This window comes from Protomyctophum bolini (genome assembly GCF_963924005.1).
Source record: "Protomyctophum bolini genome assembly, chromosome: 12".
Lineage (NCBI taxonomy): Eukaryota > Metazoa > Chordata > Actinopteri > Myctophiformes > Myctophidae > Protomyctophum > Protomyctophum bolini.
In genome coordinates this window covers 29001602-29073690 of record NC_137873.1, presented here as the reverse complement: position 1 = coordinate 29073690, position 72089 = coordinate 29001602, and the positions used below count along the sequence as shown (strand labels likewise).

At 42.6% G+C, this 72089-nt stretch overlaps 3 protein-coding genes across 5 annotated transcripts; all 3 read right to left on the bottom strand.

Annotated features, from left to right (window-relative positions):
• Positions 1-14900: 14900 nt before the first annotated feature.
• Positions 14901-18035, bottom strand: LOC308325960 (G-protein coupled receptor 55). The gene is made up of 3 exons (XM_080778749.1): positions 18021-18035; positions 16693-17422; positions 14901-15140 (listed from the first exon to the last, which is right to left on the bottom strand). Exons 2-3 carry the CDS (start codon positions 17416-17418, stop codon positions 14925-14927), a joined length of 942 nt encoding a protein of 313 aa, XP_080634875.1. The 5' UTR covers positions 17419-17422; positions 18021-18035; the 3' UTR covers positions 14901-14924.
• Positions 18036-18798: 763 nt separating this feature from the next.
• On the bottom strand, positions 18799-29960 carry snorc (secondary ossification center associated regulator of chondrocyte maturation). The gene is made up of 5 exons (XM_080778753.1): positions 29934-29960; positions 29676-29775; positions 27948-28111; positions 21571-21741; positions 18799-20106 (listed from the first exon to the last, which is right to left on the bottom strand). The coding sequence occupies exons 2-5, from the start codon at positions 29693-29695 to the stop codon at positions 19997-19999; spliced, it is 465 nt and encodes a 154-aa protein (XP_080634879.1). The 5' UTR covers positions 29696-29775; positions 29934-29960; the 3' UTR covers positions 18799-19996.
• A 1230-nt stretch (positions 29961-31190) lies between these two features.
• Positions 31191-54628, bottom strand: gigyf2 (GRB10 interacting GYF protein 2). Of its 3 annotated transcripts, XM_080778768.1 has the most exons (29): positions 54523-54628; positions 52502-52553; positions 52112-52274; positions 51840-51935; positions 51631-51748; positions 50109-50217; positions 49960-50000; positions 49817-49849; positions 49455-49640; positions 48795-49069; positions 47053-47203; positions 46056-46298; positions 45435-45607; positions 43599-43755; positions 43298-43464; positions 42723-42817; positions 42307-42435; positions 41888-42018; positions 41587-41714; positions 41093-41233; positions 40469-40627; positions 39727-39966; positions 39157-39285; positions 34716-34964; positions 33240-33439; positions 32987-33126; positions 32681-32874; positions 32275-32416; positions 31191-32154 (listed from the first exon to the last, which is right to left on the bottom strand). In XM_080778768.1, exons 2-29 carry the CDS (start codon positions 52537-52539, stop codon positions 32087-32089), a joined length of 4095 nt encoding a protein of 1364 aa, XP_080634894.1. In that variant the 5' UTR covers positions 52540-52553; positions 54523-54628; the 3' UTR covers positions 31191-32086. The 3 variants fall into 3 exon arrangements, with proteins under 3 accessions (XP_080634894.1, XP_080634893.1, XP_080634895.1); XM_080778767.1 differs by lacking the exon at positions 54523-54628 and having other exon boundaries at positions 41608-41714; XM_080778769.1 differs by lacking the exons at positions 47053-47203; positions 48795-49069; positions 54523-54628 and having other exon boundaries at positions 49536-49640.
• Positions 54629-72089: the final 17461 nt, after the last annotated feature.

Below are 72089 nucleotides of genomic sequence, written 5' to 3'. Positions count from 1 at the left end.
GTTTTTTGAAATTTTGAAAAAAAAAGTTAGCCTCGTTTCTCATAATTTTGGAACGTGGGCTATAGCCCATATCGTACGGCATACTATAGCGCGCAGTTTTTCATCATTTTTGAGGATTTGAAAAAAATGACGAAATGACAAACGATGGGTTATAGCCCATGTTTTTTTAAATTTTGAAAAAAAAAGTTAGCCTCGTTTCTCATCATTTTGGACCGTGGGCTATAGCCCATATCGTACGGCATACTATAGCGCGCAGTTTTTCATAATTTTTGAAGATTTGAAAAAAATGAAAAAATGACAAAAACGATGGGTTATAGCCCATGTTTTTTGAAATTTTGAAAAAAAAAGTTAGCCTCGTTTCTCATCATTTTGGAACGTGGGCTATAGCCCATATCGTACGGCATACTATAGCGCGCCGTTTTTCATCATTTTTGAGGATTTGAAAAAAATGACGAAATGACAAAAACGATGGGTTATAGCCCATGTTTTTTGAAATTTTGAAAAAAAAAGTTAGCCTCGTTTCTCATCATTTTGGACCGTGGGCTATAGCCCATATCGTACGGCATACTATAGCGCGCAGTTTTTCATCATTTTTGAGGATTTGAAAAAAATGACGAAATGACAAAAACGATGGGTTATAGCCCATGTTTTTTGAAATTTTGAAAAAAAAAGTTTGCCTCGTTTCTCATCATTTTGGACCGTGGGCTATAGCCCATATCGTACGGCATACTATAGCGCGCAGTTTTTCATCATTTTTGAGGATTTGAAAAAAATGACGAAATGACAAAAACGATGGGTTATAGCCCATGTTTTTTTAAATTTTGGAAAAAAAAGTTTGCCTCGTTTCTCATCATTTTGGACTGTGGGCTATAGCCCATATCGTACGGCATACTATAGCGCGCAGTTTTTCATCAATTTTGAAGATTTGAAAAAAATGACGAAATGACAAAAACGATGGGTTATAGCCCATGTTTTTTGAAATTTTGAAAAAAAAAGTTAGCCTCGTTTCTCATCATTTTGGAACGTGGGCTATAGCCCATATCGTACGGCATACTATAGCGCGCAGTTTTTCATCATTTTTGAGGATTTGAAAAAAATGACGAAATGACAAAAACGATGGGTTATAGCCCATGTTTTTTGAAATTTTGAAAAAAAAAGTTTGCCTCGTTTCTCATCATTTTGGACCGTGGGCTATAGCCCATATCGTACGGCATACTATAGCGCGCAGTTTTTCATCAATTTTGAAGATTTGAAAAAAATGACGAAATGACAAAAACTATGGGTTATAGCCCATGTTTTTTGAAATTTTGAAAAAAAAAGTTAGCCTCGTTTCTCATAATTTTGGAACGTGGGCTATAGCCCATATCGTACGGCATACTATAGCGCGCAGTTTTTCATCATTTTTGAGGATTTGAAAAAAATGACGAAATGACAAACGATGGGTTATAGCCCATGTTTTTTTAAATTTTGAAAAAAAAAGTTAGCCTCGTTTCTCATCATTTTGGACCGTGGGCTATAGCCCATATCGTACGGCATACTATAGCGCGCAGTTTTTCATAATTTTTGAAGATTTGAAAAAAATGAAAAAATGACAAAAACGATGGGTTATAGCCCATGTTTTTTGAAAATTTGAAAAAAAAAGTTAGCCTCGTTTCTCATCATTTTGGAACGTGGGCTATAGCCCATATCGTACGGCATACTATAGCGCGCCGTTTTTCATCATTTTTGAGGATTTGAAAAAAATGACGAAATGACAAAAACGATGGGTTATAGCCCATGTTTTTTGAAATTTTGAAAAAAAAAGTTAGCCTCGTTTCTCATCATTTTGGACCGTGGGCTATAGCCCATATCGTACGGCATACTATAGCGCGCAGTTTTTCATCATTTTTGAGGATTTGAAAAAAATGACGAAATGACAAAAACGATGGGTTATAGCCCATGTTTTTTGAAATTTTGAAAAAAAAAGTTAGCCTCGTTTCTCATCATTTTGGACCGTGGGCTATAGCCCATATCGTACGGCATACTATAGCGCGCAGTTTTTCATCATTTTTGAGGATTTGAAAAAAATGACGAAATGACAAAAACGATGGGTTATAGCCCATGTTTTTTTTAATTTTGGAAAAAAAAGTTTGCTTCGTTTCTCATCATTTTGGACTGTGGGCTATAGCCCATATCGTACGGCATACTATAGCGCGCAGTTTTTCATCAATTTTGAAGATTTGAAAAAATGACGAAGTGACAAAAACGATGGGTTATAGCCCATGTTTTTTGAAATTTTGAAAAAAAAAGTTAGCCTCGTTTCTCATCATTTTGGAACGTGGGCTATAGCCCATATCGTACGGCATACTATAGCGCGCAGTTTTTCATCATTTTTGAGGATTTGAAAAAAATGACGAAATGACAAAAACGATGGGTTATAGCCCATGTTTTTTTAAATTTTGAAAAAAAAAGTTAGCCTCGTTTCTCATCATTTTGGAACGTGGGCTATAGCCCATATCGTACGGCATACTATAGCGCGCAGTTTTTCATCATTTTTGAGGATTTGAAAAAAATGACGAAATGACAAAAACGATGGGTTATAGCCCATGTTTTTTGAAATTTTGAAAAAAAAAGTTTGCCTCGTTTCTCATCATTTTGGACCGTGGGCTATAGCCCATATCGTACGGCATACTATAGCGCGCAGTTTTTCATCAATTTTGAAGATTTGAAAAAAATGACGAAATGACAAAAACGATGGGTTATAGCCCATGTTTTTTGAAATTTTGAAAAAAAAAGTTAGCCTCGTTTCTCATCATTTTGGAACGTGGGCTATAGCCCATATCGTACGGCATACTATAGCGCGCAGTTTTTCATCATTTTTGAGGATTTGAAAAAAATGACGAAATGACAAAAACGATGGGTTATAGCCCATGTTTTTTGAAATTTTGAAAAAAAAAGTTAGCCTCGTTTCTCATCATTTTGGACCGTGGGCTATAGCCCATATCGTACGGCATACTATAGCGCGCAGTTTTTCATCATTTTTGAAGATTTTAAAAAAATGAAAAAATGACAAAAACGATGGGTTATAGCCCATGTTTTTTGAAATTTTGAAAAAAAAAGTTAGCCTCGTTTCTCATCATTTTGGACCGTGGGCTATAGCCCATATCGTACGGCATACTATAGCGCGCAGTTTTTCATCAATTTTGAAGATTTGAAAAAAATGACGAAATGACAAAAACGATGGGTTATAGCCCATGTTTTTTGAAATTTTGAAAAAAAAAGTTAGCCTCGTTTCTCATCATTTTGGAATGTGGGCTATAGCCCATATCGTACGGCATACTATAGCGCGCAGTTTTTCATCATTTCTGAGGATTTGAAAAAAATGACGAAATGACAAAAACGATGGGTTATAGCCCATGTTTTTTTAAATTTTGAAAAAAAAAGTTAGCCTCGTTTCTCATCATTTTGGAACGTGGGCTATAGCCCATATCGTACGGCATACTATAGCGCGCAGTTTTTCATCATTTTTGAGGATTTGAAAAAAATGACGAAATGACAAAAACGATGGGTTATAGCCCATGTTTTTTGAAATTTTGAAAAAAAAAGTTTGCCTCGTTTCTCATCATTTTGGACCGTGGGCTATAGCCCATATCGTACGGCATACTATAGCGCGCAGTTTTTCATCAATTTTGAAGATTTGAAAAAAATGACGAAATGACAAAAACGATGGGTTATAGCCCATGTTTTTTGAAATTTTGAAAAAAAAAGTTAGCCTCGTTTCTCATCATTTTGGAATGTGGGCTATAGCCCATATCGTACGGCATACTATAGCGCGCAGTTTTTCATCATTTTTGAGGATTTGAAAAAAATGACGAAATGACAAAAACGATGGGTTATAGCCCATGTTTTTTGAAATTTTGAAAAAAAAAGTTAGCCTCGTTTCTCATCATTTTGGACTGTGGGCTATAGCCCATATCGTACGGCATACTATAGCGCGCAGTTTTTCATCAATTTTGAAGATTTGAAAAAATGACGAAGTGACAAAAACGATGGGTTATAGCCCATGTTTTTTGAAATTTTGAAAAAAAAAGTTAGCCTCGTTTCTCATCATTTTGGAACGTGGGCTATAGCCCATATCGTACGGCATACTATAGCGCGCAGTTTTTCATCATTTTTGAGGATTTGAAAAAAATGACGAAATGACAAAAACGATGGGTTATAGCCCATGTTTTTTTAAATTTTGAAAAAAAAAGTTAGCCTCGTTTCTCATCATTTTGGAACGTGGGCTATAGCCCATATCGTACGGCATACTATAGCGCGCAGTTTTTCATCATTTTTGAGGATTTGAAAAAAATGACGAAATGACAAAAACGATGGGTTATAGCCCATGTTTTTTGAAATTTTGAAAAAAAAAGTTTGCCTCGTTTCTCATCATTTTGGACCGTGGGCTATAGCCCATATCGTACGGCATACTATAGCGCGCAGTTTTTCATCAATTTTGAAGATTTGAAAAAAATGACGAAATGACAAAAACGATGGGTTATAGCCCATGTTTTTTGAAATTTTGAAAAAAAAAGTTAGCCTCGTTTCTCATCATTTTGGAACGTGGGCTATAGCCCATATCGTACGGCATACTATAGCGCGCAGTTTTTCATCATTTTTGAGGATTTGAAAAAAATGACGAAATGACAAAAACGATGGGTTATAGCCCATGTTTTTTGAAATTTTGAAAAAAAAAGTTAGCCTCGTTTCTCATCATTTTGGAACGTGGGCTATAGCCCATATCGTACGGCATACTATAGCGCGCAGTTTTTCATCATTTTTGAGGATTTGAAAAAAATGACGAAATGACAAAAACGATGGGTTATAGCCCATGTTTTTTGAAATTTTGAAAAAAAAAGTTATCCTCGTTTCTCATCATTTTGGACCATTGGCTATAGCCCATATCGTACGGCATACTATAGCGCGCCGTTTTTCATCATTTTTGAGGATTTGAAAAAAATGACGAAATGACAAAAACGATGGGTTATAGCCCATGTTTTTTGAAATTTTGAAAAAAAAAGTTAGCCTCGTTTCTCATCATTTTGGAACGTGGGCTATAGCCCATATCGTACGGCATACTATAGCGCGCAGTTTTTCATCATTTTTGAGGATTTGAAAAAAATGACGAAATGACAAAAACGATGGGTTATAGCCCATGTTTTTTTAAATTTTGAAAAAAAAAGTTAGCCTCGTTTCTCATCATTTTGGACCGTGGGCTATAGCCCATATCGTACGGCATACTATAGCGCGCAGTTTTTCATCATTTTTGAAGATTTTAAAAAAATGAAAAAATGACAAAAACGATGGGTTATAGCCCATGTTTTTTTAAATTTTGAAAAAAAAAGTTAGCCTCGTTTCTCATCATTTTGGACCGTGGGCTATAGCCCATATCGTACGGCATACTATAGCGCGCAGTTTTTCATCATTTTTGAAGATTTGAAAAAAATGAAAAAATGACAAAAACGATGGGTTATAGCCCATGTTTTTTTAAATTTTGAAAAAAAAAGTTAGCCTCGTTTCTCATCATTTTGGACCGTGGGCTATAGCCCATATCGTACGGCATACTATAGCGCGCAGTTTTTCATCATTTCTGAGGATTTGAAAAAAATTACGAAATGACAAAAACGATGGGTTATAGCCCATGTTTTTTTAAATTTTGAAAAAAAAAGTTAGCCTCGTTTCTCATCATTTTGGAACGTGGGCTATAGCCCATATCGTACGGCATACTATAGCGCGCAGTTTTTCATCATTTTTGAGGATTTGAAAAAAATGACGAAATGACAAAAACGATGGGTTATAGCCCATGTTTTTTGAAATTTTGAAAAAAAAAGTTTGCCTCGTTTCTCATCATTTTGGACCGTGGGCTATAGCCCATATCGTACGGCATACTATAGCGCGCAGTTTTTCATCAATTTTGAAGATTTGAAAAAAATGACGAAATGACAAAAACGATGGGTTATAGCCCATGTTTTTTGAAATTTTGAAAAAAAAAGTTAGCCTCGTTTCTCATCATTTTGGAACGTGGGCTATAGCCCATATCGTACGGCATACTATAGCGCGCAGTTTTTCATCATTTTTGAGGATTTGAAAAAAATGACGAAATGACAAAAACGATGGGTTATAGCCCATGTTTTTTGAAATTTTGAAAAAAAAAGTTAGCCTCGTTTCTCATCATTTTGGAACGTGGGCTATAGCCCATATCGTACGGCATACTATAGCGCGCAGTTTTTCATCATTTTTGAGGATTTGAAAAAAATGACGAAATGACAAAAACGATGGGTTATAGCCCATGTTTTTTGAAATTTTGAAAAAAAAAGTTATCCTCGTTTCTCATCATTTTGGACCATTGGCTATAGCCCATATCGTACGGCATACTATAGCGCGCCGTTTTTCATCATTTTTGAGGATTTGAAAAAAATGACGAAATGACAAAAACGATGGGTTATAGCCCATGTTTTTTGAAATTTTGAAAAAAAAAGTTAGCCTCGTTTCTCATCATTTTGGACCGTGGGCTATAGCCCATATCGTACGGCATACTATAGCGCGCAGTTTTTCATCATTTTTGAAGATTTTAAAAAAATGAAAAAATGACAAAAACGATGGGTTATAGCCCATGTTTTTTTAAATTTTGAAAAAAAAAGTTAGCCTCGTTTCTCATCATTTTGGACCGTGGGCTATAGCCCATATCGTACGGCATACTATAGCGCGCAGTTTTTCATCATTTTTGAAGATTTGAAAAAAATGAAAAAATGACAAAAACGATGGGTTATAGCCCATGTTTTTTTAAATTTTGAAAAAAAAAGTTAGCCTCGTTTCTCATCATTTTGGACCGTGGGCTATAGCCCATATCGTACGGCATACTATAGCGCGCAGTTTTTCATCATTTTTGAGGATTTGAAAAAAATGACGAAATGACAAAAACGATGGGTTATAGCCCATGTTTTTTTAAATTTTGAAAAAAAAAGTTAGCCTCGTTTCTCATCATTTTGGACCGTGGGCTATAGCCCATATCGTACGGCATACTATAGCGCGCAGTTTTTCATCATTTTTGAAGATTTTAAAAAAATGAAAAAATGACAAAAACGATGGGTTATAGCCCATGTTTTTTTAAATTTTGAAAAAAAAAGTTAGCCTCGTTTCTCATCATTTTGGACCGTGGGCTATAGCCCATATCGTACGGCATACTATAGCGCGCAGTTTTTCATCATTTTTGAAGATTTGAAAAAAATGAAAAAATGACAAAAACGATGGGTTATAGCCCATGTTTTTTTAAATTTTGAAAAAAAAAGTTAGCCTCGTTTCTCATCATTTTGGACCGTGGGCTATAGCCCATATCGTACGGCATACTATAGCGCGCAGTTTTTCATCATTTCTGAGGATTTGAAAAAAATGACGAAATGACAAAAACGATGGGTTATAGCCCATGTTTTTTTAAATTTTGAAAAAAAAAGTTAGCCTCGTTTCTCATCATTTTGGACCGTGGGCTATAGCCCATATCGTACGGCATACTATAGCGCGCAGTTTTTCATCATTTTTGAAGATTTGAAAAAAATGAAAAAATGACAAAAACGATGGGTTATAGCCCATGTTTTTTGAAATTTTGAAAAAAAAAAGTTAGCCTCGTTTCTCATCATTTTGGAACGTGGGCTATAGCCCATATCGTACGGCATACTATAGCGCGCAGTTTTTCATCATTTCTGAGGATTTGAAAAAAATGACGAAATGACAAAAACGATGGGTTATAGCCCATGTTTTTTGAAATTTTGAAAAAAAAAGTTAGCCTCGTTTCTCATCATTTTGGAACGTGGGCTATAGCCCATATCGTACGGCATACTATAGCGCGCAGTTTTTCATCATTTTTGAGGATTTGAAAAAAATGACGAAATGACAAAAACGATGGGTTATAGCCCATGTTTTTTTAAATTTTGAAAAAAAAAGTTAGCCTCGTTTCTCATCATTTTGGACCGTGGGCTATAGCCCATATCGTACGGCATACTATAGCGCGCAGTTTTTCATCATTTTTGAAGATTTGAAAAAAATGAAAAAATGACAAAAACGATGGGTTATAGCCCATGTTTTTTGAAATTTTGAAAAAAAAAAGTTAGCCTCGTTTCTCATCATTTTGGAACGTGGGCTATAGCCCATATCGTACGGCATACTATAGCGCGCAGTTTTTCATCATTTCTGAGGATTTGAAAAAAATGACGAAATGACAAAAACGATGGGTTATAGCCCATGTTTTTTGAAATTTTGAAAAAAAAAGTTAGCCTCGTTTCTCATCATTTTGGAACGTGGGCTATAGCCCATATCGTACGGCATACTATAGCGCGCAGTTTTTCATCATTTTTGAGGATTTGAAAAAAATGACGAAATGACAAAAACGATGGGTTATAGCCCATGTTTTTTTTAATTTTGAAAAAAAAAGTTAGCCTCGTTTCTCATCATTTTGGACCGTGGGCTATAGCCCATATCGTACGGCATACTATAGCGCGCAGTTTTTCATCATTTTTGAAGATTTGAAAAAAATAAAAAAATGACAAAAACAATGGGTTATAGCCCATGTTTTTTTTAATTTTGAAAAAAAAAGTTAGCCTCGTTTCTCATCATTTTGGACCGTGGGCTATAGCCCATATCGTACGGCATACTATAGCGGGCAGTTTTTCATCATTTTTGAGGATTTGAAAAAAATGACAAAATGACAAAAACGATGGGTTATAGCCCATGTTTTTTGAAATTTTGAAAAAAAAAGTTAGCCTCGTTTCTCATCATTTTGGACCGTGGGCTATAGCCCATATCGTACGGCATACTATAGCGCGCAGTTTTTCATCATTTTTGAGGATTTGAAAAAAATGACGAAATGACAAAAACGATGGGTTATAGCCCATGTTTTTTTAAATTTTGAAAAAAAAAGTTAGCCTCGTTTCTCATCATTTTGGACCGTGGGCTATAGCCCATATCGTACGGCATACTATAGCGCGCAGTTTTTCATCATTTTTGAAGATTTGAAAAAAATGAAAAAATGACAAAAACGATGGGTTATAGCCCATGTTTTTTGAAATTTTGGAAAAAAAAGTTAGCCTCGTTTCTCATCATTTTGGACCGTGGGCTATAGCCCATATCGTACGGCATACTACAGCGCGCAGTTTTTCATCATTTTTGAAGATTTGAAAAAAATGAAAAAATGACAAAAACGATGGGTTATAGCCCATGTTTTTTGAAATTTTGAAAAAAAAAGTTAGCCTCGTTTCTCATCATTTTGGAACGTGGGCTATAGCCCATATCGTACGGCATACTATAGCGCGCAGTTTTTCATCATTTTTGAGGATTTGAAAAAAATGACGAAATGACAAAAACGATGGGTTATAGCCCATGTTTTTTGAAATTTTGAAAAAAAAAGTTTGCCTCGTTTCTCATCATTTTGGACCGTGGGCTATAGCCCATATCGTACGGCATACTATAGCGCGCAGTTTTTCATCAATTTTGAAGATTTGAAAAAAATGACGAAATGACAAAAACGATGGGTTATAGCCCATGTTTTTTGAAATTTTGAAAAAAAAAGTTAGCCTCGTTTCTCATCATTTTGGAACGTGGGCTATAGCCCATATCGTACGGCATACTATAGCGCGCAGTTTTTCATCATTTTTGAGGATTTGAAAAAAATGACGAAATGACAAAAACGATGGGTTATAGCCCATGTTTTTTGAAATTTTGAAAAAAAAAGTTAGCCTCGTTTCTCATCATTTTGGAACGTGGGCTATAGCCCATATCGTACGGCATACTATAGCGCGCAGTTTTTCATCATTTTTGAGGATTTGAAAAAAATGACGAAATGACAAAAACGATGGGTTATAGCCCATGTTTTTTGAAATTTTGAAAAAAAAAGTTATCCTCGTTTCTCATCATTTTGGACCATTGGCTATAGCCCATATCGTACGGCATACTATAGCGCGCCGTTTTTCATCATTTTTGAGGATTTGAAAAAAATGACGAAATGACAAAAACGATGGGTTATAGCCCATGTTTTTTGAAATTTTGAAAAAAAAAGTTAGCCTCGTTTCTCATCATTTTGGACCGTGGGCTATAGCCCATATCGTACGGCATACTATAGCGCGCAGTTTTTCATCATTTTTGAAGATTTTAAAAAAATGAAAAAATGACAAAAACGATGGGTTATAGCCCATGTTTTTTTAAATTTTGAAAAAAAAAGTTAGCCTCGTTTCTCATCATTTTGGACCGTGGGCTATAGCCCATATCGTACGGCATACTATAGCGCGCAGTTTTTCATCATTTTTGAAGATTTGAAAAAAATGAAAAAATGACAAAAACGATGGGTTATAGCCCATGTTTTTTTAAATTTTGAAAAAAAAAGTTAGCCTCGTTTCTCATCATTTTGGACCGTGGGCTATAGCCCATATCGTACGGCATACTATAGCGCGCAGTTTTTCATCATTTTTGAGGATTTGAAAAAAATGACGAAATGACAAAAACGATGGGTTATAGCCCATGTTTTTTTAAATTTTGAAAAAAAAAGTTAGCCTCGTTTCTCATCATTTTGGACCGTGGGCTATAGCCCATATCGTACGGCATACTATAGCGCGCAGTTTTTCATCATTTTTGAAGATTTTAAAAAAATGAAAAAATGACAAAAACGATGGGTTATAGCCCATGTTTTTTTAAATTTTGAAAAAAAAAGTTAGCCTCGTTTCTCATCATTTTGGACCGTGGGCTATAGCCCATATCGTACGGCATACTATAGCGCGCAGTTTTTCATCATTTTTGAAGATTTGAAAAAAATGAAAAAATGACAAAAACGATGGGTTATAGCCCATGTTTTTTTAAATTTTGAAAAAAAAAGTTAGCCTCGTTTCTCATCATTTTGGACCGTGGGCTATAGCCCATATCGTACGGCATACTATAGCGCGCAGTTTTTCATCATTTCTGAGGATTTGAAAAAAATGACGAAATGACAAAAACGATGGGTTATAGCCCATGTTTTTTTAAATTTTGAAAAAAAAAGTTAGCCTCGTTTCTCATCATTTTGGACCGTGGGCTATAGCCCATATCGTACGGCATACTATAGCGCGCAGTTTTTCATCATTTTTGAAGATTTGAAAAAAATGAAAAAATGACAAAAACGATGGGTTATAGCCCATGTTTTTTGAAATTTTGAAAAAAAAAAGTTAGCCTCGTTTCTCATCATTTTGGAACGTGGGCTATAGCCCATATCGTACGGCATACTATAGCGCGCAGTTTTTCATCATTTCTGAGGATTTGAAAAAAATGACGAAATGACAAAAACGATGGGTTATAGCCCATGTTTTTTGAAATTTTGAAAAAAAAAGTTAGCCTCGTTTCTCATCATTTTGGAACGTGGGCTATAGCCCATATCGTACGGCATACTATAGCGCGCAGTTTTTCATCATTTTTGAGGATTTGAAAAAAATGACGAAATGACAAAAACGATGGGTTATAGCCCATGTTTTTTTAAATTTTGAAAAAAAAAGTTAGCCTCGTTTCTCATCATTTTGGACCGTGGGCTATAGCCCATATCGTACGGCATACTATAGCGCGCAGTTTTTCATCATTTTTGAAGATTTGAAAAAAATGAAAAAATGACAAAAACGATGGGTTATAGCCCATGTTTTTTGAAATTTTGAAAAAAAAAAGTTAGCCTCGTTTCTCATCATTTTGGAACGTGGGCTATAGCCCATATCGTACGGCATACTATAGCGCGCAGTTTTTCATCATTTCTGAGGATTTGAAAAAAATGACGAAATGACAAAAACGATGGGTTATAGCCCATGTTTTTTGAAATTTTGAAAAAAAAAGTTAGCCTCGTTTCTCATCATTTTGGAACGTGGGCTATAGCCCATATCGTACGGCATACTATAGCGCGCAGTTTTTCATCATTTTTGAGGATTTGAAAAAAATGACGAAATGACAAAAACGATGGGTTATAGCCCATGTTTTTTTTAATTTTGAAAAAAAAAGTTAGCCTCGTTTCTCATCATTTTGGACCGTGGGCTATAGCCCATATCGTACGGCATACTATAGCGCGCAGTTTTTCATCATTTTTGAAGATTTGAAAAAAATAAAAAAATGACAAAAACAATGGGTTATAGCCCATGTTTTTTTTAATTTTGAAAAAAAAAGTTAGCCTCGTTTCTCATCATTTTGGACCGTGGGCTATAGCCCATATCGTACGGCATACTATAGCGGGCAGTTTTTCATCATTTTTGAGGATTTGAAAAAAATGACAAAATGACAAAAACGATGGGTTATAGCCCATGTTTTTTGAAATTTTGAAAAAAAAAGTTAGCCTCGTTTCTCATCATTTTGGACCGTGGGCTATAGCCCATATCGTACGGCATACTATAGCGCGCAGTTTTTCATCATTTTTGAGGATTTGAAAAAAATGACGAAATGACAAAAACGATGGGTTATAGCCCATGTTTTTTTAAATTTTGAAAAAAAAAGTTAGCCTCGTTTCTCATCATTTTGGACCGTGGGCTATAGCCCATATCGTACGGCATACTATAGCGCGCAGTTTTTCATCATTTTTGAAGATTTGAAAAAAATGAAAAAATGACAAAAACGATGGGTTATAGCCCATGTTTTTTGAAATTTTGGAAAAAAAAGTTAGCCTCGTTTCTCATCATTTTGGACCGTGGGCTATAGCCCATATCGTACGGCATACTACAGCGCGCAGTTTTTCATCATTTTTGAAGATTTGAAAAAAATGAAAAAATGACAAAAACGATGGGTTATAGCCCATGTTTTTTGAAATTTTGAAAAAAAAAGTTAGCCTCGTTTCTCATCATTTTGGAACGTGGGCTATAGCCCATATCGTACGGCATACTATAGCGCGCAGTTTTTCATCATTTTTGAGGATTTGAAAAAAATGACGAAATGACAAAAACGATGGGTTATAGCCCATGTTTTTTGAAATTTTGGAAAAAAAAGTTAGCCTCGTTTCTCATCATTTTGGAACGTGGGCTATAGCCCATATCGTACGGCATACTATAGCGCGCCGTTTTTCATCATTTTTGAGGATTTGAAAAAAATGACGAAATGACAAAAACGATGGGTTATAGCCCATGTTTTTTGAAATTTTGGAAAAAAAAGTTAGCCTCGTTTCTCATCATTTTGGACCGTGGGCTATAGCCCATATCGTACGGCATACTATAGCGCGCAGTTTTTCATCATTTTTGAGGATTTGAAAAAAATGACGAAATGACAAAAACGATGGGTTATAGCCCATGTTTTTTGAAATTTTGGAAAAAAAAGTTAGCCTCGTTTCTCATCATTTTGGAACGTGGGCTATAGCCCATATCGTACGGCATACTATAGCGCGCCGTTTTTCATCATTTTTGAGGATTTGAAAAAAATGACGAAATGACAAAAACGATGGGTTATAGCCCATGTTTTTTGAAATTTTGGAAAAAAAAGTTAGCCTCGTTTCTCATCATTTTGGACCGTGGGCTATAGCCCATATCGTACGGCATACTACAGCGCGCAGTTTTTCATCATTTTTGAAGATTTGAAAAAAATGAAAAAAAAATCCGCAATTTCCGGAATTTCCGGAATTTCCATTTTCGCAATTTCAGCAATTACCATTTCCGCAATTTCCGCAATTCCGCAATTTGACAAAAACGATGGGTTATAGCCCATGTCTTTTGAAATTTTGAAAAAAAAAGTTATCCTCGTTTCTCATCATTTTGGACCATTGGCTATAGCAGGCAGTATCCTAACTGCGTGAGCTACTTGCTACCTGACACAACACAGTCTTCTACCACAGCACAGCACACCAATCTTTGCTCCCAGACATATCTTTACTTAAATGTGGTAACATTAGGGGCCGAAGCCCTTCCTCAGACCTTGAGTAGACAATACATTTAACACAAATGAGTAGACATTTATATGGTGTGACACACCATGCCTGTTGTTTTTACAATACCTGTTTACCGATTTCCAGTTTTAACTACATGATATACAGTGCATAGGTTACTCAGAGACAATACAAAGTTTACTTTATTATTTTTTGTAAACTCGAGGAGACCTGTACATTCAGTTATGAAAAGTAAAAAAACAATTTAAATAAATTACAGTGCAAAAGCAAATATTACTGCGTGCATCTTTGAAGTACATGCTTTTAAACAAAACATGTCAGAGCAGGGTTATTAAAAACGATATGGACAAAAACTGCTGGCTTCCAGTCAAAAGCCAAATCAGTCCTTTCCTATTGATCAGTAGTTTTCAACCTTTTTCATATCAAGGTCCATTATTTATTCGGCATGTGAGCCACGGATCACCATTTGATGACATTTAAAACTTTGAATATTTTGTAATTCCATGCTGTATTGATATGGTACCATTCTGAGAGATAACAGGCAAATGTTGACCAAAATAACAATTCATCTACATTCTCTAATTGCCTACATTTGTGTAAATTAAGTAATGCAAGTGTTTAACAATAATTAAACTCTTGAGAGCATAACATGGAAGTTTTATACTCAAGAATAAAGATCTATAAGGTTCCATTTGGTTACCAACTCGCCATTCATTACTGTAGCTGGGGACCGCCTGGAACTAACCTGACTCCGCCAGATGGTGACAGTAGTGAGTTCCTCCTTGGGGAGGGAAATTGTGAACTCAATACTGGCAGAGTCAGATTAACCTGGAACCCCCGGTTGAAAACCACTGCTATAGATGGCTTTAGCGTAGTTTCAGGCACACAGCATATTACCTCTCTGTTTCTTTGGGAATCAGACCTCAGGAATCAGACCTCTGGAACAGTTTTACAATTCAAGATAGTTGATCTCAAATGCACAATAAACATATTTGAATAATAATAGTTCATCTCAACTGCTGTCCTTAAAAAAAGAGTTGACTCAGCCTCCTGTTCAGACCTCAGAGATGCTAAATGTTGCCCTTCTCTGGCCTCCTGAATGTCCCGAAGGCCTCCTGAAGTTATTTTTGGAACGCCTCACCTCGTCAGCAATGAAATAGTAACACAGAGCATCCAGGCAGCAGGTGACGTTGGACAAGTTCAAAGTTATCTGGATGAAAAAACTGATTCCGGTCTTTGTGGAGCAGTCCTCAATAACACCCTGACGAACCTGTAGGGGACAAAGTGAATCAGAGGTCAGAGGAACACACTACACACCACAAGGCTATTGTCGTGGAATTCTGGATCAATCAACAATCGATGAGGCAATATAGGAGTCGAGACAACATTCTCAGGTGATGATGGTTATGCTTTATGTATGTATCATGGGTAGAAGTACAATAACACTCAGGTTAGGGGTACGGTAGTTCTGCCAGGAGCACAGGGCATAGGATCATGGCTGCTTCAAACAATGGCAATTAGGCTTAGTGGAGACATGAGCTACCAAATATCACAATGTATTATATAAGTATCATGAGTGATGGTAAAATATAAAGGTTACATATACGCAACCATATAATGAATTGCATTTTTATAGTGCTTTTCCAAGTGCTCAAAGCGCTTTACAATGGTTCATTCATTCATACATTGGGAGGTGAAGCGGTGAACAGTCGACGCCAGCGTCCTCACTTCCCACATTCACCAATGGTGGCAAGCTCACACCAACTAACCTCGCCTCACCAGGCTTTCCACCGCCTCGGAGGAAAGCCTGGTCTCTGTTTCAAAAGTCCGTATGATCCGGGCTGGGGCCGGATGATGTGGTTACGTCATGTTGTAGCATTGTTTTGTAGTCGCCAGACAGGATGAACAGGCGGCGACAACTTCCTTTTCCCTCTCAATAAAAGCTCTCGCTTACGTAGGGTTCAGTGTCTTGCCCAAGGACACTTCGACATGTGGACAGGAGGAGCCGGGATTTGAACCGCCGACCCAGTGATCATTGGACGACCTACTCTACCTCCTGAGCCACAGCCGCCCACGAAAATATAATTCTTTCACACTTGCTATCCTGTATAGATATCAAACATCAATGTCAACATTCGCACGAGAGCTGAGCTATGGCAGCAGTCGAAGATCCTGCTTCTTGTCTTCAATCTTATTTGTTTTGAATATGATGTTTTGTATACGATTTCCCGCTGAACACCTCCAGTCTGTCCTGTCCTGTTTAGCATGGATTATACTTTGTTATGCACAGTTTTGTGAGCTTCTGGTGTGCACCAAAAATAGATGATCTCTACAACTTGTAGATCATCTATTTTAATGTGCACCTCTACTTTAATCAATCATCTTGTCCTGCTCTATACTTGCTAATGCACAACTGCTATCCTTACCCTGAATCTCCAGCCCTCACTAGTTTAGTAAAAACTAAAAAGTACCTTTTCATTTATTTATTTATTTTAAACACACCTCAAATTTGTTTCTGTGGCACCACACCACAAGGTTTCACTTTCCACTGAACTCACTCTCATGTGCCTGCTGCACATGAATAAGCCAGAACATTGTGTCTGGAGGTTGCTGTACTGTTGTTGTTGTTGCTGCTGCTGCCAGTTCATCCTGATTTCTTATCTGCATTGTGATTTTGTTGATTTTGTTAATTCTATGGTTTTACTTCAATATCTCTAATTGCTTTTGTGTAAACTATACTTCCATACCTACATAAAAACATACATAGAATTACACTAATGCCACTCCTGCATGCACTTTTAATAATGTAGACGACATCTTACCAGGAACTGCAGCAGTATGGCCAGGTGGCTGGGGATGAAAGGTATAAGGAAGGCACACAGGCTACTGTAGATGATCTTCACACAGGCTCTGCTCTTGGGACTCCGCTGGTCAGACTTCTTCAGCGTCCAGATGGTCTGGGCCGAGCAACCCACCAGGACCAGCGCTGGAACCATGAATCCAAACACCTCCAGACAGAAGATGATCACTGGGCTCCAGCCTTGATCTGAAAAGCCATGGAAGCAGTGGAAGTCTCTCTGCCCAACTGAACGAAAGCCATGTACTGGGGACACTGCTAGCACTACCAGCACCCACACCACTATGCACACCCCCAGAGCTACTTTACACGAGCGGAGTTGCTTGGCTTTGAAAGGGTGTCGGATAGCCAGCCAGCGATCGACAGAAATACACATAATGGTGTAGATGCTGCCATACATGCCAATAAAGTACAGGCTTTCCAGAAAGGAACAGAGGGGATGAAGGTTGGCGGACCAGAGGTGGTTAGTGGCGTGCATTTTGAAGGGCAGGGGGAAGAGGAGGACCAGGTCCATCAGAGCCAAGTTGGTCATGTAGATGGTCGACTCAGACCATTTGGGAAGGAGGACACAGAACACCAACAGTGCCATAATATTCAGAGTCAAGCCAAGCAGGAAGATGGGTATGTAGATCACCAGCCCAAGGGGTCTCATCAGCTGGTCCACCTCCTCAAAGGAACAGTTGCCTGTCATGATGCTTTACGAAAGAGAAGGAAGTGGAAAGTTTTTAAAAGATTCTCGTTTGATTTGAAGAGCTAACATGTAACCAATGATGCAGTGAATTCGCTTACACTTACACAACATGTCAGATTTATTAACCACTTAAGTTTAAGTGGTTTCTCAGTATTGTGGAAAAACGCAATTGCGTCGCACCCAATTTCAATGCATTGTGAGCTTGTAGATCTGCTATTTTCTGTGAAGATTTTTAATGTCGAGAGAAAACAGACAATACACTAGTATAGAGCCCTGAGGGACTCCAACTATATAGGGTTTAAGTGGTTCATAAAAAAGAAAGAAGTGAAAATTGAGTCACAAAAACACACTTAATGTGTCACTTCAAAACCAGCTGTCAATGCGCAAAACCATTCTCTCAGTTGTGTAGTGTCAGTAGCTGCTTCTCATGTGAGGGGAAAGAAACGTACTGTTGTGGAATGGTCAACCTCTGATATACAATGTTTCATTAGTGCATAGACCACTCAGTGCTGATGAAAATAATGTAATTACACATTTTGATACGTAGTTTTAGTATTAACTCATGTAGGACTGTGTAATGTTAGTAAGAGTAATGTCCTTACCTCACCAACGGCTGTCTGTCTGTCTTACTGAGTGAGCTATGCCAGACACACTTCTTCTTTCTGTACCTACAGCATTTCCAATTTTCCACCACCACTTCCTGCCACGTGATGTACTTCATGAAGTGATAGACGTCTAACCACAGATCTAATATGAGCCAGGACATGTACACTAGACACAGACGTCATTTCTATGCACGCACACTTTCTCGAGGCATCGATCCACTATAATCTTAATGTACTAATAATAACTAATTGTCACCTTCGATGTGAACATTTACTGTGATTTTTCTTGGGGCTTTCTGGCTTCCAGGTGACTGGCTGACTTGAATTACTAGCAGCAAGTCTGCCAGTAAACCTTCTCTAGGCCTACAGAAAAATGCACTCACCTGTTAACACAGCATTTGTAAGGACCAACAACTGCCACCTTGTGTTTAGACACATTATTACATCAGGTTTAGAGCATCTTCTGATTCTTGACCAGTTCTCTGAGGGTCTCCAACAAATCTTTATCTTAGGCTTGGGGGTCCACTGGTACAGTAGGTGGGTCAGGTGGTATATAATTGCAATGTCCCTTGTTTGATTGTGGCTGGAGGCCTGTATTGCACATTCCCCCCTCTCTCTGCCCTCAGTTTCCTGTCTCTCTGTCGTATCTACTGTAAATCAAGTAGATCTGACAATATTATGTTTTCTTGATGCCACTCCAACTACTTTGTCCTCACAAAGTGTTATTCTGTCCTCTATAACCACTGAGTCAACGAACAAACACATGGGAGCCAAAGACATTTGGTAGTGATTTATTGAATTATACCCTATAAAATGTCACACAATTTAATTAGGCAGTGATTTCACAATGGGGAAATAAAGGCTGGTCATTGGTGAGGTCACGGACAAATACATAAAAACTGCAGTATTTTAAAAAGAAATGTAAAACAATTACTACCCCCTCACCCCCAACTAAAAACAAAAAGAAACCCTGGAAAAACTAAACAAAAACAGTCACCCGAGCACACACATTTCTCCACGTTTCTTTCCTAGGCTAACTTCATATTTGCTTTGCAGACATAAACAAACAAACCTTTCTATTTACATCCATTGAAGGAGCCTGCCATTTTCTTCTTTAAACAACTTTCTTACCTTGTTTCTTCAAATGTTTGTCTGAAAGGAGGGGCAAACACTTATTTTCAGTACTTTCAGTACAATGGCAACACAGACGGAATATTTGGTGAAGTATTTTGGGGTACGGTAAAGTATTGTTGAAAGACAAATAGAAACAGTGGAAAGTAAGAATATATTATGTCTAAATGCAGTATACGTATTGAACTGACGGGAGAACATGATATGGGCTCTACTTTCATTATTCAATACACATTATCACAAATAAAGCAAACAAATCACAAAGCTGGGCGAACATTTTGGACTCAACAAAAGAAAATAAGAAATAACCCATGTCACTGATATTCTATGATTTACACTGGAGGAACCAGCCAGTTTCTAACATTGTACCCTTAGAGAAGTGTGCCATATTTACAGTATGGTTACAGGGGGAGTCTAGAGAGCAACCAACCGTTACTTTTTAACTTTAAATGGGACAAAGGGACCTGCCACCTTTTCAGCATTCAGTAGAACAAGAGATGGGCTTACACTCACTTAAGCTTAGCACATACAGATCATTAGATACAAAAAAAACAATGACACAAATGACAAACGCTAAACATGAAGTGATAGAGAAAGCAATTGAGAGGGAAGCAGAGGGCATGTCATAATTATTGTAAGAGGAAGTGATGCGGTAGAGTGCAGAGGTGAGAGTGAGAAGATATAGAAATACACGTGCACACACACACACACACACACACACGCGCACACACACACACACACACACACACACACACACGCACACAAGCGTACACACACAAGCACACGCACGCACACACACACACACACACACACACACGACAGGTAGTAAGTAGGTTTTCACTCTAGGAAGCTGTAAACTTTCTGAGTGTGATGACAATGAGAGCGAGGAGGACAGATGCTCCCAGGAAGACTGCTATGACGATGGCTGTGATGGCCCCTGGCCCAAGGACCCCTACGCACGCACACGCACACACACACACACACACACACAGACACAGACACAGACACACACACACACACACACACACACACACACACACACACACACACACACACACACACACACACACACACACACACACACACACACACACACACACACACACACACACACACACACTTTAATCATTTATTTATGTCCACATAAGAGATACAATACAAGGACACAAATATTTACAAGGTGCTGTACAGAGTGCAATTAGCAAATCCCGGACAAATACACACACCCTTCAGGGGTATAAGTAACAGCGTTTTCGCCATATTTGGAAGAGATTGCACAGACTTTCGCAAGCCGTTTGGCTGCTTTTTTTGGCAACCCAAGTTGTTGGAAGCCTCTTACAACCAAACTGTGTACGTTTTTTTTTTTTTGTCTGTTTTATTGTATTGTGCTTATAATTTATACCTTTCATGATTTATCTACTGTATGTGAAAACGTAAAAATTCAATAAAAAGTTATTAAAAAAAATAAAAGAACTGTGTACGTGTCCTAGGCTGCCGAAGATAAACACAAGTAGATTGCACCTATAGCCTAGCTCTATGATGGTCTGGAGGAGCGACTGGTACTTAATGACTTGGTCATAAAGGCATCCTCTAAGCGAGAATCAAAGGTGCAGGCCATTTCAAGAATGACTGACAAGAAAAACTGATCTGTTCTCTTCATTGACCACAACACACACACACACACACACACACACACACACACACACACACACACACACACACACACACACACACACACACACACACACACACACACACACACACACACACACACACACACACACACACACACACACACACACTCACACTGTGTAATGTGTACACCTACTAAAAAACATAGGTAACATAATAATGGATGGTAATAATTAATCATTAATTATTGGCAAGTAGAACACTCAATTTGTGAAACCTAATTGACCATATTCATATGGTGGCCATTCTTTTTTTCTTGATTCATCCTTGGGAAAAACCTTCATAGATATATATAAAGGCTAGATGGCTCAAGGCGGAGTCTCTAACGTAGTTCACCCGGCAGCCATCTTGCTTTGGGACTACAGTACAGTATGTTCAATGGCAGCTCAAACAAAAACAGTCATAACTCGCTCAAATCTTTGGACGGATTTGGTTTATTACAAACGTTGTCAACGTGGCTATGATTCGCTTATCTGCTTAATTTAGTTTTTCATATAAAAGCATATAAGTATGCAGACGTCTCTGACGTTTATAACAAACAAAACGAAAATCGGCCCCATAGACACAATGTTATGCTGCCTCGAGGTAAGATGGCCGCCGCGTAGCAACGTCGCTCTCCATTGGCCAGAGCACGGGTAAGCCATAGCTTTCTTATCTATGGAAACCTCACCCCCATGATGCAATAGCAAGATGGCCACTGTATGTTTCTGGCATAACATTTTACCTTCCTCCTCGTCCATGGGATGGGTGTGCGTGGTATCTTCATAGTCATAGGTGAAGGATCTCTCCGTCATGTCCTGGAATGGGTCTTTGGTGGTGACGTCATCAGCTCCTCCTCCGGATAACGTGTCCTGGTTGTCACCCTGCAGAGTTGGAGCTGGGTCTGCAACGGTTTCTGGGAGTCCAACACAAAACAGCCAGATCACCACGTGCGAATAACATGATGGTTTGATGGAAAACCACACTAATTACATTCAAGTAGGAACGCCTGGGAAGAGGGGCGAAGAGCATTGATTACTGGCTACACTGTATCAACTTGCGATGTGTTTATACAAGGCGGTCATTTCACTGATGAGGTACATTGCCTCGCTAATGTCCCTGTTTGCATACTCTCTGCACTGGAGGCCTTTGGGGATGCAAGGCTACATACATACATGGTCCAGGCTTTGATGACTCCAAACAGCCCCTCTCTGTCTCCCCAGGCCAACGGCTTCAGGCCGGGGCATAAGGATGCCTTTGTGAATGATGTACATTCTGTCCACATGAGCTACAGGTAGTCTCTCTGCACATGTGCTCACCGCCCGGCTCTCTACCTCCCCCTTTCTCTGTTTCAAAATCCGTCACCTTCTCTTCCGTCGCCCTGCCAGTCTGTCCTCCTCTGCAACCCTCCTACATGCTTCATCTGACTTTCACCAATGTCCCGCTCCCCCCATATGAGCATGAAGGTGCTGTGAGACTTTTCACACCTCCGTGGGTAACCATAGTAACATGACCTACTTCCCTCTTCAGGTCTTCTTCCTGGGTTTTCCCACCACAACAACACGGTTGGTTAAAGGGCCATGATACTTGTGTGCATAAGTCTGTGTATAGCGTATACTTTTGTAAATCTCAACGTACATTTTTACACTGCGTTCATGTTGAAATGGTATGGGAAAACATTCTATGAGACTAACGTTTCTAGGTATAGGTAATTCACCCTTTGGCAAATCAGTATGCCATTGACTTGATTTAAATGTACTGTATTATATCAATCTATTAATTCACAAAAATCTGTCTGTGTGTGTCCTAAAACTTTGCGTGTGCCGGTGATGACCCGGGTGTGCGCAGTGCTGAGTGTGAATTCAAACGGCCGGCCCAACAGTTGTCGAGAACCGAGAAACCACGGCCTGTCTGTGTCTGTGGAGGATGCACTGAATCTCTGTGGGGGGTGTAGCACCGGAGTCCCTGACTGGCCAGACCAACCCATCGACTTCATGGATTGGCTGAGCTTTGCGGTACATTTGTGCCAGTGCCACTAATATAACTAATAAGTGGTAAATAAGTGGTACCGTCTGTGTAAAGTTGAATTAACAATCTTTGACAGTGGTCTGTCTCCTGTTTATGATCATGTATGACGTCAGCAGTTTTTGGCAACTAGAGCGTTGCCCATGGGCCTCTATACAGCGGTGCCCGTTGGGTTCTAAAGTTACGTGGATTACAGACGTACAGAGACTTGGTGCATTTATAGTTAGATATCAGGGATGCCCATATCTCCATATTTGGTCGATCGGCCTTGGTACCGCACTGGCTAGTCTGACAACGGGTACAATGGGTATTTCATGAACACCAGAGCCATAGAGTAAGACAGAGTTACGACATTGAGGGGGCAGAAAACAGCTCGGTCACGTGGTTCATGTATAACTCGTTTGTCACTGTAAAGCCTATAGACTCCAATGCATTCCTTAAACTTCCGGTTAAGGCCTTTGTCACCAATCGCCAATAGAAGTCTATGTAGAAGAGCCGCCATTGGACTGGCCCTATGAAGTGAACAGAGTTGTCGTAACTCTGTCCTATGGCTCTGAACGCGTGAGGTATGCATTCCCAACATACCCGAGTACGTTTATAAATCGTCCATTGATTGTAATATCTAACGTTATTGGCACTGTGGTAACGGGTACCGCGCTGCATACTCAGCACTGCGTACAACTTACTAGTGACAACAGGCACACCGGGAATTTCATAACTGGGTGGGGCATGCATTCCCAACTTGCCGTTGCCTGAACGGTGCTGTGCTGAATTCTAATATGGGTGGAAATAAGTTCCTTACCAACCTCACGTCACCAGACTTTCTACCTCGCCTCGGAGGAAAGCCTGGTCTGTGTTCCTAAATCGCCCGTGTGATTGGTGGTTTAGACCGGATGATAATAAGTAATAATTTTTTCACTATGAGCTGGAATAAAATATGATATACCAAACAAATGATTCCAAGAAGTACTTGGAATAATTCATACGCCACATCAATGCTTTTATTGGGTAGGCCCTAAAATTATGATGCAGGGAATTATTTTGGGTAATTCTGATTCCGTTTTTGGGGGTTTTGGCCTGATGACTACAAACCAGACTACAACATGACGTAACTTATGCGTATGCCTCCCAGGCTAGTTCCTTACTATTGCTGCATTCATGTTCAAATCAGTGATCTGAGATCATGCCTGTGCCGCCATGTATGTGAAGTAAAATCCACAGTACAAACTGACTTTTGAAATTCAAAGATCAGGGGAACAGGTGAACCCCAGTCTCCACAAACAAACGCACACACACACACACACACACACACACACACACACACACACACACACACACACACACACACACACACACACACACACACACACAAGCCCACCCATTCACATGCAAACTGATTCACGCATTCTACCCTCACGCCTCACATACCAACAAAACCATATACCAAACATATTTACTCCCAGTCCATTTAATGTGCAGCCTACATATTTACTTTGTAGCTCATGACGCCTATCTAAACTCCTTCACCCTGTGGGCCTCAGAATATTCCACAACTTACCTGCATTTAATGTAATAATACAGAAGTAACTACATTTCAGAAGTGACAAGATGCATTAAAAACAGAACAGAAACAAAAAAACAAACCAACCAAAGTTGTTGAATGAGCCATGATATCATCTCAACAAATCCAACTTTCATGTCAATATCATCATTACCAGAAACTATAGCCCTGCTCCTTCTGATTATCAGTCAAAATGAGCAATAATGTTGGTGTTTTCAATACTACCGTGTTGATTCTGTGCACAGCACAGCTTCCTGAGCTGGGGCTGGAGTTGAAGGTACGGAGACCTGGGCCTCTGGCCAGCACAGCCATCAATAAGGCCTTCAGCCCAGGGCACAAAAGGCCACTTGTGTGGTCATGGAGGGCGGCAGGCTGCAACCAGTAACGGCCAGCCAGGCCCAAAGCAGGCACCAGCTGGGTACTGGACGTCAAACAAGCTTGTTTATTAAACAGTCTCTGTATGGATAGGTTGTACCTTCTGGACAGTTCTGATTTAATGAACACAACAACACAAAAAAAGACCCTGATGTTCTTTCCACAGCTGTTTGTTTCCCCTTCGAGGAGACACTCGTCATTTCCAGTAGCCTAATGCAATCAACATATGCAAAACGTTTGAAAAATCCCTCATCTGACATAGTGCTTGTGTTCTCTTAGGACTGCATCACTCAGCGGAGACAACAGCTGAAACAGTTGTATTAATGCATACGATATGGACGCAATGCTCTGATCAGTCCCTGGTTCGATTCCCAGAAGGAACTCCCATTTGCTGTATTTCATCACCCTACTGACTCTCCACTTTTGCTGTCAATAAAGGCTCAAAATGTTTTCAGAGACATGAGTCAACCTGTCAGTCAACTGTGCATTTCCTTCCACTGTACATGGTTCCAGACATATAAATACATCACAGACAGCAGAGAAGGCAGATTTCAGACACTACACAACACAGACAGCCACTTGTCCATTGCTTGTACCTCTCCAGTCAAGACTTCACACCAGCCAGAGAGATGACAGAGCGTGCAAAACAGCTGTGTGTGAACGACACCCTGCCTCAGGCTTCGAGGGGGCAGTGACCCACGCCAAACATGGCATCGGCAGTGCCTGTGTCCTTGCCTCACCCTCTTCTACTTCCATAGGTTTTCTCCCAGACCCACTACTGAAACTTTCAAATGGCCCGTGTGTTATTTTCTTGGATGCCAAAGTCTGAAAAGTGGTTCACTTTTTATTAGGGGTGGGGATGATTCACTTACCTCTGGATTCGTACGATCTCGATACATGTTCTGAATCGATTTATTTTGCGATTCGTAGTTATATTGTGATTCTGCTATTCAACGATTGTTGCGGTTGGATTATTATAATTTTTTCCCAGGGTACTTTGCTTTTTTTATACTTGAACATTTAAAAATTATTATAAATAATATAAAGCATGAAAAGTTGAATCATACACTTCAGTCAGTCAGCTTAAAATATATAGTCATATATATAAAGAAAGGACATCGAAATCTGAACTTAAACAAATATTCTTAGTATTTTTACAAATCGTGGTATTAAACCGCATTATTTGAGTGAATCATGCCCTACTTTTTATAGGGGTCTATTTCACAGTTTGTTGCAACGCCTAATTAAATATGTATACGTGATCATACTACTGTGTCATTTGCCAAAAAGAACAGCTTGTGAAGTTTAGAATGTGTCAGTTATGTACAGCGATCAACACGGTCATACAAGGAAATATAAATGGGGATTAAATCCCTGCTCAGGGCGTTATTGAACTGCTATTTTGAGGAGCAGATTGAGGCACATTATCTTGGTGACAAGCAGGACATCTCTCAGGCTGACTCAGTTTGTGGTTTCCATTGCAACCTACTGTACTAACATAACTACAGGTTATGTTATGGTTTAGGTTGGAGCCAGAAAACTACTGCAAAGCGGCACAAACAACACAGCAGTCATGCAAAGAAAAACTTAATTAATGTTGTTCAATAATTATATTTCCAGACAATTAGATGACTGATTTTATACTATTTTATGATCTGGAATGTCTAGCCTCGAAGGCATGTAGTTTCTGAAACAAACAAACAAACAAACACCCCTGTTGGGTGTAAGAACCTATTTGACCCATTCAAAATGAGACACCAATATGTTTTGGGGCGAGAGCTGCTCAAATGTAGTTGTCCGACATCATAACAGTACAGTAAACTATCTGGCCTGACATGAAATTTAGGACAAGTTGGTTATCACAATAGACTAGTGTCCCTTGTTGAGCCCATTGTTTCCCAGCTATATGTTAGAACTGTCAGAGGAATGCCTAATTTATACTCTGACGTACAGCGGTGTCCAGCGCCGGAAACAGCTGATCTACAAGCTCACAATGCAAAGTATAAAATCAAGCTAAAGCTTAAACTGCCATGCTACTGCCTTCCTGCTATCTTGTTCACCTGTGCTCTGACCTGTGGGCTGTACTTAGGGGTTCAAGTCCCTCACAATCGGATTGTGGATTGAATCCACAGCTCTGTGGAATCCTTTCTCAAGACTTATCCTTTCTGAAGGCTTATCAAGGTGTCACCGAAAGAGCGGGAGGGAGAGAGAAAGATGCAAAAGACAGAAAAAATTGTTTCACATTCACAAAGCTGCTGACTCACTTGGCTCCAACACAGTAAACGTCCTAAATGTAAATGGATTAGGCTATATAGAAATACTTCAGCTAAACTCAACCTTTGCTCAAGTCAGACCGCGGTGAATATTCAGTTTCAGATGAGCTAATAAACATCAACCATAATGAAAGCGACTGAGTCATCTTGTTAGTCAAAGAGCAGCTTTCAGGGCTCTCAGAACTTCCACTGGCTTCAACAACTGCATCATTTAGACCAGGGGTCTGGAATAGAGGGGGGAAATGACACGTACATACACCACAGGCTTTCAGGCATATAGAGGACTTAAATAGAACGTTTCTATCATGAAGAACACCAACCTAATTTCTTTAGAGGCCACAATGTATGTTCATTCTGCTATGGCCATTTATGTTGTGACTGTGAGCTTTGTTTTGAACCCTAAACCTCTGAGGTTTTCATCATGACCCATTAAAGCCATCACACTAGGGTTCCTGTTGGTTAAATAAAAGCTTAAATACAATTAGGCATAAACCATAGGCATGAATACCTGTTTTTCCTTGTTTGATTTGATCTTTTCCACAAATTAAAGAACATATAACTGCAACAAGGTCTACACTACAGTAATTCATTATAAATCGTCTCATTTTACCAGTTTTACCAGTCATTAATATTTTAACTCCAACTTAAAAGACCCTTAGATAGTTGAGTTGATCACTTTTACACTGTACATTTACACTGTACAATCCATTTCCAAACCCTTTCCCTTATAAAGTGTAATCGGTCAACATCTATACATCAGACAATAGCTTTCAACGGGGAACACTTGAACAAAGTTCAGTCTGTTCCTCAAATGTTCATCTACTGTACAAACCATCCGCATCATCACGCAATTGATATCACGGAGCAGACCCGCATGTAGTCGCCTACCTGTGTCTGTGTGCACCATGAGGCCTAGGAGGACCAGAAGAATCAATCTGCAGATGCTGCTGCTGCGAACCATGGTGCCAGGGAGGGATGAATGTGAACGAGTACAGCGTCCGTGGAACTCCTCAGACATGGGACAAGTGAGAGCTGGCCTGGGGGGAGAGGGTCTAAAGAAGAGTACAGCAGAGAAGGGAGGGTGTGAGAAAGGTAGGCAGTTGTAGGGAGAGAGAGAGGAGGGGCTAGGTGTGTACACAGAAGTGTCTGGACAGGGTAGACTTTGTAAGAACATCCTTACAGGGACCCCACCCACCCCTTTACTCCACTAACCACATACTCGGGGTGAGGGGTTAAATGTTCTACAGCTACTTAATTTGTAAGGGTTGAATGGAAGAAGTCTCTCTTCAGGTCAAATCGCCTGTGAGTATAAGGGTCATATTTACATGCTTGTATTGAAATGTTTAGCTGTACCTTGTTCAACAAACCATGTGCAACCCAGATTCGGCACAAACAAGGGACTAAATTAATTTCGCTCCTATGCCACAAAAATGTGGAACGCCCTACCAACTGTCATTAAGACATGCAAAACCCTTGACTCCTTCAAAACCGCTCTCAAAGGGCACCAAAAATGGCTGAATCCCCCACCCACCCCTTTTCCCCTCAATGTATATGTTTATACCTCCTTTATGATGATTTCCTGTTTTTGGCTATATAGAAGTATATTTGTACGTCTCTAAATGTTATGATGAATTGAAAATGGTGGACCCTCTTGTAAACAAGTGTACTGCCTTATGGTGTCGTCCACTCACAGTTAGAAGTTTTTGTATTGAGTTGTGCTTGAAATGTACTGTAATTCTGCAAACTGTTAAGGGGGAGGCGTCATAAGGCGTCCTTGTGGCACTGAGTGAGTTTTAATAAATACTTCAATCAATCAATCAAACCTTAAAATCTGGGCAAATACAAATAATATGGCAGAGATCCATGTTGAGTACTGGATGAATTGTAGGTGGTAGGTTAAAGTTATTCTCTAGTCAACAGCAGTGGTTCTCAACCTGTGGGCCGAGACCCCAAGCGAGGTCCTCACGTGATTTCTGGGGGATCTCCAGATTAGCATCAAAAGTAATCAACAAACTATACTATAAAAATTGGTCAAACATTGGCCAAACTGCCAGGTAATATAAGAAAGAGGCAACATTTTGTTAAAATGTATGCAGCCAAGCTTGTAGCTCGCCCCACAACGCCTCGGGTCACAGCCTGAAAAGGATGAGAGCCACTGCTCTACAACATGGGTCTTCAACAGGAGGTCCTCACTCCTCAGCATTCATGGGGAAAGCCAAATATGTCTTACGTTAACCAATTGAACCCCAGCATCCCTATTCTGGGAGGTGGGGGACATTCACCAAAAATAGCAGATCTACAAACTTGCAACAGGGTGCGTTGAGAGCTTGTAGATGGGCTATTTTCATGTGATTTGGTAGCATGCAGTTTAAGTGGTTAACGGCCAAGCTACACCAGGCTTTTTGCGCGTGTTTACGCGCACACGCAAGCCACGTACACGCACTTAAAATAGGACTGGACCTAAATGCGTGTGTGCGTATTCTCGTAAACGCTCGCTGAAAAGCCTGGTGTAGCTTGGTCGTAAATGATAATATACATAGTAACAGTGTAATAACAGTAATAGTAGCAATACGTGTAATAACAGAGATTATAGTGAAGTCAATAAAATGTAGCTACCTTTTGTGTGGAGTTTGCATGTTCTCCCCGTGTCCCGGCCTCACAAAAAAATGCAGTAATGCTGGTCTCTATACTGCCTCCCCCTGGCCAGCCGGGGTGCCTGATGGAGGGGAAAGGAACTGGTTGGAACAAGAAAGTCCTGTAGAATTGCGAGTGTGGTTGCCTCTCTCTATATAGAATATTGTTCAATTAGATAAGTTGAGTTGGGTAATATGTTATCATATACTGTCCACAGATGAGGGCAAAGCACACAAATACCTTGGGAAGAGTTCTGCATTGAAGGAAGGATGAGGTTAAAGAACATAACGTTGGTCTCCCCAGTTTGGCAGAGGGAGTGTAGCGCCCAGGATTACATATTAGACAATGGACACTGGGTGAAAAAAAAGGGTTACAAAAATCATGGGATGAAAATTTAGAGAAAGAAAAGGTATATGTACAGTAGGTATTAAGAAATAAATGGAAAAGGTTTATTATTAATTTAATACCAGTAGTGGGGGTCCCAGCTTCATGCATCTCAGTCTCCACTAAGGGGTCCTTGGCCTGAAAAAACATTGAAGACTCCTGCTCTGTGAAATAACAAGCTTTGACTATAAAATGTGTAGTTAAATGTATCAGCACAGAAAAACACTTCCAACCATAGAAAGGAAATCCCTGGTTTGCAAATAATCAACATCTTTTCAATTTTTTCCAGCCCCCCACAGGAACCCTGTGTGTAAAACTAACCTCGCATCACCAGGCTTTCCATCTCGTAGGAAAACCTGGTCTGTTCGCTGTGTGATCCGGTCTAGGCATGGTTTAGACCAGGTGATAAAACCAAAAAGAACTCCTGAAACCTGTCCGATTCATACGCTGCATCAAGGCTTTTATAGGGTAGGCCCTAAAATTATGATGCCCTTGATCACGGTGAATTATTTGGGTATTTCTTATTTCCGGCCAAGGTTCCAACCTGACGACAAACAAACTAGTTACAACATGACGCAACATATCAGAAACCCTGAAAAGGAATGCTTCCCAGGCTAGTGTAAAACAGGTATTTATAGTGCATACACGCAGTGGTGGAAAGAATAAGTAACTAAGTACATTTAATTTAGTACAGTTGAGGCATTTGTAGTTTACGGGGGTACAACTTCCAGTACTTTTACTTCTACTCCACTACATCTCAGAGGCAAATATTGTACTTTTACTCCACTACACCTTTTGAAAACATTAAACACTTCAGCCATTTGAAAATAGCCGATCTACAAGTCTCGCAAATTGTGAGCTTGTAGATCTATTTTCAAACGTTTCTTTTTATACATTTGAAAACTTGAAATGAGACATTCTGCACAATGACTACATTCAGCACTTGAAGCTCATTTTGATGCCAATACATTTGTACAAGCCCATTTTGAATTCCAGATTTGTACTAGTATTTCTATGTTGCAGTATGCAAGTACTTTTTCCACCACTGCATACACGGGTATGAAATTAAATACATGCAAAAGCCGTCTCCATTCACTCATTCAGACACAAGAGAGGTGTGAACAGCCCACACAAGAGACTGTTTTATTTCATACCGCAATAAAAAAGTATGACTCCAGCGTTCATTTCCATATATTATAATACAGATGCAGACTTGAAAGTTTATTCTTTAAACAGCCTAGTATTTTACAAGAAATAGATAACTACTACTTGGAACTTTCAAACATGTCCTTAAAACAGGACATAAGTGGGCAACGAATCCTTGGGTCCTACTTTGCCATTATTATCCATGAACAACCATCAGAAAATGGGGGGTGTGTGGGTAGAATGGGTAATTAAAGTGTGGAGAAGACTTTTAATAAATAAAATAAAACAAAACAAAAAATAGATATAATCTCTACCATTCCCATTGACCACCCCCCTCACCACCACCCTACCCATAAATCCACAATTAAAAAAAAAAAAATCCCATGGGATAAAGAATTTAGAATTGTTTGTTATTGCAAATTTCAAACGCATCGTGTGCAGCCTAGACTAAGCGGCCCGATGGCGGACCCGAGATATTGACAACCCCCCTTGTGACCTTTTCCAGAAACCTAGGCTGGGTTGACCGACTGCTTGCTTGGTTGGATGGTTCACGGATGGATGGGTGGGTGGGCGCGCATCTGGGCTGCCCTGTTCTCTCAGGGATTTCGTTAGATGGGAGTCCTTTACGAATGTGGAAGCACCCCCTGCCTCCCATCGATGTTTGGAATTAACTTAAGATAAACAAAGAATTCATGTTTAAAAGAAAAAAACAAAGAATTCATGTTTAAAAAAAAAAAAAGACAAAAGAAAAAGTGAAGAACGTCTGGGTGTAAAGGGCCTGGGCAGGAGCAGGGGCTAGGGCGCAGGTAAAATGGCAGCTGTTCAAAACAGACAGTCACTGGGGGTTGGTTGGCAGCAGTCCCTTATGCGTCTTCCAGAGTCTCAATCTCTCCCATATTCAATCTCTCAGATGCGGCATTCACAGAAAAACCTGTGTAAAAGATAACAATCTTTAAGATGCAGGACTAGATCAAATTGTCGTTTCCCCTTTCACAAGATGTCACAGATTTCTTTCCACAGACGGCATACAGTGGTTCATGTGTGCACTCACCTAGTAGACTGGGGTCTGCACGGACCATCTTCTGCTTTTTCTTCTTCTTCCCTGAGGTGACCGTCTCAAAGCGTGGCTGCTGGAGGCTTGTGTGGTTGGACTGGTAGAGAGACGACGAACCTGTCCCACCCCATACAGAGTCCTGGGAGACGGAGAGAGAGAATGAGACTTGAACCCCCATTCCAAACAATACTGTGCAATGGGAGTGAACTGGCAGAATTTAGTGATGCATGAAGAGGCATGAAGAGGCGATTAGCTAAAACACGTGAATCAACACTTTTGTCCTATCGCATCGCAACACCCAGCGACCAAAGTGAAGCGATTCAAGTGACTAGGTGGGAACAGAGCTTAAGGCGTTGTCACCGAATTCAGTCCTATGAGTCTTCTATCGGACAGAGTGGCTCACCTGCTGCTGCTTGAGGGCTTGTTGTTGATGCTGTGGGGCTGCTTTCTGTTGGTTGGCATTCTGTTTGGCACGGCGCTCCAGGAACTGCTTGGCAAACTCCTTGGCCTCAGGCGTGTCTCCCAGGTAGGCCCTGACGTAGTCGTGCACCTCGTACGGAGAGTCCACCTCCTTCAGGAAGGATGCAAACGTCGGAACTGGAGGAAGGAAAAGGAGGGGAAGGAGGGACCAGCGGTGAGTTGGTGCGACTGCTTTCCAGAAATGGGTCATTTGTGTATTTTTGAAATGCATATTTGTTTTAAGACTCACCGTCCAGGTTGTTGGCTGTGTTGAGCGTGTGCAGAGTCTGCTCACACCACTGCATGAAGCCATCCTGCTGGCTCTTATTGACTCCCTGAAACAGCTTTAACAGCTTCTCCTCCTCCTCTGCCTTCTTGTTGGGCTTTCCACTAAACATATGACGTACACAGGCAAATGTTAATCGACAACTTGATCAAGTATGTCTTTACTAGGACATATGATGCACTGTGGTTTTGACGTCCTGCGTAATCCAGTGGAGTACCTGAGGTTGGCATTGCCCTTGTTGTTCTTCTGAGTGCTGGCTTTCTTGGGTGGGGGAGTCGGCTGGGCAGCCTCCTTCACGGCCTCGTCCCAGAAGCCCATGTTGGAGTTGTGCGTGTCGCCCCAGATGCTGCTGGAGTCTGAGCCCCAGTTAGTACTGCTCGTGTTCACGGCCCCCCACACAGAGGAGGACAGAGAGGGCTGAGGAGGAGAGGGACACATGACAATCTATAAACCTGTCAACCAAGACATTAGGGGCAATTATTATTTATAACCCCTTTAATAGGATCCACACTGTATTATGTAACCATATTTTAGAGTTAAATATTAACTAGGAATAGTCTTGGTTGTCAGGAAGATGATGCTACGGTGGTTAAGAATAACGTGTGTGGACTGACAGACTGTGACTAATTACTATCCTTTTGTACGGGGCTCCATTTAGAAAAAGCCATATGGAGAAAACACCAAGAAGAGTAGTCATGACTCAAATGGAATATGGAGTGACATCTGAAGGGATGCATCACCAACGTGTAGGAGGACGACAGTGGAGTCAGAATAGAGCAGCAGAAAATAAATGTAATTTCAACAAATTGAAATAGATCCAACTCTTTAGCAGAGCAGTGCCAATCTCTTGGTTCCATAAAAATGGAAATTCCCTTCGCAGATTTCAAATGAATACCCCCCCCCCCATACCACCCCCGCAATCCTGTTCTCTCTTAGATTACACAGCATTACAATGTGTGCATACTTCAGATCAACCTGAAGCAAAGCAGTGTTAACACTGGTTTCCAAATGTTGTTGATTCTAGTAAGAGTAAATTATAATTGCCCAGACTCTTCTTCAACAAAGATGGCGAATGTACTTTTTGTACATACAAAATGTATGGTAAAAAACACTGAAATCCTTAAACCAGAAACCTAACCGCAAGCACGGGAGCAACGCATGTCCGACCGTTGTTTCCGTTGGTGTGTCTAATCTACATGTGCATCCCTAGAATGGGTCCCCAAAGTTATAAAATGGTTCCATTCGTACACTCTCAAGCTACATGAAAGTGTAGAGGCCATTTGGACCCGAACCAGAAATTGAGAAACAGTGTTGCATTGTAAAACGTACAGCTCTGTTCTGGGTGACAGCCCTGTTCTGCTGGGTGATGGTTCTACAAATGTCTTATAAATCCTAACAGGTTTCTGAAAATTTCTGCATCAGTGGTGCTCAAACTTTTTCATATCAAGGATATGCATTTGGCCGCCAGACCCCCATCTGAAAATATGTTGTTTCAGGGAGCCCCCCCGGAAGCAAAGATTTGAGTAAATCGCTGTGAAAAAATATATATTCAAAGATTTGCAAACATTATCACGATTTTTCAAAGTTTGTAGATCTGATATTAAACAGCTAAAGTATAAAATAATGGTTAAACGTGGTTAAAAGCTAAAGTGACACAGTATGGTCTTAATGGGATAACAAATAGACAACGTACAGCTCTGTTCTGCTGGGGGACAGCCCTGTTCTGCTGGGTGACGGTGGGGTGAGACTGCTGCTGCTGCTGCTGCTCCTTCCTCTGCTTCATCTGCTGGGCCTCCTCCCTCTGGATCTCCAGCAGGGACTTGGTGGCAGGCGGCTGCTTGGCCACGCTGCCCCAGCCGCTCAGCTTGCTCTGGGCCTGCTGGGCCTGCTGCAGGGCCTGCTGCTGCTGGAGCTTCAACAGCTCCTGTTGCTGACGTCGCTGCTGCAAGGGGTGGCGTGAGGTGGGACAGGACAGGACACAGAATGTATTCAGTCCATGGAGACAAAAAATAAAGTACATACAGGTATGTGAGAAATATGCCAGTGGTTCATAAAATATGTATTTGGCTGCGGGCCCTTAAGAAAATCGGAGAATATTTTGTGTAAAAAGAAAAACGGCAGATCTACAAGCTCACGACGCGTTGTCAGCTTGCAGATTGGCCATTTAATTATTATTTTTTGTATATAGGGTTAAAGTGGTTAAAGTGATTTTGATGCTATATTAACAAATTTCACTGGGGATCAGACACAGTGATACATTCACAATCCATGAATGTATAGACACATTATTATTATCGGCTATCTTTAAGACCTGGCACTCCCAAGGGCTTAGATTACTGGGTGATTTGTTGTCGCTTCAGCAGCTGCAGACACAATTTAACAATTTTTGGGGGGTTTCCTGCAAATACGTCACTATATTAACTCTAAGTCTGCCACTTGGTTCCCTTTATAGTAAAGCAGAATAATTTTATGTAAATGTAGCGATGCATCACACGCTCTCATCGTTTTATTCTCCGTTATACTCACTGGATTCCCAGGAGGTACAATCCTTACACAAGTGGGAGAGGGATTTTAACGAGTATATTGAGGACGACTGGCAAGAGGCCATCGACTCGTTAAAGGTTTACACCCATAACAGACCAAGAGAAACACAAAACAAAATTCTTCAGACTACACATTACACCTGTGATACTAAACTAAATGGGCCACTCATTATCTCCTCTGTGTTCTAAATGTCACAGATCTTACCATCACTACTTTTGGGAATGTAAGTCAAGTGGATATCCAGGTTTTGCGGTCAGGTGGCACGTGAGCCAAGCGATATTTTTAAGGTTCAATTAAAGAAGGATCCGGGAGCTTTTATCTTAGGACTCCGTCAAAAGAGATTCATTTGATTCCCTTACAATTTAAGTTATTTGATAAACTTCTATATGCTCAAAAACACATTTTGATAAATTGGATTAAGGATAAGCCCCCTACTGTACTACTCTGGTATAGAGAGATTTTTGGTGTGCTCCCCCACGAGAGTTTGTGTGCGGTGTATAGAGTCAACGAAGCTTCCTTTTGGAGGTCGTGGACCCCACTGCTAGTTTATTTTCCCACCGAAATCTCTCGGATCCTTCGAAAAGCTCAATTCCCTAATACACTTGAACCCTAATGTGGATAAGACCTTGAAAAAGACCTGGAAAATGGGAATATGAATAGGACTGCTCATGTTACTGTGTTTTGGTGCTCATATCTACAGTTGATCTGTTGGAGTATGAACTATATGGAGGCGTGTGCGTTATGTTTTCTTTTCTTCTTCTTTTATTGTATTGAACTATTGATGAATTGGAGGAACAGTTCATCCCTTATTTTTGAGGGGTGCTAGCCCCTCCTATATACAGCTTTTGTCGCCAAACGTGACACGTCTCAATATTTGCCATTGACAATGAAAGGTGAAATTACGGTAGGTCAAATGTCCGCTAAATGTTGTACCCACACGTCTCATATTTGCCATTGACAATGAAAGGAGAAATTAGGTCAAATGTCCACCAAAAATGATTTAAATTTAACCAACCAATCAAATTCAGTTGTTCATGGAGATGATGTATAATGATAAGAGCGCCCCTCACTTCACACGGGTGTGATTTGTTTTTTTTCTGTGTGTGTCGTTTTGTTAGACTTGTTGGGGTATGTCTTTGTCTCTTATGCTGCATGTGGAACATTATGAAGATCACATTCATGTGAAGTGAGGGGCGCTCTTATCATACATCATCTCATTCTGGCCAATCACAGTTTGCGTCCTCACTTTTGTCTTCAATGGTTGTTTACATAATGTTTCTGTGTTACACACTTTTGTCTTCAATGTTTGTGTTTACACAAACCCTCAAAGCTGGTCATAGGCAGGGCTCGACGCTTAGCATTTTTCCAAGTAGCACGTGTGCGCCTAAGTTGAAAAATCTAGTAGCACACAAATTATTTTAGGAGCACGATGAAAAGTTATCAAATAATGTGTTTTTGAGGGGCGCTAGCCCCTCCTATATACAGCTTTAGTCCACACACGTCTCAATATTTGCCATTGACAATGAACGGAGAAATTAAATATGACGTAAATTAAAACATGATGTATGATGATAAGAGTGCCCCTCACTTCACACAGGTGTGATTTTTCTTTAATAAAGTGATATGAGGTAGGGGCAGGCAATATGACAAAATATTATATCACAATATCTTTTCAGAAATTATCACAATATTGATATTCATCTGGATATCATATTTCTTTATATAATCAATTTGTTTTTATACTGATAGACTATTAGTTTGGTATGCAGATAGATATATAGATAGATAGATAGATAGTCAATTCATTTTATGAATGGATGGACAGACTATCCGTTTTTATCTTGCTGTTCTATCATGCGAGTGTGACATTTAGTGCAGAGGCTACTCGATGGTGAATTAGTAATGTAACATTCTCCTTGGCTTTGACTGCTTCAGTTCAGACAGAAAATCCGACATATAGGCTTTTTACGTTGCTCGTTATGCAGGCCAGTGAGGCCACTGACTAGCTCTGGTCCATAGCTAGTCTAATGCGTTGCATTTAGAGTTATGGACCTGGTCCTGAGCAAGCCACTGACTAATATATCCAGCCAGGTCGGTCATTCGTATTGCGCTGCTGCGCACACGCTTTTAGAGAGGTGCTTAGCAAGGGTTGTTTTGGTATACCGGTATACATCAATCCGTCCACTCCATGTGCGTGCGCACGTGCACTCTTTACGTGCGCGGCTGCACGCTGTTTCACCCACGTTTGGTTAAAAGTTATATCAAGTGATGTTTTAACATTACAAACTTTCTAAATAACTTTAGTATTCAACGTGTCGGGGTCCTAGCAACTCCTTCTGTCTTCTGTGCTACCAATACATGCTATCCTGTTGCGTTCGCTCCGCTGCTGACAGGGAAGAGAAGAGAACTGATCAGCAACACAGGGAGGGGCGGGGCGGTGGGAGCAAAGGGACAGATCTTCAAATGAAAACCGCATTGAGCCGCGACACGTTGTTAGCTTGTAGCTCTGCTCTTTTTGGCGAACGACACCGCCGTTCAGAAATATAAATGTAGGTATAGAACCGCGACTATAGAATGTGCACTTGCTGTAGACAGAGACTTGTCTTTATCACGATTGAATGGTCAAATCCTGTAGTCGCACCTGTGCTACAAATTGAATTTTACAACTCGCACAGTGATATTTTTAGTCGCAAATGCGAGTACCTAGTCGCACTGTCGAGCCCTGGTCATAGGAGGGGCTAACGCTGCTCAAAAAATATATTATAAGCATTGTTGAGGGGCACTCTTCCCGGGATATGCGATGGAGTGTGGCAGACAATGTACGCACATACTTTACATAGACATTTGTGGAATTTATGTGTAATACAAATCCATTCACCAGCCAGGTAATGCTGAAAACAATGAAACAAACCTAGGCTCAAACACACTACCAGGCATCACAAATAAAATGTGTTGTAGCAGGCCTACCAAGGGTATATATATAGTCTTTGAATAAAGCAATAAATCTATATCCACATTGCTGAGGCTTTTTATATAAAAAGGCAACAAAACATGTGAGCCAGGAGGATATTTAATTTTTAGCACAGATGAATATCCATTCAATTACCTAGATAATTCCTTTAGCTACTTTACTTTGTAGCTTAGGTTTGTAGGGCAGTGAAAGTCGTCCCAGAGTCATCGTCTGGGGACAAGCTCCAGGTCTGGGGACAGTGCCTTAGGCAAGGGCACTAGCAGGAGTGTGTCCCCAACACGCATGTCATTTGGTACATGGGGAGGACTGAACCAAACTGAACCGAATGGTTCAAACCTAATAGTAATGATTTATATATTCCCTGTAACATTTGCCAGCAGATGGAGCCGAAGAAGACCTCTAGAGGCAGTTTAAAGTGCATTGTCTGCATCTCTGCCTGCCTGTCCTGAATATGCCTCTGAACATCACTCATGGATTTCTGAGTGCAAAAATGCACTTGGTCCATACCACCTGTATGGTTCCCAAACGCAAATGAGTCAACTGTGGATTACTCATCACACTTGCAGGTGCTGCAACAAGTGGCTGGAGAAGGGAAGGAATACACCAGACTCATCCTTACCTCCTCCCGTGACTGTCGCTCTCTCTCCTCCTCCAGTTTCTGGATCTCAGAAAGTGACAGGGCGTTCTGACTCTGGTTTATGGCCGCCGAGTTTGTCGACTGCTGGCCCCACTTCGATGAGGATGGGAGCTAAGGTATAAAGCAACACAAATGTTCAACTAGATATCTTTGTGACTTTGTTAATTTAGTGGTTGACAAGAGTCTGTGAACCTTCATGCATGACTCATGAGGGTTGGAAGGATTCCCAATAAATTAAGTAGTTGTATAGGCATATCATGTTACATAATATAGGTATAAAACCCTTTAATAAGGAATGGAACTGTTCTAGAGAGGGATCCGTGTTCACACATTCATACAGCAGTATACAATACATGTTCACTTCTGCAACATTCTATGCAACTTTCTAAACAAACTTTGGAATTCACATATACTGCATTTTACATATTTGAGTGCAGAAATCAGAAGTCAAATGCAAGATCAAGACGGGCAGTGTCGGTAGGCCAAAACTAGAGGCAGGCGGGCGTTACCATGTCTATGCTCGGACGCAAAATAGATTCATGCGGAAGGTACCTTCATTTGGGCGAGCTGCTGCTGCTGTTGCTGCTGCTGGAGTCGTCGGAGTGCTTCCTGCTGCTGCAGTCTCTGTCTCTGCAACTCTAGCTGCCTCTGTGCCTCCAGATCCCTCCTTTTCTGCTCCTCCTGCTGTTGCTGGACCAAGACGGCTGCAGCAGCGGCCTCCTCCTCCACTCGTTTCTCCTCTTCGCGTCTTCTCAGAGCTTCCAGCTGCTCCTGCTTTCTCCGCTCTTCCTCCTGGAGCAGCGGTGAGGAGCACTTGTTATAGTGAAGCTAATAAACTGCAGTCTTCTTATTTCGTCCCATAACCAACCCTTTGAGTGGCGACATCCCAAAGTCTGCCCTATACCACTTGTGCAAGGACACGCTTTGTTGGCCAGTGCACTTGTGCAAGGACACGCTGTGATTGGCCAGTAGTCACTGGTAGGCAGTTGGGGCAAACACTCAACCAAAAACATGATTTACGATTCTGTGCCTATCAGGAGGCAACTCCAACAGCGCTTAGTCGGCTCAATCGAACTTTGCAACGCTCGGCACGGCAACTCACGTGGCTCAAGTTCACTTGAGACGGCGTGCCTCCGTCACGGTCAAAAATTATAATTTATCGGCCACAATTGTCCTTTAGTTGTAGGCAAGAAGCACTTCTGCATTGCCCAAGCGGGCTGTGGTTATAAGCACAAGTGGTTTAGGCTTTACAATGTAATGTGTGAGCCCGGTAAGTTGGTAACATGATGCTAACCTGTTTACGTAGGAACTCTTCCCTTTGTTTCCGCTCCTCCTCTTCCCTCCGCCTCTCCTCCAGTATGCGGAGAGCCTCCTCTTGCGCCAATCGCACCTCCTCTTCCTTCTGTCTGCGATGCGCTTCTTCTTGCTCTCGCTGCCTCCGCAATGCCTCCTCCTGAGTGGTAGAAGACAGCAGGGTTAGTCTCTCAGGGTTGGGTTCCAGGTATTAGCCATATAATCAGGGGTGCACAATGCACATAACCTTTTTGCGCTAGTTCTCAGAGGAGCACCTGGAGATGTTGCTTGGTGCACACGTTGGACAGACGTCTCTACTCTACCACGTTAGCAGGAAGAGGTTGCACATGAACTCCAACACTTTCAAACTACTCACCGAATGCTGCGGAGGTTCCATGTTTAACTATATTCCAAAGTGTGTACATTGTTTAAGTCACAGATGCATGTTTTTCATTATTATATAAGCTTGTGTTTAATCCACGTGGGTTCTTGTTTATCTCACTAGCTTACTTCAACAACTGTCATGGCAGCTTGGTTACTTCGCCCACTTATGCGCACCAGTTATGTGCACCCCTGCATATAATATTGCTTAATTAATCATTGCAGTCCTACTCGGGTGTTTTACCTGTTTCTGCCGTGCCAGCTCCTCTTCCTCCAGGCGTTTGCGTTCCTCCTCCTGCCTCGCCCGTAACGCCTCCTCTAGCCGTTTCCTATCTTCTTCCTCCCTCTTGGCCCTCAATTCCGACTCACGGCGCTCCAGGTCCTGCTGATAGAGGATATAGGAATATGATTACAACATCCACAGATGCAAAGTAAGTGTTATCACAAAAGAAAACTAACTACACCTTTCCTTAGTTCTTGCCCGATGTCTTACAAGGACCATACTGGTGTAGTGCATGTTTAGCGTAATGACTAAATATGCATATAATGTATATATATTTGGAAAATTGTCATCAGCAATTACAGTGATTACACATGCCTTGAAGTCAATAGGCTTAACATGCAATAACATTGGTATGGTCTTTTCTCGCTGAAACACCCGTTAAAAGGCTTTGTACTAACCAGATTTTATTGACAGAGGATAAGAAAATAGAATTTCTGTTGTGATAAACTGGTTACCTGTTGTGATAAACTGGTTACCTTGGCAGTCTTTGCCTTCTCTAGCTGTTGCATTTGCTCGATGGATGGAGCCTGGGCCAGGGAGTCTATAGGTAAATCCCATACACTGCTTCCTGTTCCATCCCATGCTGTGAACAATCAAGAGTTTAATGTATGGCATACACAAGTGGGACATTTTAACTCTCTAATACATTGAAAATACATTGACAATTTTGCATGAAACAGGATGTTAAAATGAAATTCGAACACCAGGGGGGGAAACAATAAGATAAAAACAAATGTGTTTGTGGTTGGAACGTACTGCTTGGTGCAGCTTGTGGAAGGTTTGGTGTGCAGGAGGCCTGAGTAGAGGAGTTCTGCATTTCCCACACAGAACCCGAGTCTGGTACAGACAGGGACCGAGTAACAGGAGGTAAGCTGCTCTCACTTGCTCTGTGCAGGAGAGAGGGGGAAAGAGAGAAAAAGCTCACTTTATGTTTGCGTAAAGGCTTTCCCAAACTTTTTAGCCCGAAACACAAAAATATACATTTGGTGTCTCCCAGAGACCCAAACATACAGTATAAATGAACTACTTAGGCCCCATTTAATAGTAAAAATAGCCCATCTACAAGTGCTAAACACTTTCCAATAAACTACTGCCACTACTGAAGAAGTCATTCTCTGTGTGTATGCACACAAGTACAAAAAAAGCAACCCATCAATGTGTTGTAGGAAACTGACCTGGTCTTGAGTGTCTGGTATTGCTGTAAGAGCATGTTGATCTGCTGTTGCTGTTGTTGCTGCTGCTGAATAGGAGCGGAGTTGAGGGCGGCAGCTTTCTGCTGGGCTAAGGCCTGGGCGTACTGCTGCCTGAAGGGTAGAATAAAGAACAAGAGTGGACCGATGTTGGAGGTTTGTGGAATTGGTGAATAGAAGCAAGTAACTAAATACATTAACAAATATAGGAACGCTGCGTGGGTCCACTTGTAGGAAAGAATCAGGTACGATTCTTTACTGTAATAAACATGTCCAGAGTATTCTAGGAGAATTTAAATGGCCTTTATTGTAACATGACTTAGACAGCGTGAGATAATGTCAATCAAAAACAATGCTGTGCTGCTACACTGTACAAGTTAAGTGTTTGAGAGGAACCGCACCTGAGGAGATATTGGTATTGGAGTTGTTGTAACTGGTAAAGGTTGATGGCGGTGAGCTCTTGCTGCCTCTTATTCCTCTCCTGATCACCATCACCCTGTGCATGAGAGACATGTCATATAAATCACAATCAAACTCCCTTAAACAATCAATCCTCTTAATAGTATGTATAACCCTGGTGTCACCATTTTTGGTCACATTATATTTTTAGCTTATATTTCAGGTATTTTTGCTATTTGTCATATGTAAGTATATAGGGCTGCCAAACAAGCTTTATTCTTCACATAGGTCAATCCATGGCACAATTAAAATTAAAGGAAAAGGTCAAATCAAGCATCTTGATTTCCATAATAAAAATAAAGACAGTAGATACTCATGCCAACTCAAGACAAATGTAGCCATGAAGGCTTTCTCTGACACGTGTTATTGAGGGTGTGGGACGCCACCTTGAGATGACAGTCAGTACTGAATATTTAACAAACAGCAGGTTTGGGAGATTGTAAAAGGTCACTACACCGATCCCAGTGAAGGAAACACTGAATAAATAATAGTTGTTAATCTCAAAACGGTACCCTACCTGTAGAGGTGGAGGTGCAGAGCCCGAGGCGAAGGGGACCCTTCCCCACATCTTCATTATTTCTCCCAGGGGTTGAAACACCTCGTCACAGCCCCGCTTCACCAAGAGGGTCATAGGAAAGTAGCCAGCCTGGAACCACTCCGTCATCTCAAGGTTACTGAAAGGACCTGAGACACACATTCACATGTTCACTCTCTTCATTCTGCCTTCCAACTTTACGAATCTCATCAAAGCTCTTCACATTTAGTTTTCTACCCCAGCTCCAGAATACAGATTCTCTCCTTCCATGCCCAGGCCTTACCCTGCATCTCCCCCTGGGGATCTTTGTAGAACCACTTGAGCGCAGCCTCGTGGGTGAGAGGCAGGCCTGTCGGCTTGGGCTTTTCCGAACACTTAGCTAGCAGCCTGTCGTCATCAGCCACGCCATCCTGTAGGTAAGCCACCATCTTCTCTGCCTCCTGGAGAGGGAAGAGAACCGAGTGAGAAGACCCACACAAACAATGTTGCAGTCCGGGCACACCTAAAATGTAATATTGACACTTGGATTTTATCAGAAAGGGTCGGGTATCGTTTGGGTTTTATCAGTACTTTTAAAAACGGTTCTAGAATCAATACTTTAATTCAAATCATGGCGGCTTTTTCTGGCAAAAAGTCACAAAACGAATGTTACTTTAACTGAATTTCCCAATAGGTAGCAACACTATGCTATGGTGGACACTTAATAAAGTAAGTAACACAGCATTAACAAGTCTGCTTTTTCTGTTTATCCTCTCAGTAGCAGTTTTTTTGTATTGACCTGTACTTTCATTTTAACTGTGTCCATTCTACAAAGGGATATAAAAAAATAAATCAATCAATAAGGAAAGAGTTATGATGCGACGCGTTGTGCACTGTTGTACAACGTAGTATAAAACAAACACTATGCATCGGTCTGCAACTCTGCATTCAAGAGTGTCCTGTGCATTTTATACTTTATTAAATTTAACATATTTTATATGTTGCACATCTTGTTAGAATCCTTTTCCGTGGGATCATTTAGATCCATATGCTGCTGTCAGAACAGTGTTGTCTGCTAGTCAGGCAGTGCACAGAGCCGATCTACAGATCTCCGATCTCACAAAGTGTTGTAAGATCTCCTTATAGTGGAGAAGCATAGGGATATTTCGCCTAAAAGCGCCAAATTTGCACAGATGTAGCCCAGGGCATGCTCTAATGATTTAGCTAGGGTGCCCGAGCCAGCGACCATCAAGGTCGCCACTCGCCACAGTGGCCAAATCCATATTAACACAATGAGCTGGATTTCTTTCAAAAATAGGAGCTCGGGGTGCCTAGAAGCATTAATATTCTAAACGGGGAAAAAAAAACATTTTGTTTGATATCAATGAAAAAGCGCTACGATGTGTGTACATGTCCACTGGATCCATCGGTTGTATTTCATATGATGTTTAACACAATGAGCTGGATTTCTTTCAAAAATAGGAGCTCGGGGTGCCTAGAAGCATTAATATTCTAAACGGGGAAAAAAAAACATTTTGTTTGATATCAATGAAAAAGCGCTACGATGTGTGTACACGTCCACTGGATCCATCGGTTGTATTTCATATGATGTTTCCACACGTCCTACGGTCTGACAACCAATAGGCAAAGGCAACATTTTCTAAATTTCATTATGCTTTAAGTAGCATTTGACATCTCAAACTAGGGGGTACCTTATGATGATTCTGAATCCATTCCAAGCATTAGTTTTGCACAAAAAACACTAGTTGGGACAAAAACGGCCATAGCCATCATCACAAATGCGACAAGGTCAGCACATTTGGGCACATTTGTGCAAATGGTTTTGGCCAAATTTAGACGCTTTTAGACGAATGAGCACAAAATCACCCTTATCTCTCCCTATGCTCCTCCACTATGAATGTTGGCTTAAGTTTATAATAACCAACAATAAAGAGACAAGACAATTAATGTACACATTGGATCATCAGGGGAGAAACTGACAGGGCAGGCATGCACTGAAATGAAGCACAGAGATCTGAGGTATCATTCGGTCCCATCCGGATTGGTGTCAGTATGGCAGTGGTTCTTGTTACCCAACCCCAATACAGACTTTGTCCAAAACGGCAACGCGCTCACCCACCTGCTCAAAGTGTCTGAGTCCCTCATCTTCATCCGTGTCGTGCTGCATGGCGGCGGGCCGGCCGATAGGAGCCAGCATACTGGTGGGAAAGGGCAGGGGGTTGGACATGGCTACAGGCACTTCCATGGGCTTCTGATGCTGTAGCTGGATGGTGGGCGACGGGGCAGAGACTTCTGCATGCATGGGACAGGGTGTGGAAGGAGGTGAATATATATATATATCTATATATATATATGTTCAACAGAAGGCCTGTCATAATAATCATATTGTTTCCATGTTTAAAAATGTTCATACGTTTTCGCAAAATGGCACGTTTTGTTTTATTAAATTAAATATGACATGTCATGTCTTTATTATGTCATATCAGCCCTGCCAAATAAAGTCCATCAAAAGGAGGATACAGTGTGCAAACTTTTTCTTTAGAAAACCTCATAGGCAAACAGAATTGTTTAATCTAATTTCTATTCATGTTCAAATATCCAAACCCAAAAACAATTAAAATCACAATTATTTGTATGGAAAATTAATCAAGTAAAATCTCATGATCATACCAGCAGGAAGACACGGCACAAGGAGGAAAACCAATTTCAATACATCACTGTATCTCTGCCCGTCACCTACCTGAGAGAGTGGTGGTGATATGGGTCATGGGCAGGGACTCCAACATGATGTTGCTCATGGGGACATGATGCACTGGGGCTTTGCTGGGCTCTGGCCGCAATACCGGGGGAGACCGTCGCTCCAATGACCTCTCTGGCTGTTCTGCTTTGCAGGGCTGACTAGAGGGGAGGATGTGGGAGGGATGCTGGGCGTCTGGGACTGGCGGAGCAGCAGGTGGAGCCTCTTCCTCCACTCTGGACAACTCTGGAAGAGTTCCAAGTTGAGATGGTCGTTAGAAGAAGTTGGTCAAAGATCAGCGCTTCATTATTTTCGATTCCATCAAAAAATAGCATTTAAACACGACAAAAATAATATCCATTACATATCTCTGTTGTCTGGAAAAACCACCCAACTCCAAAATGTTGGAACTTTTCAGGAAATGAGAAAACATCCAGCTCAAGTGGAGTTAGTTTTTGTCAAAGCTCTTTTTAATACTTTAAATTGGTTAAAAAAAAATTAACCAACACACAGACATAAAGGGTGTTCAATAGCACTGATTTATGAAATTGAGTTAGGTGGTTTCTTCCGGGCAGCAATGAGATTTGAATTATTATTTTTTAAGATATTTTGGGGGCTTTTCTGCCTTTATTGATAGTACACAGTAGAGAGACAGGAGACAGGGAGAGAGAGAGATGGGGAGTGACCCGCAAAGGCCGCCGGGCTCAGAAATCGAACCCGCAACTCGCTGTCAGGCTGCATTAAGAGTCTATACAGTATGATGTGGTATAAGCCTTAACCACCGATTTTAATTATTTATCATTTTGCACATTTTTTTTAATGTCGAACAAAAGAGGATTGTGAGAAAATGAACTGTTGCTTTTGTCCTCTCCTTTGAAAAGTGGAGATCTTTGTCTGGTTCACATCAGTTGTATCAAGATACCAGTCCATGTTGTGTTCACACGCCCACATCATCCTTTACGACTGTGGAACTGTGGAAACACCCTTAAGGGACACTGACCCTCTCTTCTGTCAGCCTCTTTCTTGGCCTCTGGTTCTGTGTCTTTGGTCTCCTTGGTCTGACTGTCCTCCTCCTCCAGGCCTTCCTCACACTCCTCCAGTGGCCTGAAGTCCAGCTCTGCCTCCTCCAGGATCGGCTCCTTGGAGGCTTTCTAAAAGCAGAGGAGAGAGAGGAAGAGTCGCATTGTCAACGTCATCATCATTGTGTTGTGTGTGGTGTGAATATTAAGTGACAGTCTCCAATATATAATTTGCTTGACCTAGACACAACTGCCCTGGAAAGTGAACTTTGTCCATCAAAATCATCTAGTCATTTCCCAGCAGTCATTACAACTACGGGTGGAAACAAACACCCTCACTCTGGCTCATGATGGACAGACAAGCAAACAACACAGCTCTAAGAGATACTGACATCAATGGTACACTTCTTGTGGTATAATATGCAGAATACAATGCTGCAGGAGATGAAGCAATGACTGACAGAGCTTAACATAATTGGCTGCTTTGTGAAATGAATACACATCTCTAGTCTCTTGCCCCTACATCCCAAAGCCCATCGCGTTTGTCCAGGAGAAAATAAAATCTTTGATTACGTTGGAATAAAAATATATTGGCTACCATTTTCATTTCCCATGTACAGTAGTGCAAAGAATTGATATAAAGCTACTCAAGATGGCGACGGATACGTAGCTATGATGCTGTTGAATTAAAAGATATTTACAGAGGGAAATTATTGAATGATTTTGAGGGAAAATAAACCACACACACATCACTGGCATGGAGCCCAGTGTGCTGTGCCTTGTTTCCCCTCTTTTTGTTTTCTAGTGTAGTTGATAGTGGAAGCCTGAGGACATGGGGAGCCTAGCTACAGCAAGCGCAGATAAGAGGACAGATGTGCACTATGGCGATGCCAATACAATTTGATGAAACAGGATAATTTACATGCCGTTGTTAAGAACAAAATAACAGACAAGACGTGAATACAAATATTGTTTGGTTTTGTCTTTCACTTGTTTTACTGTTTACCAACACAGGTTAGGCTTAGTCAGGGTCGTCAGTCTTAATATTCTACAAGAGTCAAATATTAAGACTGGTAGAATATTTGAAATGTATATCCCTACAGTCCCCACAGTCAGATGACCAAGCCCACCCAAAATTCCTCTGTCCCGAATTTCACCCATTATCATCTGTGGTGGACTTTGAGTCCATAGTAATGGCTGAGTGCACTCTTGTGCTAACCAAATAAGCTATTAATAGATGTTCTATGGTGTGTACAGCAAGCTCATACGTGCATCTGTACTTTGACCCAAGTCATTATCTCATTTGTATGAAGCAGTAGCACAAAAGAATATCAGCAAACAAAAACTGCAGTTCTAAATGTTTCTCTTAATAACAAACACTACTGTATGTTATTTCAATGGACTGGCCTGCTTGACAAACTCAGTCTGCCCGAGTTTGTTTTAACTACTTTTTATTTATCGTCTCACTATGGATCATGAAGGTACTAACTCTTTTCATCTGGAGAACCTCTGTGGACATCCCCTTTATTGATGGGTTGGCTGTGTGAGCATTCCTTTTTCTTTACTTGTATATTGCTTGGCCTACACTCCTGACTGGAATACCCGATTTATTTATCTTTTAGGGGGATAAACGTATTTCTCATCTTTGGTACTTGTCACCCCAGGAATTCTGTCTCCTCGGCTCAAGTCATTAAAAGCTGATTTATATTCAATGAATATTTACCTTGAGTGAGAGGAAGGCTCCTGACGAGTCAAAGGTGCCCGTCTCTTCTTCTGCGTCCTCCAAGCACCATTCTGGCAGGCTGTCCCTCTCTTCATCCAGGCTGCCGCTGCCTGACCGTGACCGGCGGTATCCCCGCTCATCCTCTCTGGCGTCGAAAGGGAAACGGCGCCGCTGCTCTGGGAGCTCTCGCCACCCCGCTGAGCGAGGCCCGTCTGGGTGGGTGTGGTGGGGTGGTGGACACCAGGAGTCAGTGAACTCAATGGAGTACCGTGAATCTTATCAGAAGGAACTTGGCATTATAATGGATTCTAGACAATGATTGTGTCTGGAATCCATTAGAATATAATGTTACCAGGCCGGTTTGGGAGCTAAACCAATTATCCTGCTTGATATATTTATGAAAAATATATTTCATTTCAAGGAGGGTATATAATGACAAAAGGAAAACAGTTGAACAGGTTGCCCCAAATTCCACTTGGCAGTTCACAGAAGATAATGTCCACCCAGATAACAGGCAAACCCTGAAGAAGACTTTACTGTTGAAATGTTGGTTTTAATAAATAAATTTTATATCGCATCCTCCTCCTTGTTTTATCACCCAGTTAACACACACAATATAGTGCATTAATGTGGCAATAATGGAGTCAAGACAGTGCACACCTGGGCTAGGCGGGCAACACCGGTCACTGTCCCGTGACCGTCGAGACCCTGCCAGGCACCAGCCCCCCTCATCCTCCTCACCATTCTGGTCATCACGTGTGGTACGCCAGTTCTCGCTCTCTGAGCGTGTGAAGTCGTGCTTCCTCGGCGGCAGGCCTGTTCCGACCTCTTCATAGTTTGCACGAACTGCAGAGAGCAGGGAGTGGGAGGATGGTTTAGAGCAAGGCGAGGCATGGGTGCCATTAGCGTTGAGCAGGCTCTCTGTGGAAGCTTTCAACAATATATTTGGGTAATTTACACCTATGCTCCAGAAACTGCACTTCCACTCTGCAAAGCATGACACAGCACCAGGGCACACTTACTGTGATTCATCGGGAAATGGGCTGGAGGAGCATCTGCCAGGTCAGAGAAAGAGGGATAAAAGAGAGAAAGTACATAAGTAACAAGCATTTGCCAGTGAGTACATCACGTATTGATTATTTGAGGAACGTATCGGATCACTAACCTGGTTCTTTTCGACCTGGCTTTTCAAACCTTCTATCTCCCCTAGGGAGGGAAAGGAAAAAAAACAGACATCAATATCTAAACAAACGTATTCCTTGCATTGGATTAAAAAGAATGGCAACAACCCTATAGATGCCAGTGTTTCATTACCTTTCCTCCCAACTCTGGGAACGATGCATCTCCCTACCACCGCGGCCAAACGCTCCTTCCACTTCATCAAAACTTCTTTGGTAAAACCCGCCATCTCCTCTGCCTCGACCTGCAGAACACAGAAAAAGAAAAACATTGTTCAGATGAACACTAAATGAGATGGTGATATGTAAACAAAATAACGTTTAGTCTTGCGGATCTGAGCCCTCTGGAAGCCCCAGTTTTCTATCATCGAAGTTACTTATTTCTATTCACCCAGCATATTTACCATTCTAGCCCTCGAATCATGAAGCTGGGAAGTCTGGTAAAGCCTACAGAATTATGAGTGGGAACTACTGGATTGTTATGTCTACTCGTGTTGGCTGACTTGACTAGCGTTTCTTATTTGTGAAAACATTTACATTGTTGCTTATGGCAAATCTGGTGTCACGCATGTTACAGTATATACTGGCTGTGGGAGTCATTTCAGTGGGGCTGTTGTAGACTCCTCACATATAGCTTACAGCAGTATAGGACCTAGTTGCTTTGTTTCTATTATTATCATTTTATAAAAGGCACTCACAGAGATATACTTTATGCACAAATATTTATAGAGGTACTCCAGGAGCTTGTCTAGACATTGATTTCACTGCATAGCCCTCCTTGATGCAGGATGGGTTCTACTGCTGTACATCGACATGCAACTTATTCTCTTGAACTTTCTGGACTGTTTTAGTTGAATTGTCACTTATACTAGTCATTTCCCTTTGTGGATTAAAAATGTTCCATCAGATCTTAATTATTAGCAGCTACAGTCCAAATGGTGAATTGCTCTTCCATTACACTCACTGTATAACAAAAACCTGAACTCAACTATTGTGAAAAGGTTTGCTGAGTAAGCACAATGCCTAGAGAGTACTTATGTTACATCCCTCATCTCACGCTGTACAGAAACTAGACAAATTCTTCAAAGCTGCATCGTTCCGATACTAGGCATCAGGTCTAATACCGTCCTAAAATTCTGGATTGGATATCAGTGACACTTATCATCTGTTCAGAAATGTAATTTGTTGTAAAATGTGACATGACTTGCTTGCAAGGGAGAAGAAAACTCAGAACGCAGTATGTCTGATTCTATTCCAAACCCTGAAGAAGACTGTCGAAACGTTGGTTTCTTTTCAAAATAAAAAGGTTTTGCAACATGGCTACGAGCTGTGTGACCTCTTCTCTTTTAAAAAAAGGAAGTTCTATGACATCATTTAGCTATGTTATATGCATTTCATTTTTACATTTCACTATTTTCTACAAGGATGATGCCATGCTATGTAAATTTAGCCACATCCATAGCTTGCATACAGATTTGTAATTCTACAAATGGGTTAAATGTTGGATCGGTACTCAATATGGGCCGATACGCAAAAGTTCTGTATTCTGCATTGGTATCAGGAGTGAAAAAGTAGACAGTGAAACATGAACATGTCCCTGCAGCCTTTAAGCACTGAAATTAGATAGGGAAAGGAAGACAATGCTGTAATGGTCTCACCTCTACCCCTTGAGGTACTTCGGCCTCTTGGTGCCCCCAGACCCACTACCGGTGGACCACCTCCTCTGCCTGTCAGTCGAAGTACAGCTGCACTGTTTACAGACATGGAAAAATTTCTCTGCAAAAGAAATATGGGGGAGGGGACAATTACCACCTATTCACAAATATTTGTATATCGACATGACATTTCACAAAGCACTCCTACCTACCTGTTCTTCCTCTGTAAAAGACACAAGTGCCAGTGGTGGCAAGGGCTCTTCTTGTAAAATGGGCAGAAACTCCTTGTCATGTAGTTCTATAGGGATCTAAGGATGGAAATATGTAATCGAGGAGTTTCAATGAAAAATGTGAGACAAAATGTAATTAAGAAATATATTTTCTTTTCATTCTTTTTTTTTAAGACACAAAGCAAATTAGTCAAGTGTTACATACAATAGATAGCCATTATACACTATAGCGATAACATTGATGTTACACCCACCTTGTTGTCCTTTACATAAAGTGCTAACATTTCTTCTCTCCCATAGCGGTAGTCTGCAAGTTTGTACGTCTTTGGCAATGCAGGTGAGAGAGGTGGAGAGGCAACAATGCTGGTGCGCTCGCCACCACTGCCCCCACCACCACCACTAGACAGGGCCCGCAGCCTGTTGAGAAGGAAGAAGAAAGGTAGAAATAACAGAGGGGACAGAGGAGTGGGCGACAATACAAAGGCTGAGAAGCCTGAGATGGTAAATTTGCATGTCTCAACATGTGGAGCACAGCTGCATTAGAAAACCAGTTTAACAGCCCTCATCAGTCTTGCCAACCCATATACGTGGACAGCAATAACTTCTAACCACGACATAAAGAACTCACATAACTGATCACTTACCATTCTGGTCCAAAGTTAAGCGTCTGGGTTTCGGCCATTCTTCCTCAAAGTTCTACAAACGGAAGGATAACAAAATGTAGTTTTGCTAGGTATAGTTGAACTATTATTAAAGCATAGTATGCAGCTTTGTTTGAAATTGTATAAAAGTATACATATACATATATATAAATAATCTGGAATGAATGCATCCATTACATCCACACTTGTCATTGTTTATCTTCAACATGTCTAGAAGAACTAAGGATATAGGGTAGGTATTCCATGTTTCACAGTCTGTTTTGACAGCTGTGGAACACTTTGTACCATTTGTAGTGCTGAATACACTTCCCTTTTGATCACCATTAAATTGTCACATCTCGGTTCAAAAAAAGATAAAAAATAACAAAGAGGGATAAAATCAAAAGTTTATTCAACAACATGCTGCTGCGGTGCACTTCAATTTGCAAACTCGCAGATGCTTTGGTGGCTAGTATCCAAGCTCATTCCATAGGGTAGACCGTTCCTGCCTCGGACAACCATATACAGTTTCAATCTGCTAAAGCTATTTTGGGAAGTCTCCCAGTTTGGGAGGAGGGTTCTCCCGGACACCTGTAATTGACAACAGTAGTCCAGTCAGCTTTGGAGTTGCAACACTTGCAACACACAAAGAGCCGGTCACCCAAAAGGCGACAGGATCATATAATTCACAAACAGGTGGATCCGACACACACACAGCCCACACCATGTAGTCACAACAAGCCACGTGTATAGTGTGAGACCCCCCCCCCCCCCCCCCCCCACGACCACGCACGCACACACACACACACACACACACACACCAAACGTGATTAAGTTTTATTAAACCAACATCAGAAGACAAAGGATTACATAACTGTATTAAAGCTATCATTGAGCAAACAGACAAGTATACCAACAGCTGCCAACGTCTCCCAACTTTTATCAGTTTGAACTTCGGGTTCTTTGATAAAGGTAAAGCGGCTGAAGACAGAACGTAAAAGTGGCAGGGTATTTCTCTACACAGCATTTACTTCAACGTGAAACGTTACTTATAGTCTTATACTGTACAGCATTGCCTCAACCACTAACAAACGTGAAACGAGAGTGCAGCATTACTTAAAATTCAATCACTAACCTAAACGTGTAGCTTGACTTCAACCATAAACAAACTTTAATCGTATTACAAGTTAACGCTGCCTTCATTGCCCCCCAAACCCATGAACATACAAGCTCAATCGTGACAGAAGCAGAACTATAGTCCGCCCGTCGCCCCGATGTTCCATATGGCCTAATGATGAAGTACCACCACTCATATGGCCTGTAATGAAGTAATCACAAACAGTCCGTATCGTGTAATGTTAGTATCAGTATCCTACCTACAATGACTGACTTGACACTCACGCATACATAACGTTACGTGGTGATTATATCAGTCAACATTGCATCAGCTGCCAAGTCAAGCCAAAACTAATCAACTTCGTATTATACTTTATGAGCAACTCTTTAGCCACGACTGGCTATGCAGCTTAGCTGTAAAGTGTTTAATGCTACAGTTTGTTAGCCGTGGTGGGTTTGGTGCATCATGCAGGTGGCGACAACAGCTAGTTCGCCAAGGAAGAATGTCATGTCACAATGCGCGTTTATGACACGCATTGTTATATCCGGATGATTGTTAATACAATGTTAGAAACTAAATAAGTCCTGTCAAGTGTGGTTCATAAAGAAGACAAGCATACGCGTCGCTGACACGAGTTAATCCTTAACCTCAACACTTGTAGCTAACATGCTAACAGTTTAGCTCCGCACGCGGCCTCAGCCCCCCGGTCGCTTCGTCCCGCGGCTCCGCAGCGCTCCAACGCGGGGCACGGGGGCACTGGAGGTCCGCGGCTGCAGGGCCCAGTAAACAACAGTACCAAAATACTCCCTATTCGACCCGTCGGGACTCCGTGTCATCGCTATTTAATTAATTGGGTCGGCAAAAATTCGCTGGGAAGATGATCGGTGTATTAAACATTCACTCTTACCTCTGCTAGTACTGACAGCACAGGGTTTGTATTCGAGTTGTGTGACTGACTCTCGCTCTCCGTTTTCCACAAGATGGCTGAGTGTGGTCACATGACAACACATAAAAACCACCCGTATGCAGTTGGTTGAAACATTTTGATGACTGCAAAGGTTTCGTGAATAGTGGCGAAATCGAATTTGAATCTGTAATCACTGTATTTGAGCTTTATGTCATTATCCCATCATTATGCACCACACAAAATGGGACCCCAATAGCTAAATCTACCAGAAAGCTGATGCTTTTTTGCTTTCTATTTAACATTTGTTTTCAACGAATTCCATACAGTTCATTGAGCTTAATTGTCTTAATTTACGGTAGCCTAAGTTAAATTGACACGTTAAAACATAGCTAGTTAAAAACGGAACATACTGCATAGACATAATAAGCAGCCAATTAAAGCCAGCTGTCTATAGCTAAGGCTCTGGGCTAACCTGCCTCATCTAAAGTTATCACGCGCGCACACTTCGCCAAAGTATTCATGTACATGCATACAAGTACTCTCACATCATCTACTGTAGATTTTTCGATTAAAGTACAGAAACCCTCAAATCTAGACATACAACTCAAAAACGGTAAATGCTTCGAGATATTGAGATATGCATATTGCATAGGACTATGGCTCGTTGGTCTAGGGGTATGATTCTCGCTTAGGGTGCGAGAGGTCCCGGGTTCAAATCCCGGACGAGCCCACTTTTTGCAAAAGCGTGAATATTGACCATTTAAAATGTGCCGCTCATGATCAATAAAGTTAATCAGAGCCTGTCAGACTGGCAATTTCAATATTGATAAGGTATTGATGACAGTGACGAGTGTTATTATTGGCTTTATTAAGGCGTCATTGTCAATTTGTCATGGGCTGATTGTGGTCTCATAGGACTTTTTTTATAACCGCTGTTCGAGGCTGAAAAAAAATACACCAATGATGACCCCGACGTGATTTGAACACGCAACCTTCTGATCTGGAGTCAGACGCGCTACCGTTGCGCCACGAGGTCTGGGTCCGATCATGCTACGAAACGTTACTTAAACTTCTCCAGTTGGTGATGAAAAATGAATTCGCAATTATGTAGCAGTTAAATCAACGTATTGGTCAATTATTTATTAGACCATAGATGCGGATCGCGAGGAGGGGATCTTCAGCTGATTCCGTAGTTCTTCCGGGTTCTTGGACAGTCCTTGGTTCTTGGACGGCACCAGCCATTCCCATGGGCCACTCCCATCTCCAGAACGTCACATTGTTATTGTAATACAGCTCTCTCTAGACCTCTACCCCATACATATATATATATCTACCGTATGCTCTAACCATAGAGGCTCTACCCCCTCTGCGAAACTAGTTCCTCGCCACTCGCTCTACACACTTCCACTTGCATTGAGTAGCCACGGCCGTCTTGAGTGACAGACACGCTCACACGCTGGCCCTGCAGTGCTGCTCTGCCTCCTGCTGGAGGCTTGCAACCTTACCTTGCAACTCGGAAGCACAATCTCTAACGCGCTTGGCTCAACTTTCGAAGTATCGTTTTATAATCGTTTCTGTGAAGTACTCGTACGGCCGTTTAGCTCAGTTGGTTAGAGCGTCGTGCTAATAACGCGAAGGTCGCGGGTTCGATCCCCGTAATGGCCACACAACCATTTTTTTCGGGCGGCGGGGGCAGAATTACAGGAGTTAATACGTAACAAAAACACCAGCATCTGCTAGTACTAATAACGTACTTTCACTTTGTGTATGAAATTGTAAACAAACGGCCATAAATCATTGCCTTGCCAAAAGGTCACTGCAAGCCTCACGGTGCCCACATGATGGCGACAAAGGCCATGGAAGAATATAGCACTAGCCTTAGAAAAATGTCAAAATCGATAATCTAAGGCTAGGAGAGTACACATGAGCACAAACAAGAAATCAAAACAAGAAAACAAACATTCTTTGTGGTATTTATTCTTGCCTTCTTAAAAATGTAAGTTACTTAATTAGTACAGACTACAGACTCAGTAAGGTTTGGGCTAAATCTGCCGCCTGTGTGCGGCCGTCGCGTATTGTTTAGCTAAACCGAAAATTCACTACGGGCGCAGTACCCTTTCCGGCCGAAACGTGGGTGCGGACGGGCCGCGGCGCTGTCCTAAACTTCGCTACCGATGTAATATATGTCTGGCCATAGAGTGGGTGTGGATGGGCCGTGGCGCTGTCCATGAGGAGACCTCTGTAAGCAATTAATACAAGGACTGACGTGACAGTTAACACACGCGTTGGTGGTATAGTGGTGAGCATAGCTGCCTTCCAAGCAGTTGACCCGGGTTCGATTCCCGGCCAACGCATACACTTTTCCTTTTTCTCTCAACGTAGTCGAATAGAAGCAGCCAAAGGGGAAAGCGGAACTGTGGGGTTCGACTGTTTATCTGCCCAGCAATCTTCTGTCTTTTTTCCCCACATATTGTAGGCCTCTATAGCCTATACTCAAAGTATTGACCATATATATGGATAGGCTATATATTTCTGGAAATAAAGAAACACATGACATGGCAGACATACACGTGCCCAAATATGGAGTTCCACACAGCTTGGTGGAGATATGAAAGTGCAGTTTTATATACATTTATTATTTCAATCAATCAATCAACCAACATCTTACCCTTTATATTAAAAATGCCTAATGGGTACGGGTGGCTCAGTGCACACCGCAGGCTTGGGGGCCCACATAGACCCCATCAAATGCACATTATTTAATCATGATAGATTGAGACAGACAAAATACATACATTTTAACATAATAGGCCTATTTCCTGAAGAAGGTCTGTAGGACCGAAACGTTGCTTCCAATCAGTGTTGGGCATCGTTACTTTCTAAAGTAACGTCGTTAGGTTACTGGATTACTGCCCATGAAAAGAATCCCTTACCGTTACAGATTGCCATCTGAGAAAAGTAACAAGTTAGATTATTTTCCGTTACCCGACAATTAAAACCCATTTTGAATGCTTGCGCAAGTTGTTTACATTGTAGACTATTAGGCTACTGCCTACCGTCATTGCGCCGCATTATTACGGCCCTAATTAACTCTATGGTTAAAAACGAGAATAATACACACCATGAACTGACCATAGACAATATCCCCTTTACAGCTCTTTTTATTAACTAAAATAATTCGCCACAATCGCCAGCCTATACACGTAGGACTGGACAGAAAGGCTGTTGCGCTGCGCTCCAACCAGCCAACAGCGCGCATGATGCCCTCTCCACAGCGCGCACCGTGGCGCATGAACAACAACAACACCACCACCACCGTGGACCCACGACCCACGTATGAACTAGATAGTTTATAAGAAATGGCACGGCGGCCATCCTCGCAGGTATAGTGACAGTATAACAGAATGAGAATCCTGTAACCTGTTATTGGGGGGGGGGGGGGGGGGGCATCAACAACAGCCTGTTGTTGATGATGAATGTTACTATGAAACTTAAACAATTCATTAAACTATAGTACTCACCTAATGACGACGCCACGGAGGATCTACCATGTTTAACGTAATTCCAAAGTGTTTAGCCTACATTGTTTAAGTCAAAGACGCATGCGGTTTTTACTTTGGCTTAAAGCATGTTGTTATTATTCTTCTGCGGCAGCGTCTAGTGAACAGATCTAGGGGTTACGTATGTAACCAAAGTTATATAACAGCGAGCAAGGCTGCTCACTTATGGGAGTTTGCGCCCCCTAGCGTAAACACAGAAGCATTTATATAAACTCACAGACAATTTTGGCTGGGACTTTGAGACGTGATGACGTTGAGAACCGCCCACCGGTGCGCTAGTATAAAAGCGCGTCAACGTCCCTTAGTCTCCATTCGATAACAATTGTTCTCTTCTCAAGCAACAAGAAGGGAATCCTAGTGAGCAGCCTTGCTCGCTGTTATATAACTTTGGTTACATACGTAACCCCTAGTTATATTAATCAGCTTAGCAAGGCTGCTCACTTATGGGAGACTTTATTAACTCCCTTATTGTCATCGCGAAGTCTGGACCCTTAGGGCCCGTACCATCTGTGAGCAAGGACCACAGTACGTCCCCAAAAGGACTACTGCCCCTCCTTGGGAAAGCCAACCAGGCTCAGGTCTGTCATAAGCGCCTAAGAGGAGCCGACAGAACAACCAGCTCAGCACCCTGGAGAAGACCAATGTCCCCCCAGGGAGCCGAGTCACTCCACTAACTGGAGGCCACGCTCAGGACCGCATGCGCCATCGGCGCTGCTGTCACATCCAGCCTATAGAAGGTGGCAAAAGTGGAAGACGATGCCCAACTTGCAGCGGAACAAACATCCTGAACAGAGACCCCCCTACAGAGGGCCCAGGATGACGCCATACCCCTCGTGGAATGCGCCTTCAACCCTATGGGAGGCACCATATTCCTACCAGAGTAAGCCCGCTCTATAGCCTCCACGATCCACTGGGAAAGCCTAATCTTCGAGATAGGCAGTCCCACAGTCTTGGGATCCCAGGAGACAAACAGCTGTGTAGTCTTCCTTGTCGCCTTAGTTTTGTCCAAATACAACCTCAATGCCCTCACCGGACAGAGGTTATGCCTCCTCCTCTCCTCCTCAGAGGCAAAGGGGGGCGGACAGAACGCCACCAGGTCCATCGGTACCGGGGTAGCCAGGCGGTTCTTAGGTAAAAACGCCGGATTGGTCTTCATGACCACCCTAGCATCCCCATTAAACCTCATGCATTCCGCACTCGTGGACAACGCATGGATATCACCGACCCTCTTAGCGGTCACCAAAGCTATTAACAACGCTGTCTTCAGCGACAATAGCTTCATACTCAACTCCTCCAAGGGCTCAAACGGTGGTCGGGACAGAGAGTCCAGAACCAAAGCAAGGTCCCATGAAGGAACCAAAGACTTAGTCACCGGAAGGAGACGACTAGCTCCCTTCATGAACTGGCGTACCAGCGGGAGCTGGCCCACCGTCTTGTCCTCAAAACCGATGTGGCAGGCAGAGATAGCAGCCAGATACACCTTGACAGTACTAAAGGCTCTGCCTTTATCCAAGAGGTCCTGGAGGAACGACAGAACGACCCTCACTGGCGCTTGAAAAGGCACCACTTGAGCTGGTGAACACCAGTCCTCAAACAATCGCCATCTCAAATCATAGGCGTCCCTGGTCGACTGCGCCCTCGCACACTGAATAGTGTTGATGACGCTCTGGGGAAGACCCTCCGCGCCAAGATTCAGCCTTTCACGGGCCAGGCCCAGAGGTCTAGATCTTCCGGCCGCGGGTGGAATATCTCGCCCCCCGCCTGAGTCAATAGGTCCCTGCATACTGGAAGCTGCCAGGGCCGATCGTACAGGAGAGGGACAATGTCTGACCTCCAAGAGCCCCATCCCGGGGCCACTAGGATCACCGACAGGCACTGCGTCCTCACCCTCTCCAGTGTGGGAAGGATGAGAGACAGCGGGGGAAAGGCGTAAAGAAGGCCCCGGGGCCAACGGTGCGCCAAGGCATCCAAGCCCAGCGGCGCCGTCCCTGCTATGGAGAAAAACAGAGGACACTTGCTGTTTTCTTCCGACGCAAACAGATCCACTCGTGGCTCGCCGAACCTCTCCCATATCTGCTTGGCCACTGTCTTGTGCAGCGACCAAGCCGCGTAGAGGTGCCGGCCCCTGTACAACAGATCCGCTCCCGTGTTCAGGAGTCCCGGAACATGGGAGGCCCTGACCGACAGAAGGTGCTCGTCGCACCATAACGTCAGTCTGTGTGCTAGCGCATGCAGTTTGGTGGACCTTAGTCCCCCCTGCTTGTTGATATAGCACATCATCGTCGTGTTGTCCGTCCTGACCAGGACATGGGAACCGCTGATGAAATGTTCGAAGTGCTGCAAAGCCAACATCACTGCCATCAGCTCCAGGTAATTTATGTGTAGTCGCAGAGACGACTCTGAGTCTGCATAAATTTGCCAATCGTCCACGTACATTGCTATCCGACCGCCCCGTTGACGTAGCGGAGCGACGGCTGCTTGCGTACCTTTCACAAAAGTCCTCGGACTCAGTGACAGTCCGAACGGAAGGACCAGATATTCGTATATCTGTCCCCTGAAGCCGAACCGTAGGAATTTCCTGTGTGGCGGGTAGATGGGGATGTGGAAATACGCGTCTCTGAGATCGAGAGTAGTATACCAGTCCCCTCGACGCATCATACGCAGCAGAGCCTTGCTCGTGAGCATTTTGAAGCGAAACACCTTCAAATAGCCGTTCAGAGCCCGTAGGTCTAGAATGGGCCGCATGCCCCCCCCCTTCTTTTTCACGAGAAAGTAGCGGGAGTAAAACCCGGTGTTGCTCTGCTCCGCCGACACCACACGTATAGCCTTTTTTTCCAACAGAGATGTTACCTCGTCTTGGAGAATTTCGGCTGCCTGACCACTCGCTTGCGAGCAGAGAACGCTCCCACAGGTGGGAGGTCTTCTGGCAAACTGTAGTTTGTAACCTTTCGAAATGGTGTTCAACACCCAAGGATGAGCACCACAACGATTCCACTCCTGTAGACACAGCGCCAGAGGGGTCGAAGCCAGCTCCGAGCCGTTTTGTGGCGGAGCGGCGCAACGTACGGTCGGAACTCGGGTCTTGAGCCTCTGTTCTGCCGTACGGACCCTGGGCTCTGGTGCCGTGTCCGAGGTGGTTACACTTGCATTTCGGCCGACAGCCACAGGCCCCCTTGGAGGCCCGGGCCGTGGGCCCAAACCCTTGAGTTTCAAATGTCGACCCACGAGACCGGCTTTCAGTAGAGAACACTGCTTTATTAAAGAAAGTGGTGGTACAGAAAACCTTGGAGAGACATTTATTAACAAACAAGTCTTCTTCCTGTCTGCGTGGAGAGCGTCCTGCATGAGGCCCGTGGCCGCTATGTTGCGCTTTAGAGAAACTCGGGGACGGGTGGGGGAGACAGTGTCCGGTGTCCCCCCTTGGGGCGGGTCTGGTTATTTCGGCTCCCCGCCGGGTGGTCCACCCTTCCTGGCATTGCGGGGGCCGCCGGCCGGAGACGCCGAGGGGCGTCTAGGCCTGTCGCCCTTCCTGCGGGTGCGCGGTGGACGGGAGGACGAGGCCGCTGCTGGCGGAGCCCTCTGACCTGCAGGGAACTTGGGCCCCGAGAAGGTGCTCGTCCTGGACCTGGAACGATCGTCCCTTTCCTCGGGGCGGTCGTAGGACGGCCTGTAGGGCGGAGCCTGTTTGGGCCGTGCTCTGGACGCCGGGAGGCAGGCGCCGATGACCTCCGTGTCGGTCTTCGTTTGCCCGTCACGGGAGCGCATCTCTTCGAGCATGGACGCGAAGAGCGTTGAGGTGGAGACCTTCTGCTTTAGCGGGTTGCGTCCCACCTTGGGGGACAGCTCCAGCCACCTGGCCCTCTCGAGGACCAGAAGCCTCGCCATGGTCCCGCCCACCATCTCAGTCTGGGCCTGAGTGAGACGGAGGAGCTCGAGGTGCAGGCGCCTCAACTCAGCCATGTGCTCGGGGGTAGGTGTGTCACCCGCCTCGAGCAGGACATGGGACGCTGACCCTTGCAGAAGGGTCGCAGCGTTCAGCGCTCTGGCCGCAGTCGAGGCGCACTTGTACGCTGCCTTATTCATCTTGGAATCGTCCTTGTCCGAAGGCAAGGAGAAGTCCGGGTCCTCGTGGAAGACGTTGGGATTAACGCCCATGAGCCATCCGGCGAAGGACTTGTCCATGGGAGGCATGGCCTCGAGGCCTGCTTCCCGTTGACCCGCGCAGTCCAGCAGCTTCATGCCTCCGGTCAGAGAGGCGGAGGCTGAGTAAGGCTGTTTCCAAGATATCATGAGGGATTTCAGAAACCCGTCATCGATGGGGATCTCAGCCTTGATCTGGGACTTCACTGGGTTGCCCTGAATCCTCTTGCGGAACTGCTCGCATAGGGTGTCCTTAGACACCGGAGGTTCGAGGCTGGCCGGCCAGACCAGTCCACAGCGGATTGTGGCCTTCTTGAAGAGGTCGACTATGTCTGTGTTATCATAGTGGAGCTCTGGTTCGGCCGGAGCAACTGGGGCCATCGGAGCTATAGCGGCGTCGGCCGGTGCAACCGTAGCAGTGCTTGGTGTCGCGATGGGGGCGGCGACGTCGGCCAACTGAACGGCCTTGACGACTGGAGGCGGGACCGCCATTTCGGTGTCGCTCTCACCGTCGCTCTCCTCGTTATCCTCCTCCTCTCCAGAGGTGTAGGAGGATGCTGAGTCCTGAGATGAGGACTCGTCGGAGTCCATCTCAGCGTCGCGCTCTGGGAGAGCTCGTACCCGGCCCGCGTCGTCGTCTGCAAGGATGACGACGTCAGGGGCGTCGGAGAGCGGCGCCTCCATGTAGCGGTTAGGGTCAGCTGCCTCCCTAGAGGCTTCCTGACGCTGGGCCTCGTCCTCTTTCCCCTGTGCGTGGGCGTCCCGTTGGGTTCGGTACGCCCTGTGGGCGCGCTTCTGCCTGCTACGCTTCAGAAAGTCGGAAAAGGTGAAGCAATGCGGGCATCGCTCCGGGTTTTCCATCGCTTCCACAGCATGGCCATAGCCCAGGCAGTAGAGACACTCGTCATGCAAGTCGTCATGGGCGAGCAGGCCCTTGCAGGTCTTGCACGCCCTTTGCATGCACTGGCTGTGAGCGTCCGCCCGGGCGTGGCGGCGTTGGCGACGGGTCGTGGTCTCTGCCATCACACGAGGCTAGGAAGCACGTGGAAACGAAGAGCAGAGTTAAAAGCAGCCACGTAGGTGGAGGCTTCGTGGGCGAACACGTTACAGGCAAGGCTCGCTGGTTCATATAACCCTGGTTACAACAGTAACTGCGAGTTTAATCAACCAGTTTCACAAGGCTGCGCGAACACGTTACAGGCAGGGCTCGCTGGTTCATATAACGCTGGTTACAACAGTAACCGCGAGTTTAATCAACCAGTTTCACAAGGCTGCGCGTTTCAGATCACCACGCTGCCGCGGGCTCGAAAGGCCGCGGGACGTTGTATGTGGAGGCCGAGTAAAGAGCTATTATTAGCTGTTAATGCAGGCCGTCAACACAAACGTGAGAGCTAAACAGAAATATTACTATATGCTGTTCAGAATACCACGCCGTCACGGGCTTCGGGGCCGCGGGACGTGCGTGTGCTGTGTCGGCTACACTAGCTGTTAAAGCAGGCCGTCGACACAGACGTGAGAGCTAAGCAGAAATATTACTTATATATTGCGCAGCTCACCACGCCGTCACGGGCTTCGGGGCCGCGGGACGTGCGCGCTGTGTCGGCTACACTAGCTGTTAAAGCAGGCCGTCGACACAGACGTGAGAGCTAAGCAGAAATATTACTATATATTGTGCAGCTCACCACGCCGTCACGGGCTTCGGGGCCGCGGGACGTGCGTGTGCTGTGTCGGCTACACTAGCTGTTAAAGCAGGCCGTCGACACAGACGTGAAAGCTAAGCAGAAATATTACTATATTTTTGTGCAGCTCACCACGCTGTCACGGGCTTCGAGGCCGCGGTACGTGCGTGTGTTGTGTCGGCTATAGCAGGCTAATGGTAGCAGCCACCGATGCCGGCACACGTGTGGAAACTAGCAAAGGGTCGAGACCGTTTCTAGCCCGTCACACGTCCGGGACCTTAAGTCACCGAAGTTTGTGTGGAAGCAAAAACACGCTGTTGCTAGCCGTGTCAAAGACCGTCACACGGGTAAAGAAACTTAGCAGGGCTTGAGCCACCACACAAGTTACATTACCCACCAAGTTATTATTAACCTTGGTTTATGGAAAAAGGACTTACCGTTTTTCTTTACTTCTCGAAGCCTCTAGGAAAGCAGTTTCCGCGGTACCGAGAAGTTTTCTCGTCCTTGTGGAAATAACTCAGATGCTAAACCTTAGGGAGACTTCGCTTGCGCTGTGTTACACACATGAGAAGAAACAAATGAATGGAGACTAAGGGACGTTGACGCGCTTTTATACTAGCGCACCGGTGGGCGGTTCTCAACGTCATCACGTCTCAAAGTCCCAGCCAAAATTGTCTGTGAGTTTATATAAATGCTTCTGTGTTTACGCTAGGGGGCGCAAACTCCCATAAGTGAGCAGCCTTGCTAAGCTGATTAATATAACTAATGAACAGATTTAAGACTTCCGGTGGACGATCTCTTCAAAATAAGAGTACCCTCTAGAGTATGAAAAAAAAGTTTCATTTGCACATTAAAACTACAAATTAAGCATTTAAATGATGCTGTATGATGCTAGAAGACACACATTATGTTTCTGTGTAAAAATAAGTAATTAAATAATAATAATAGTAATAATAAAGTTATCTAAATGCATAAATGCTCATCACTGGAGTGCATGGACTTTATAAAGTGGACACTGGACAAAAGACGGCTCCGCGAGGCAACTATCTATACATCCTGCGTCTACTACATCCTGTAAGTTCACTTAAGAAATAAAAGTATTGTTACAAGTAGATTTTATTTTGAAGAGGAAGAGGAATAAGTTGTTTCGGTTGTAGCCAGCTGCTATGACAGTGCCGGTGGTGGTAAACTCTCTAAGCAGAATAAGACTATACGCTGCGCGTTGGGGCTTGGGAAGATAAATCACATAGAAGGCAGGAGAAATAGACTCCGGGCAGTCGGGGTTTTATTATTTTTAAATCTTGCACACAAAATGAACAGGGACGCATTATAGTAACGGGATTACTGTTTTGGAAAAGTAACTAGGTAACTAACTACTAAATTGCAAAACTAACAAGTTACTTTATTCCGTTACCAATAAAAGTAGTCCCTTACATCAGGGATACTCAAATAGATTTACCTGTGGGCCACATTACAAAAATGGCAAGGGGCCAGGGGCCAGTAGATAAAATTACGACATTAATGATACTTGATAACTTCTCTCTTTCAATTGCTTTATTTTCGCAAAATGTATCAAAGTACAATGTGCATGCACACAATATGTAAATAAATAAATGTGTTACATTTTCTTGCATAAACACAAAGAGCTGTTTCCATAACTGCACAGATTATTGCACATAACATGAGTAGCTGTTATAATAACATAATAACATAACATGAGTAGCTCTTTGCCTGCCTGCCTGTCTGTCTGTCTGTCCATGAGTAGTTATTTGTCTGTCTGTCAATGAGTAGCTGTCTTACTGTCTGCCTGTCTATGAGTAGCTGTCTGTCTGCCTGCCTGTCTATGAGTAGCTGTCTGTCTGCTTGCCTGCCTGTCCAATTGTCCATGAGTAGCATGTCTGTCTGCCTGTCTGAGTAGCTGTCTGCCTGCCTGCCTAATTGTCCATGAGTAGCTGTCTGTCTGCCTGTCTATGAGTAGCTGTCTGCCTGCCTGCCTAATTGTCCATGAGTAGCTGTCTGTCTGCCTGTCTATGAGTAGCTGTCTGCCTTCCTGCCTGTCCAATTGTCCATGAGTAGCTGTCTGTCTGTCTATGAGTAGCTGTCTGCCTGCCTGCCCAATTGTCTATGAGTAGCTGTCTGTCTGTTTATGAGTAGCTGTCTGCCTTCCTGCCTGTCCAATTGTCCATGAGTAGCTGTCTGTCTATGAGTAGCTGTCTGCCTTCCTGCCTGTCCAATTGTCCATGAGTAGCTGTCTGCCTGCCTGTCCAATTATCCATGAGTAGCTGTCTGTCTGTCTATGAGTAGCTGTCTGACTGCCTGCCTGTCCAATTCTCCATGAGTAGCTGTCTGTCTGTCTGCCTGTCTATGAGTAGCTGTCTGCCTGCCTGCCAGCCAGCAAGTTGGTTAACAGAAAATAAATTGTTATGGCCGAGTAAAATAAAATACAATAAACACAATTTGCCTGGCCAGTCTTGTTTACATGGCCTGGTCTTTAAATTGTTGTGACTTCCATTGTATGGACAGGCTGATGATGGCTCTTGCATGTGGTAACTGGTGGACTAAATTGATCCCTTGGTTCTTTCATTAAAGATATTGGAAAAAGCTTTGTGTTCAGATAAAATATATAGGTTCCGTGGACATACTTACCGGTAAGTGTATTATGTTGACCTCCTGGCCTGTGGGGATGATTTGCTATAGCAAATCTTAATAAACTAATTATTAAAGCTGTTAAAAATACTTGACCTCCATCCAAAAAATACATACAAATAAAAGTATGATTATTTTTAGTTTATTAGCTGTTCAGCTGAATTCCTGATGAAATGCCGACTCTTCGTGTTTGTGGAACATTGAAGTATTTGTATATTGTTGTGATGTGATGTGATGAGATGCGACGCAAGACTACTGCCCTCCCTCCTGTCAACCATCAGGGTCTTGAGCTTTGCCTCTGCAGTGTTATTAGCTCCGCTGTTACGCTATAGTGGTGGTGTGCATCTTTTCTGCCTGTACCTTGGATTGGCTCCCAGTGTCAGTTTGTTCGCCACCAGTTCCGGGTACCTGGCCTCTCTCAATGGTTTGAGACCAGAAGTGGTGGATGGACAAACAAACCAACATTGGCATCCCTAGAAGCACACCGCTAGTTGGGCTAAATTATAATACATTTAATTGAAAAGGCAAAAAGCTTTACAATTGTATTTATTTTTTATCTTTTTTATCCTCTTAGAATTCGGACCACACATTTAAGAATGTGAAAAGTCAAATGGGCCGGCACACACATGCACAGCAACAATAAAACAAACACAAATAGCTCACATAAACACATTTATTTTTTCTTGCATAATGGTAATTAACTCAATTGAAACCATGAAGTCCCAGGGTCATTCACTATCAACAACTTATATTGACTTACAATAGAAGAAGTTAACAACCAAAGTAATGGTATAGGATGGTATGAATGGAATGTCAAAAGGAATAAAGCATGGAAGTTGGTGACACATTAATAACAGTTACATACAGTATATGTGTCTTGGTTGTATTGGTTTGACCAGCATATTGAACTCACTAACTGCACAAAAAAGGTAAGTACAACAAAATATAAATGTCAAGTTTGAAGAAATTCTGTGAATGCTAGATTGTCTATAGGAGTGTTAAAGCAGTGTTCCTTTGCTCCCTGATTGCCCCAACTGCTCCAGAACTCAAATTAAATAAACCATATTCACGTGAGTAAAACGGGCCAAACCAGGCTGGGGGAGAGAGTAGAACTGTATTGCTATGGCTTTTATAGATGGGCCCTGATACTTGAGGTGAATTGTGTGAACCAAGTTGAGAAGGCCCAAAACAAACAAACAAGACAAAACAAAAAAAACTATGGTGCATAGTAATAGAGCAAAATGCTCCAACTGAAGGACCCAGACACCATGTCTACCTTGCTGAAGTGTCCTTCAGGAAACATCAGAGTTTCAAGTTCCCCCACTCTGTGTCTGACCCTGCTCATTTCATCCCATGGAGGATGTTCATCAAAACCAAAAATACTTACACAGTTCAATACAATATAAAAGTATAATTTGACACCATTGCATATATTTTCAAAGATTTAATTGAATAGACCTATCTGCAAGGTGATTTTAGCCCATCTGTGAAATATAATGAATATGTATTTCTATTTTTCTTTAAACCAAACTTCACCATTCATTCTGTTTCTGATTCATATCCTTAAACATGCATAGTCAGTATTGTATCCTACTGTACTTGCTTTTAGCTGTAACTGGCCCACTACAGTACTTCTGAACATCTATAGCCTAGTCAAAGTGGAAGCCTAGCCTTCTGGTGACATAGTAATTTAACCATCCACACATCCACTCAAGCAGCATTGATTTCGGCCAGCGGCATCAGCAAGTACAGGATAACATTAATTAGGCTTAACGGGCCCCCAGCAGGGGCCCTAAAATTGTATGGTTTTGATGGTTCCCGGAGGTTCTTGTTCACAACCATAGAGACTGGGGTTTGAGTGCTTCATGTTGCCTCTGGCTTGGCCGGGCGATCCAACGAGCACAGTTGACTGTGTTCACAGTAAACTGTCATGGATGGGATGGAGCGGAACTGGGAGGGATAGCATGTTCCTCTGCACACGTTAAGCCCTCCCGGTGAAACTTCTCACTTTCAGGTGAAAAGAAACGTCTGGCAAGTTGTGGCAACTCCATGTGTATGCAAGACCAACAAGTGGGGATTTGACATTGGCAACTACTAAATTGGGAGAAAATGAAACAGGTCTAGAACAGTTGATAGAAAACAAAGTTTGTATGGTTTCTTGTTTAATGATGCAGGGCCAGTGTGCTATGTTATAATAGAGCCTAGAAAGAACTCCAACCAACTCACCTGGTTGTCAGGCTCTGTAGTGTGAAAAGGTTAGTTGACAGACATCATACTGGACTAATAGAGGAAAGACATCACAAAGCTTTCAAGTTATACAAAAACCTGAGAACTCTGCACTTGCAAAATCAACACCTTGTTTCTCTAGTAAAACAGATAATTTTCCTGTTTTCCGAAGAGAGAAAAATAAACTAATATAAAAACAGAAAGAAGACATTAAAGATCTCTTCAAGATCTAAGTCGAATTGTAACTCCCCCTGCCTTCTCATAAATCATCTATTTATGAAAAGGCACACATTTCATAAATATTTTAGGATGCCTGCATTATTATCAGCACCCTGCTCCAAATACCTATTAGAAAAAGATAATAATCGATCAATTATAATACTTATGATTGATTTTTTTATCAACAGTGGTACTCCCACTGAATACTCATTCTGTACTCACCCTATGGCCTTTTAATGCATCCACATTCACAGTGGATGTGTGCGTGTGTCGACATCTGAGAGTGAGTGTGTGCTTATGTGCAAGCATTCATCTGTCTATGCGTGCATGAGCAGCAGCCATGTGTATGTGCGTGACTTATAGTTTTAGACCTACTCCACACATTTACAGTATGTGTGTCCATATACGTCAGCCATGCAATATAATAAATGCACAATTCATTGATTCATTGATTAAGTCCATAAAGAATTGACCGGGATCCCTGGCTCAGCCAGTTAGTGCACACTGCACACTGCACAGACCAAAGTGAGTGTAGGGACCCAGATTTGAATCTGATCCCCGTCTTATCTCAAATGTTCTTCCTCTCTCTGCCCTTGGATTCCTGTCTGAAAATGCCCACAAAATATATTAGATATGACCGTCATGCCTACAGAGGAGGTCTTCTGAGTAAAGTGCCTGAAGAATGCCTGTAGTGGGCAGTCTCACACCATTGTGCCTTTTGGTTCCCTGTCATGGTGATCAGAATACAATTCGTTCATTCAAGACAGATAAGACATCCAAACACGCAGTCAGACTTTTCTGATGTCAAACATGCACGTGCTCTAGTTAGCAGTGCCACGAACAAACTCTTTACACTTATGTACATTATCTATGTAAAAGGCAGCATAAAAATGTCAGTACATATGCAGAGCCCCTGTGTCATGACCCAGACTTGATTGATAAGAACAGAGCGAAGCCATATGTCAAAAGACAAAGCAGACTTATACTTTGGTAATATAGTATTGAATATGTTGCTGTTTCCTAATGCTATCAGTCAAAATGTCTAGTAGTATATCTTTGCTAAATGTGAGTACAAGAGGTATCCTGCTTTACATCCCCATTCTCCTGTAATATTAGTAGGAATTTGGTTCTTACTAATAGATAACAGCAAGTACAGGAAAAGTAAAATAGTGTGCATGAAGATCACTTACATGAATATTAGGAATACAAAACATACATTTTTGAAGAGCTACCATAAATATCAATGTACAGACTATGGAAGTGTTTATTTCTTGAGTTAGGGGCTACTATACTGTACATCAGTGCTGTCAAGGGATAAGAGAGGATTCGCCATATACTACGGTACTGTATGTCAATGCTGTTCCTGTATTGCTTGCTTGAGTTACCGGTATCATATTCCAGAACATTACAGTCTGGATTCAATTTATTCACATCTCTCGACGATGAAACAAAGTAGCATCTAGGCTGATCAAATGACAAAACGGATCCCTCTGTAAATGAAGACAAAATGGTATAATATTAACAGAAAGGAACATTGATGAAACGGAACAATATATTTTCAAGTCTTACAGGGTATAATGCTCCATAAATTCTTTAGAACTTTATACAAAAAGAGAAAATCCATCCGGACCCGGTTGTGTATTGCAATTCAGAGAAGAAAAAAATGAACAGGCTTGATAGATGGATAACGGCTACAGCGCATACAAATTTAATTTAAGTATATATATAAATATTCTCATTCACACACTTTTGTTCACGTTTGTACCTTCTGTGAAGAAAATCCACTGTCAATTGTCCACACTTTGCAACAACCTCCCTGATTAGACCCCAAAATATCAATGCGACAGAGGCCGTTTTTTCTTTGCTTTCAGACAGACATCCACAGCTTTCAAGTTTTCAAACACCTTTAGCTTCATCAAGCATGTGTCTGTCATGTGGCATTTTGTCTTGTTCATCCTCAGACTTTGATGCCACCATTTATTGACTCACAAAATATCTCTCTAAATGTCAGGGTCACATGCTTGTTTCGCAAGGTGGCGTTAGGCTTCCTTCCAGACTAATGTGATTCTCAACTTTCTCTCCACTCTCTACTGATCCTCCCCCCTCCAACCCTACGGACTCCTGGGTGAAGTTGAGAGGACTTTGTTTAGGTGACAGTGGACTGGCACTGGTGCCAGAAACAACAGATCTCCCCATGTGATTCCTCCCTGCCCTTTGCCTTAAGCCTGTGATCTGCCCTTCACCTTCTAAGCTCCTGACCACAGTGCCCTCCCCTCCCCCTGGGGAGCGGCTCGGAATGACAGACTGCAAGAGCTCCAATGGAGACTTAGTTTCCTGGGGAAGCCTGGGGGAGCTAGCCGAGGCCGGTGTAGCCACTGGTGTCATAATTGCTGCAAGTGCATCATCTTGGGAACTGAGGAAGTTGACACTGACGGGCCTCGCCCGCTGAGGTGTGATGTTACCTCGTAGAGAGCTGCGGATACTCTCGTAGGACATCCCATAGCTATCTACACTCTGTGGTGCTACTCCCAAATCTCCACTGCAGCCAGGGTTAGTGGACACAAACTCGTACAGACCTTCTTTGATGATGGCCCCTGACTGGATGCTCTCGAGAGGTCTGCTCACCTCAATGGCGCTGATCTGGCTGAGATCCAAGGGTGGGGGGACGCGTTGGAGTCTAGTAATGCCTTGACCTACTCCAGCTTTTGGAGCAGGTCCTGCCTCCCCAGCCGTGCCCTCAGCAATGGTTTGTTCTATAGCCACAAAATGCTTTGCACGCGAGGACGCCACCACCTTCATCTCCATCTGTTCCTCTGTATTCTTCTCCTGACTGGTGGTCATCTTGTTGTAAGTGTCTTCCAGGCGCTGGGCATTGAGATGCTGTGGGCTTGCTTTGACAGGGGAGGGCTTGAATGTATCAACCGAGCCCAAAAGGGTGACTTCCTGGTAGCGTGTGTTCTGTGCGTCTGTATTTGAGAAGTGCTTGTGGTAGCTAAAATCGCTGGGCGACATACGGATCTCCACGGGTTTGCCATCGTCTACTTTCTCCACCAATATATCCGTCAGCTCCATGCTACGAGCAAAGGCATCCTTCATG

Excerpts from the sequence above, each read along its gene's own strand:
- LOC308325960 (XM_080778749.1), bottom strand. The coding sequence starts at position 17,418 with ATGACAGGCAACTGTTCCTTTGAGGAGGTGGACCAGCTGATGAGACCC. Across the intron at positions 15,141-16,692 it reads CCATACTGCTGCAGTTCCTG|GTTCGTCAGGGTGTTATTGA; the intron begins GTAAGATGTCGT and ends TGTCCCCTACAG.
- gigyf2 (XM_080778768.1), bottom strand. The coding sequence starts at position 52,539 with ATGGCCGAAACCCAGACGCTTAACTTTGGACCAGAATG. Across the intron at positions 43,756-45,434 it reads GACTCAGACACTTTGAGCAG|GAGGCAGAGAAGATGGTGGC; the intron begins GTGGGTGAGCGC and ends TTCCCTCTCCAG. Across the intron at positions 39,286-39,726 it reads AGCAGCTCGCCCAAATGAAG|CTCCCATCCTCATCGAAGTG; the intron begins GTACCTTCCGCA and ends TTTATACCTTAG.
- snorc (XM_080778753.1), bottom strand. The coding sequence starts at position 29,695 with ATGCAAACTCCACACAAAAG. Across the intron at positions 28,112-29,675 it reads ATGCAAACTCCACACAAAAG|ACCCTCTCCCCCCAGGCCAG; the intron begins GTAGCTACATTT and ends ACTCTTCTTTAG. Across the intron at positions 21,742-27,947 it reads CATGGTGCACACAGACACAG|AAACCGTTGCAGACCCAGCT; the intron begins GTAGGCGACTAC and ends TTGGACTCCCAG.